Raw genomic sequence first — 72,089 nt, 5'->3', positions numbered from 1 at the left:
CCTGGTCATTCCACAGATATATAAACCCATTTTCCTAGTTCCAACAGACCTCACTACCTCTGAGGATGCGTGCCACAGATGCAGGTGAAACGTCAGGAGAGAATGCCTCTAGAACATGGCCATATAGCCCGAAAAAACCTACAACAACCTATTCGTTGTATTTCACCCTGCCTATCTGATTCAATGTTTTGTTATGTATGCTACACTCTGTGCTTATTTTATGTTATCTTTTTATTATTATTTTATTGTATTTTATTTGATGTATTATTTTATGATCTTTTGTTGTATTTTTTGCTCTGTTGTGATTTGTTGGTCTTGGCCTCATGTTAGCCTCCCTGAGTCCTCTTGGGGAGATGGAGGCGGGGTATAAATAAAGTATTATTATTATTAATAATAATAATAATAATAATAATGGGGAAGAAGCATCCTACAACACTGAAATTTAGTCCTATGATGAGGTCCTTAATCTATGCAAAACAGATTAATTCAATTCTCTGGAAAAGTCAGGTGCAGCCATGCAGCTATGTCATTGTTGAGGGAAAGCCTAATTTTATGAAAATTACCATCCTTGGCCATTTTTTTTCAATGATAGTAAACTTTCCTTTTGAAGAAGGTTGGGAAAAGAATAAAACTTTGAGGGACTTGCTCTCAACAAACCTGGTAAATGGGTAAAGCCCATTCATCCCTCTTTCAAATTACTTTTTTCTTTCCAATAAGGCAACATTGGAGATAAAATATTGATTGACCTTCTAGAGGTCTTTAATAAAGTCTAAGCTGACTTAGATGCATAGCCTGCAAGTTATTATGCACCCTTTGATACTCCCTTGACTGTCTTGGCTAAAGAGGTAGAATAAGTGAGTTAAAACTTTGAAATAATGCCCCGGTCTCTTTGGTAGCATGTTACCTCTTCAGACTCAGTTCATCAAGAACCCTGTATGAAAATGCTTTGACTGCTACTTATTCGTCCTGTTCTAATGAACACAGAAATGTCTATGGGCAGTATAATTTATGGGCGAAAGGAATTCCAGTAACCGTCATTTCATCTTTGCCATAATAAAGCAGCCAGGGGCCTGACAGCTTTATAAAATACTATTGGAACGCAGGCGAGTGAAACTGCTTCTGAAGGATGGCCTTCGAAAGTTTGTCCGATCTTTGAGATGAACTTCATATTTGGGAATAGCGATAGTTAATAGTCCAGGAAATGTTTTAAAAACCATACAGCTCCTGTTCCTTAAGAGACCTTTCCTTCTCCTCAAAATGAAAGCAAATCAAATACTTTATTGAGTAGGCTTTGATGACCTCTGAAGTTTTTAAATGAGCAGATCTGTAACTTTTTTTAAAAAAGGCATATGAAAACACAAACTAACTTCAGATGGTGACTTTAACCTCCAGTGCTCTCTATAACTAAAAAACATTAAATCTTTGTATCTAAACTCTAATAAAATCATGTCTTGCACAGTTTCGGTGACTGCTTGGAACTCCATTTAAAGCATGTTTCTGTAAATTCAGATTATGTGAATGGCAAAGGCACCTACATTTTTCCTCATTTTTTTGGTGAAAATAGTATATTAACTTTACTTTGCAATGACCAACCAAAATCCAACACAGAGACCGACATGCTTAGCCCATTGATTTCAAGGTGCTTAAGCACGCCTATCTCTGAGCGCTGGACTATAGCCAGCAACAATTGGTTTGTGCTAAACATTGAAAACACATGTGCAGTTTTTAAAAACATGTCCATAATCATACATATACATATAATACATATACCATCAAATAATATAATATGAAATACTTTTTAAAAGTAGTATTTGTGGACTGTATATGAATCTTCTCAATTAAACATGTTTCCCAGCAAAACTGATATGAACCTTGAAAGATTTGGACACCTTTCGTGATGTTTTTTAAGGAACTTACGGTGCTCTATCTATTGGCTATCTATCTTTCTATTCCATTGCTACACTCTTTTTCTAACACTTCATAACATTTTGCCAATATTTCATGGGATATATATTAACATGACCAAGACACATAGCTAAGAATTGCCCTATGGAAAGAGAGGGGCATGCCTCACTCTTACAGAGCTTCCAAGGGCAAGGAATATGTGTAGTTACATAAGCTGAAAGCACTGAGAGGTTTGCATTTTTGGAAATGTTGAGAAGCAACCCTCCAACCTCATTATTTTTTTAATTGCTCTCAAATTATTGCCCTTGCACCAGATTGATTTCATTTGCCACCCTATACATTAAAGCAAGAGCTCCCAATTTCTGGTCCTGCAGATATTTAAGTCTTCAGCTCCCAGAGGCTCCACCAAGCTTGGCCAACTGTCAGGAATTCTGGAGGCTGGAGTCCAAAACAGCTGGAAGTTCAAAGGTTGAGAACCACTGCATTAGAGCATCTCACACTAACTGGGAATACTGATGAACACAACACAAGAAGGAGAATGTGTCCAGAGCTGAAATGTGTCCAGAGAAGGGTGACTAAAATGACCAAGGATCTGGAGAACAAGCCTTATAAGGAGCAGCTTAAAGAGCTGGGCATGTTTAGCCTGAAGAAGAGAAGGCTGAGAGGAGACACGATAGCCACGTATAAATATGTGAGGGGAAGTCATAGGGAGAAGAAAGCAAGCTTGTTTTCTGCTGCCATGGAGACTAGGACACAAAACAATAGCTTCAAACTACAGGAAAGGAGATTCCGCCTGAACATTAGAAAGAACTTCCTGACTGTGAGAGCTGTTCAGCAGTGGAACTCTCTGCCCAGAGTGTGGTGGAGACTTCTTCTCTGGAAGCTTTTAAACAGAGGCTGGATGGCCATCAGTCGAGGATGCTTTGAATGCTATTTCCCTGATTCTTGGCAGGGGGTTGGACTGGATGGCCCATGAGGTCTCTTCCAACTCTATGATTCTATGAGAAAGAAGCCCTAACTAGAAAGAAAATGGCACGAGAAAGCAGCAGTGGAGATACACCCAATGATAACTATAAATGCAATGCTTCATTTTCTCCTGTGTATGAACAAAAGCCATTCAGTCATATGAAGAAAAGTGCTCCTTGTTTGAAATATAATAAATGGGAGGTAATGCCTGTTCATTGCTCTCAACATCAAGTGGAGCATTATACACTGGCAGGAAACATGTTCAGGAACAATATACAGATTCTACATTGCCTCCTTCCTCTATGTGAATAGGACGTTAAAAGCAGGTAATTGTCTCCACACAGCTGCTGACAGATTCAGTGAGAAGATTTCCTTGCAAGTATCCCAACATATTGTCCTCAAATTGTGGCTGGATCTACACAACCATATAATCCAATTTAGGAATCCAGATTATTTGCTTTGAACTGGATTATATGAGTCTACACTGCCATATAATCCAGTAGGTAAAGGTAAAGGTTTTCCCCTGACATTAAGTCCAGTCGTGTCCGACTCTGGGGGTTGGTGCTCATCTCCATTTCTAAGCCGAAGAGCCAGCGTTGTCCCTAAACACCTCCAAGGTCATGTGGCCGGCATGACTGCATGGAGCACCGTTACCTTCCCACCGGAGCGGTACCTATTGATCTACTCACATTTGCATGTTTTCGAACTGCTAGGTTGGCAGAAGCTGGAGCTGACAGCGGAAGCTCACGCCACTCCCTGGATTCAAACCTGCGACCTTTTGGTCAACAAGCTCAGCAGCTCAGCACTTTTAACCCACTGAGCCACCGGGGACTCTAGTACAAAGCAGATTATCTGGATTCAGAAACTGTACTATATGGCAGTGTAGATGGGGCCTATCTCTGTACCCAATCTACTATCAATGATGAACATTATTGGCGAACCTAACAAGAAGTAATAAATTTCAGGGGTTTAAAAAATTAATCTCCCCCCCCCCCCCCCTTCCCTTCTTACTTTACTGTTTAAGAAGTATGGCTGAAAATAGTGGATCAGCTTTGTAACTTAAGTAAGGCAAATGACTGCCAGAATGAAATACGGGACATAACAGGAAACTATTTGAACTTTACATTCATAATTTCAGTTAAATGGCACTTTAATGAAAGTTGCTGCATTTCCTAACAGCTGAAGTTATAAATGGCCTTTATTAGCAACCTCTGTTCGTTGGACTTCGGGATGGAATACATTCATATAACCAAACATGGTGATACATAGTTAATGTACAGAATCATAAAATCATATAAATTGTCAATTCTTCGATTGGGCTAGAAAAGCATGGGTCGTTTGACTCAACCTTCTATCCCAAGGCATGACGGAGCAAGAAAACACAAATAAGTGGCAGACTTCCACCAATGCAAACAAAAATGTATATGAGAGTGAGGTGGTGTCAGAGCAGTATGCATTTTGCATTTAAAAAAATGGGACTATTTGTGACTGTAAGTAGTCGATACAAGTTTATGCAGTCTAGGGAGGATGTGATATCCCCTTTTCAGAGGTTTGAACGAGATCCCTAGAAATCTTATTTCAAATTCAATATCTGATTGAGGATGCATCTACACTAGAATCAACAGTTTGACACCATTTTAACTGCCATGGCCCAATGCTATGGAATCCTGGGATTTGAAGTTTGGTTAGGCACTAGCACTCATTGGCAGGGAAGATAAAAACCTTGTAAAACCATAACTCCCATTTTTCCACAGCATTAGGCCCTGGCAATTAAAGTGATGTCAAACTGCATTAGTTCTATAGTGTAGTTTCAACTGACCCCTTAATATGTTCCACATGTTGTGGTAACTCTTAACCATAACATTATTTTCGTTGCTACTTCATAACTGTAATTTTGCTATTGTTATGAATCATAATGTAAATATCTGATATGCAGGATGTATTTTCATTCACTGGACCAAATTTGGCACAAATACCCAATATACCCAAATTTGAATAATGGTGGGGTTGGGGGGATTGATTTTGGGAGTTGTAGTTGCTGGGATTTATCATTCACCTACAATCGAAGAACATTCTGAACTCCACCAACCAAACTTGGCACACAGAACTCCCATGATCAACAGAAAATACTGGCAGGGTTTGGTGGGCATTGACCTTGAGTTTTAGAGTTGTAGTTCACCTATATGCAGAGAGCACTGTGGACTCAAACAATTATGGATCGGACCGAACTTGGCACAAATACTCAATATGCCTAAATTTGAACACTGGTGGAGTTTGGGGAAAATAGACCTTGACATTGGGGAGTTGTAGCCAGGGAAGTGACTGAGCAGTCAGGAACTGCTTCTTATTCTCAATACAGGGGAAGGAGCATAGTGTAGTAGTTACAGCTTGGACTACAAGTCTGGAAACCATGAGTTAGATTTCCTGCTCAGCCATGGAATTCGATGGTGTTACCTTGGCAAGTCACAACCTCTCAGCCCGAGACATCCCAAAATACTTTTGGAAATGACTTCGAGGCACACATCAACAAAATGGTAAATCTCATTCCTTTTCCTCTCTCTCAGGCTGGATGTACGCTATACTATATCCCAGGATCTGATCCCAGATTATCTGCTTACCCCAAATTATCTGGCAGTGTAGACTCATATAATCCAGTTCAAAGCAGATAACCTAGCATCGGATCCTGGGATATAGAGCAGTGTAGATTTGACCTCAGAAGATCTCCTATGAGGACAAAAGGCTAGGCAGCCGCATGGAAGGGATGCAGAAAGCTGCACATTCAGGTTTATGTTCTGCATGGGCGATGCAGGATCTGGCCAAAGTGTGTACTCACTACTATTCTAGAGCCTATATCACTATTTAAGAACATATTTCTATACTGCTTCTGGTGGAATGCTTATGGCTCTTTTTCCCATACAGAAACTGCAGATAATTTCAGTGGAGTTACCTTAACAACTGTATCAGCCAATGAGTCCTCAGAATCCCCACACACATACACACACAAACACAAAATTATCTTCTGACACTCAAGTCCCATTATAGGCAATGTATGTACTTAATCCATATCTGTGTTCACATTTTATATACTCAGTAACATACTCATCAATTTCCACTACATTTCCAGGCCAATACAGTCACTGTCTTTGCCAGTTTTTGTCTCTTACTCATTACTGTCCTTGTATCTCTAACGGCTTTTCACAAGAAGGAGTCCAAACTCCAACAGGTATGGAAGAATGGTTACTTTTTTCAACTCATTGCTTTGCTTAAGGGCCCCATCTACAGTGCCATATAAAGTCCACATTATCTTCTTTGAACTGGATTATATAGCAGTGTAAGTCCAGTCGTGTCTGACTCTGGGGGGTGGTGCTCATCTCCATTTCTAAGCCAGGGAGCCAGCATTGTCCATAGACACCTCCAAGGTCATGTAGCCATCATGACTTCATGGAGCGCTGTTACCTTCCCACCGGAGCTGTACCTATTAATCTACTTACATTTGCATGTTTTAGGACTGCTAAGTTGGCAGAAGCTGGGGCTAACAGCGGTAGCTCATGCCGCTCCCCGGATTCAAACCTGTGACCTTTCAGTCAGCAAGTTGAGCAGCTCAATGCCTTAACCCACTACACCAATGGGGGCTCCTTATATAGCAGTGTAGATTCATATAATCCAGTTCAAAGTAAATAATGTGAGTTCAGAAGCTGGATTATATGGCAGAGTAAATTCAGAGCAAACTTGGGATAAGGGCAGAAAATCCAGAATATTCACTGGAAGTAGCTGTGCATTGTGTAGACAGACAATCCAGGGTGAGTCCTGGATTTGGGGGGGGGGGGGGTGTTGTGCATGTAGGTGTCTTGTTTTCTAGAAATAAGATATACCATAGATGCTCATTTATTCTCCTCTCCAGTGACGTTTCCATAGTAATTCTTTCCACGTGTACTGTTTCTTCCAACTTGAAATCTTTAGTTACTCAGTTGCCTAATTTTATGAGCAATTTCCTAATAATAAGGTCTATTAGAACGTGGAGTAGCACTTCCAGAAAAGCAGTGGGTAAGCTGTCAGAGGCATGATTCAAATTTAGCCTAAACAAAAAAAGCCATGGGAACAATTTCTACCAAGCAGTTCTACCTGGCCATTTTGACATTGGTTGGAGAGTTTAATAATGCAGGTATTTTCATCTGATAGATTTCAGAGGTTTGTTGTTTCCTCTAGCAACACTAGTTGCAGAGCCTCGTTGGGATTATTGGGGAACAGAAGTGGTTTATTAGTCAGTTCAAAACACTTAGGACAGTGATTCTCAACCTTCCTAATGCCACGACCCCTTAATGCAGTTCCTCATGTTGTGGTGACCCCCGACCATAACATTATTTTCATTGCTACTTCACAATTGTAATTTTGCTAATGTTATGAATTGTAATGTAAATAAATATCTGACATGCGGGATGTATTTTCATTCACTGGACCAAATTTGGCACAAATATGTGATACGCCCAAATTTGAATCCTGGTGGGGTTGGAGGGGGGATTAATTTTGTCATTTGGGAGTTGTAATTGCTGGAATTTATAGTTCACCTACAATCAAAAAGCATTCTGAACTCCAGCAACAATGGAATTGAACCAAACTTGGCACACAGAACTCCCATGACCAACAGAAAATACTGTGTTTTCTGATGGCCTTTGCTGACCCCTCTGACATCCCCCTTGTAACCCCAGCAGGGGTCCCGACCCTCAGGTTGAGAAACACTGGCTTAGGAGGACAGCTTTTTCATCCTTCTGTGTGAAATTATGCTGGGTAATTACTTGAAACAATTGCATAATTTATGAGTTGAGCAAGCCTAGCATATTTATTTCTTCAACTGAATAAGCTTCACTTTAAGATGTAGATGTGGAAAAGAGTCATAAGTATGTACATATTATGTCTTTTGTGGTTTTACTAAAGAAGCCAATGTTTTTTTAACAAACAGATTCTAAATAGTTTTATAGTTTTATATAACATCTTAGCAAAAAATCGACCAGCAACCCCTGGTGCGTTACATGGAAATTACTAAAAATAGCCATGCTGTCCTCTCCTCGTCATACATATGGCTCTTTGTAGTGTGGGATTATTCACATCCTAGACTAAAAGAACCACAACAAAGTACAATTATATATCCACTTACATGGAAATAAGCCACAATAACTGGATTCAGTTTGGTTTACTCTCCTGAAAGTATTCATCAGGTTATAGCTTCAGTTTATGTCTTGCTACCAGTTAATGAATTCCAAGCCCATTTGGGTGTCATCGTTTCATTACTGATAACTTGTGAAATACTAAATGACAGGTTAAATATTTTGCAGCTTAACCAAAGCCATTGTGGAAACACAGTCTGTTAATACAGATTGACCTATCCAGAATTCTGCAATTGGAAATACTCTGAAATTCATAATGGTCCACATGGCTGGCTGAAATTGTGACACTTTTGCTTACTTATGGTTCAGTGTTTACAGATTTTACAAATATTGGGCATAACATTGCCTTTGGACTATGTGTATAAGATGTATATGAATATAAAACATTAATGGATTTTGTATTTAGACTTGGGACTCATCTCCAATACAAATCATTATGTATGAGAATGCAAATGCAGGTATTTCAAAATATGAAAAAAATCCAGAACACATTTGGTCCCAAACTTTTTGGATAGGGGATAATGAACTAGTACTCAGCATCATTCATTGAAAATTAACAACTTCCAGTCATATCAATTGCCACAGGAAGAAAGCATGTGAAGAATTAAAACCAATGGGCAAGATCTAACAGTGAGCTTTCTCTCATGCAAGCAACTTCTATAAGCACCATTTGGCTTCAGCAGCTCCCATCTCCATGAACCCTTAAAACCTGCTCCAGATGCCTAGGAAATCTTCCAAGGTTTTGCTGATATAGAGGGGAGGTAGGAAGACACTCTACATGCTACTTCTGGTGTAGTGGTGGATTTGTCCTGTTGTGATGTATGAGTGCTTAGTTTTGACCCAGTCACTCTCAGTACTCTATAAAAAAATATCTCTAATAGGCAATCTTTCGTTTGTATTTCCAATTACAAGTTATTACACACTAGCTGTATCTGCCACACATTGCTGTGCCCAATCTTCCCTCCCTCTTTCTGTCCTTCCTTCCTTCCCTACCTCTTTCCTTCCTTCCCCTCCCTTTTTCTTTCTCTCCTTTATTCCTTCTCTACCTATTCTTGGACTGTAACTCCAAGCAGTCCTCCTGATTAATCTGTCTACCAACTATCTATCTCTATCTAATCTATATGTTTTTTTCTATCTAGAGGATTGCTGGGAGCTGCAGTCCAGGAATGGGAAATAGGAAATATATACGAACTGGGATGTTCTCAAAGAAATCCAAGGAGAAGCAAGCTTGCAGCTTGGAAGCAGCACATTTGGAGCACCCTCCTCCCCTAAAGGGCCTGGTCTAGGGAATGCTGGGAGCTGTCTTTTTTGTGCATGCACTGTATCATCATTTAGCTTTTTGGGGTTTTAATTTGCTTCCGTTGTTTTTTGGGAGGGGTTTATGAGTGATTGTTACTCGTTGGTCTGTTATGGGTGTAGTGTCCAAAATTCTTGTCAATTTGTCTAGTGGATTTTGAGTTATGTTAATCCCACAAATGAACATTACATATTTATTTATATAGATTAACTAAAAATATGGCATAGCAAGAATTAGTTCTTCTAACTTGAGGTTTTTTTAAGATTCTTTGTCAATTAATTAAAGCCATATATGCAACCAGATTGTCTGTGGGGAACTGGTTCATATGTATTCTAAACAATGCATTCTTATTCAAATTTTTATACATTTTAATAAAAAAAATGTTTGTATTATCTGCAACCAATCTGTTCATTTGCCTTTGTTTAATTCAGCACACTTCCCCAAGCCAACACAAGTATATGGAACTAATATGACATATACACTGAGGCCAATGCCTAATTGCCTTGATATTGTAATACAAGCAGATTAATTTAGTGTACAAAGTACATTAATAGAGATTGCTGAGATATATCCAAACCCTTTTTATTTTGTTATTGAAAGCAAAGAGAGGACCGAGAATGGAGCTGGAATGTGCCATGGTTTTTTAAAGCTGTTCAAAGGAAGAGGAGAGAAATTAATAACAAGATGACTAGCCCTATACCACAGACATCAGGAAATTTAAGCAGTCTGGGCTAATGTGGGCTGAAATTCCAGAGTATGACATTTCCATGAGGTTTCATGACTTCTAATTGCAGAAATAAAAACACCAAGCATACATTTGCCTTCCTTTTGCACCTTTGGCCGTCCATTTCCAGATTTTGCATCCACATCTTCCACCATCCAAAACTTTAAAATATTCAAAAAGTGCCATTGTATATAATGAACAAATCCATGGATTTTGTAATTCACTGAGAGTCCTGGAACCAAATTCCATATGAAGGGCCCACTTTACTTTTTTCTCTTGTATTACAGTACAGCTTTGGCTTTTCCTATGTTACTCTTTCACCTACCATAGGAATCACAGAGTCTACACCACACAAATCTAGGAGAAGGGCAGATGAAGTGGACCTGTAGAGCAGAGCTTTGTAAACACTTCATGTTGGTGATGCACTTTTTAGACATGCATCATTTTGCGACACAGTAATTCAGTTTTTCTAGCAAAACAAATGTTAAATCAAGCTCTTATAACAAATAGTTGGCCCTGCATCATATTTCAATATTTTATTATATGAATTCTCCTTCAAATCTACAGTGGTCAACTACAATCAATGCTATCAACATTCTGAGTCTAGTATAATCATAGTTATCCATAATGGTGGTTTCTAAATTATTAATTGTCATTACTTAATTCAAAATCAGTCACTAAAAAAATAAAAAAGAGGAACATTCAAGGTGTTCCACTATTTGAGAAAAAGTATACAGAATTTTGAGAACTGTTAAAAATACAAATCATTTGTATTATTGGTGTCAACAACAACTTTAGGAAGTGGTAGTGATGTATATATTACACAATTATAGCACTTTGATACCTCTTTATGGAATCTTGGGAATTGTTGTTTGGTGAGCGAAAGAGAGAGGGAGGGAGGGAGAGGGAGAATGGTGTAGTGTTTTGTATGCTGGAGTAAGTCCTCATCTACACTGGCCATTTAGGTCAGTATGGGGTCGGATCAGCCAATGGACATCCACAAAACATCCTTGGACTTAATGTGGTTGTACCCCAAGTTAAAATAAGTCAGGGGTCAGCCCATATCCTGCACCAGGATGAGGAACCAGTTGTAGTTATCCTGACAACGACAAGATACAAGACACAGAAGGAGGAAGAGGGACCTCCGAACATCAGGTACGTCACATTGTTGCTACTGTAGGTAGCAGCAACATACAGGGAAGGGAGGTGGCAGTTGGGGCTCTGCCCAGTGTCACCAAACCAGCTTCAACTTGGCTGGGCAGGAGGAACGTAAAATGAGGTTCAAACAAGAAGGGAACAATTGTGTCCTTTATTACTACTGGTGTCTGAGGCATCATCCAATTGACCCTAAAAACAAACCTACATGCCTTCAAAACAAACCTTGCCTTCAAAAAACAGTCTCAGGTAAGGATAGCATGTCTTGAGTTGGTAATGAACAGGATGAGGGAAAACAAATTCAAACAGAATCCAGAGAAAACACAGAGGCCTGCCATTAAGGGTCCTATTCTGGGGATGGAGGTATGTCAACCAATTCTGTTGACATACCTTCATCTCCTGAAAAACAGTGTTCCCCTGAAAGCCTCTGTTTGCAGCTTACTATCAGCTTCGGCTGATACTCCAGCTGCACCCCCCTCCTAGATTTGGAGGACCTAAAGATAGTAGTGCACGTACTGGTAACCTCAATATTGGACTTCTGCAATATGCTTTACATTGGGTTACCATTGTACCAAGTTCAGAAACTCCAGCTGGTTCAAAATACAGCAGCCGGACTGGTTACAGGAACATGCAAGAGCAAACATATTACACCTATACTAAGGTCACTCCACTAGCTACCAATTCGTTTTCGGGCAAAGCACAAAGCATTGGCTTTGACCTTTTAAGTCCTACATGTAAAATGTTTTTAGATGATTTTATGTTTTTATGTTTATGATTTTATGTTGTAATTCACCTTGAGTCATGAGATGTAAGAAATAAATAAGAAATAAAATTATTATTGGTATTATTATTAGTAGTAGTATTATTATTACATAGAATCCAAATAATTTGTGAAGTATTCACAAAAGCAACATGAAAAACAAACTAGTAAAAGAAGTGAAAAACATTTAGGCAATAAAATATTATTTTATTAAGACTGTGGCGCAGCTGGCTGGGAGTCAGCTGCATTAAGATCACTACTGACCGAAAAGTCATGAGTTCGAAGCCAGCCCGGGTCAGAGTGAGCTTCCAACCAATTTGTATAGCTTTGCAGCCCAAAAGACAGTTGCATCGGTCAAGTAGGAAATTTAGGAACCACTTATGTGGGGAAGCTAATTTAATTAATTTACGAGGCCATAAAAATCACTAGCAAGCATGCAGGGAATGAGGAAGTACTTCATTGGTGTCGCAGATGGACGGTGAAGTGACAGCTCCCCTGGTGGCCAGAAAAAGTTGGAATGTTAAATAGCCTCTGACTGTTTGTCAATTGAATGTTTGCCATGTATATGTACATTGTAATTCACCCTGAGTCCCCTACGGGGTGAGAAGGGCAGAATATAAATACTGTAAATAAATAAATAAATAAATAAATAAATAAATAAGCCTGCAACAGAAGCCCCTTCATTAGAATTCTGAGCAATGGATGGGTGAAAAGTATGGATTTATTACAGACACAAAATGATGATCTGGAAAGCCCCCTGAGAGTGAAGGGTCTTCTATTTCCATAAGACAAATCTTTTGGTTAGATTTTTAAAAGCTGAATCATATTACTTTAACCAAATGCACATTGCCATCACCATATTAATTTGTTTCATACTTCCTGTATTGTTAATAGCGGACTTTCTTCTCCCCACAAGCAGGGTGGTCATAATTATGCTGTTCTTCATTGTGTCTTATGAATAATATTTTTATTATTGTCAGGCCCAACTGCTTGTAGAAAGGAGAAAAGGAATAGGATCATTGCCATCTTCTTGCATAGGGCAGAGGCCTACCTTTAATCACTTTGGGGGGGGAGGGGGGAGAGAGAAAGTTGGCTTTTATTCCAGATGGGTTTTCCCTGTTCCTAATAATCATTAGCACACTCAACACAGTTATATGCAACATTTAATTACTCAGTACATGAGAACTGACAGCTGAGCATTTGAAAGTTAAAAAAAACCAAGACTCCATAGAAAAATCAAGATGGAGAACCTTTCCTCATATACCTTGTATGACAATAATAGTAACCTCTGAAATGAAACCCTCAGCAAGACAGTCTCTGAAGTTAAACCCCTGCTGTGATCCTCAAAGTGCCTATGTTTATTTAAACAATTTCTAGCAGTTCCCATCTTATCAGGACTGGTTTTTAAATAAACTTTATAACTCAATACAAAATTATACTAGAATTATGGAGTTGGAAGCAGCCTCATGAACCATCAAGTCCAACCCTCTTCTCAAGACACATCTCCAACTAAACCTTCCCCAGCAGGCAGCAGTCCAGATTCTTTTTGAGGACATCCAGAGAAGGAGACCCTAGTCACCTCTTTAGGAAATTGGTTCCACTGTTAAATTGCTCTCTCCATCAAGAAGTTCTTTCTAATGTCCAACTGAAATCTACTCTTCTGCATCTTCAAATCATTAGATCTGGCTGCATCATCTTGGAGCAGCAGAGAACAACCCTCAACACTATTTCTGGAATTGTTCTTGTGGTATTTAAAGAGTATCATTTCTCCGTTCTTTCTTCTCCAAGATGAATAAACCCATTTAACTTTCTATTGCTCTCTCGTGAGCTTACTTAGGGTGTTTCTGCACAGATACTATAATCCAGCTTGGAAGTGAATTGCAACAAATTAGTTTCTCTGTGCAACGCCTACTACACAATTACTCCAGGAACCAGTTCAATAGAAACTGGACCCAGGAGAGTTTTTTTCTCACCCAGTCCAGTGGGAGGCATTGATATGCATCACTATGACCATTTGGGATCATCACTAGACCAGGGACAAAGACGGCTACAGACAGCTATTGAGCTATAGGGGTCCTTTGGCCATTTTGGCTAATGAGCAGCAATGCAGTGTGGGATATATAGTTTAACACCAGGGCCTTTTGCAATCTCTATCATTGGGGGCCTGACCTTCACAAACTACAGGAATGGCTGTGCTTAGCCACACACACCTCATCCCTCTTTGCATCACCAGGGAAGGGAAAACATGAGATTTTATAACTGTTTAGGCTTTACCAAAGTTGCTTAATGGTTGTGAAAATTAAAATAACCTTGGGAGACATCCGAACATTATGGAATATTTCTGGGGGGGGAGAAAGGTAAGTGGTTCACATTCAGATTTGCCCCTCCCACCTTTCCTGCATGGTTCAAAACCGCTTTGATAGCCCAAAGTCGGAAGATTTTTTACAACTTTTAGGCTCTTCTGAACCGAACCTATCCAACCCTATGCATTAGCGCTACCCCTGACAGGCGTGCCACATTTTTTCGGTCCCTGATTTCAGCCCTGCGTGGGATAACTCTGATTGTCTGCAGCAGATTTTGTGGCTTGTTCCAGACTTTCTGGTGAGTATTTTTAATGTGTTGTTATCTCCTACAAAATAAGGAGAATATATAATGTTGGTCATAATAACTGCTAGTGATGTGGGGCAATAAAGGCTTGTTTTTTTTCTCAGAGTTGCAGTGAAGATGAGCACAGTTTCTTTCTATGAGCAAAATATTCCTATGCTATATTTTACAATTCCTGTGCAGAATTATTGCCAAACAGCTCTTTTTCTACAATGTTTCCATAATCTATCAGCCCCCCCCCCCCCCAGCAGTATTTTGTGTCTACAAAATAATCCCAGCGCTTGTTGACCTCCCTGCTCAGCCCTTAAGATTTCTTTTCTTAATCAATTGTTGTACTCTACAAAATTTGACGTTCTCCCTGGCCCAAGATTATTATAACCTCCTTCTGGGTGGATAAAGAGGATTCAGATGGCATTGTTTCGGCTATACAGGAAAATGAACTGCTATTATTATGTGCCTTCCCCAGTCTATAATGTCTGGGCATAGTGATGCATCCCATCATCCAGCTAGATCAGGGGTCCTCAAACTTTTTAAACAGAGGGCTGAACTATTGTTTGAAAAAAAGGAATGAATTCCTATACACACTGCACATATCTTATTTGTAGTGCAAAAAAACCATGAAAAAACAATACAACATTTAAAAAGCTATCAGTATTTTATTGCGAAGTGTGAGCTTGCTTTTGGCTGATGAGATAATTAAGTTAATTAAGATTGTTGTTGTGTGCCTTCAAGCCATTTCAGACTCAGGGCAACCCTAAGACTAAAGTTTAGGGTGGAAGCCTGGTAAATGACCTTGGAGGGCCACATCTGGTCTACGGGCCTCCATTTGGGGACCCCTGGCATAGATGCACTCCAGGTCTGAGAAAATAGTGTTTAAAGCTACCTGTTGGGTTCATAACTGACCGAGGTGAGATTTCTAGGAAGTTTCCAGATTATATATTTCAGCAGATTATATTGCACATGACTACTACATTGTTGTCACTTTTACGTTTAATTTTTATTGTTATTATTACGCTACGAGAAACCTGTCCTACACACAAAGTTAAAGATGTATTACAGCAGCTAATGTTTAAGACTCTTTGTGAATATTTTTGCTGGTCCGTGGGACATGCCTTAAATATCATGAGGTCTGCTTAATATATTTCATAGTATCCATTAACTGAAATCAGCAAGGCAATTTATTTTTTAGAACGAGATTTATGAGCTGCCTAAAAATTGCAGTCTAGAATTTAAAAAATGAAACTTTAATTAGACAGTTATTAATTTTTATGCAGATCATGCAAACTTGCAGCTTGCATTGATTTTCCTCTCTTTGTTGTCAATAATAATAATAATTCCTGCATAATAAAAACAACAGAGATAGTAAGAAAAATATTTGAACTGTCTCCTGTGCCTTTCACTTTAAATGAATATAAATGTTTGGATGTGTCATAAATTTTAAGCTGTAGCTAAATTGCTGCCAGGGTTTCGAGGCACATCTTGTAGCTGTGCTTGAGTCCTTTCTTGGAGTGGAATCAAAACCAGTTGTGGAGTCAGCCTGCGAAAGAGGGAGGGAAATGATGTCATGCTTGTGAAATATGCCATTTTGATCAAATCCAATTAGCGCCACGGGTTGCTCTGTAGCATGTTCAGAGTCGATTGGCTGGAAGAAATCACCACCAAGAAATGCAACAAAAACGGTAGGGTCCCTCTTGAAGAGACAGCAGCAAAGTAATTGCCACCGCAGGGGGCTCATTTTCGCTTCAGGCAAGTAGACAGCTCCATGAAATTGCTTTGACTTTACAAGGAAAGAGCGCACGCCTTTCTCTACTTGAGTCTCTTTCCTAATTTCTTGTTCTTTGTTTCAAAGCAAATATTCCACGCAGCACCAGAAAACAGAATTTTAAAAAGCTGTGGGGTGGATTAATAGTCCTTAATTTTCAAAGTACATTAAATATGCAGTTAAGCAATGTGTTGGTTAGAGCAGAGCTGCTTGCTGGCTCAGACCAAAGGTCCATGTAGATTAGCTTTCAGTCCCAGGGAAGAAGCAGCCCTGTCCACAAGAAGGGCAAGAAGGCAGAGCTGGCCCTACCATTAAGGCAGAGTGAGGCGGTTAGCTCAAGCAGCAAATTGCAAGTGTCTTGAAAGGCCAGCAAATGGTTACCTATTTGCTTTTTAAATTATTGTATCTCTACTGTCAAGGATGAGGAGAGTGAAAATAACTTGCCTGGCTTCTGATACTATGCACTTTGAATGGGGTGTTTGCTTGGCCAGCACTGCGTGAAGGTAATACTTTATTCCTGCTGTCTGTGCCCAGCATCAGAATTCTTACACAGTACATGATTGCTGAATGCAAAGGCTCCATGTGGCTATTATGATTAATATCTCCTGGTTAATAGACCACTCCTCCATATATTCATCTAATTTATCTAAGTGAATTTCTTTGTCACTTTCAATTGTTGAACTTACAGCATAACTCCTTAACAATCGTATAAACCCAGTTCACATAGTACTCAAAGTCACATTAAATATCCTGAGATAAGATATTTGGGACCCATTCAAACTACACAATGTTAGCATTATTTTTCTAATTCTGTGCTTCCCACACTTTTTTGAGACCTGGGACCCTGGGATCTCTTCACCAGGGACCACTTGATCAGGGGCCACATTGACCAGGGACCACTCTAGAACATTAGTACCAAAAGGGTTACAAATCAGTTTTTGGTCAACTTTAGATTCGGTTTGGTTATTTGGGCTGCTGATTCAGAAAATTGCATTGGATAGACCACATCAGCTCTAGTTTCTAATACAGAACATATGCCATTCAGTAGTCGCCATCTGCTCACCCACAGAAAACCATATTTAATAAGCCTTGGCACTATAAGAGGGCTTCACAAGACCAGTTGTTCTTGTTGCAACGGTGTAGTAGCAGTGAGGCCATGGACCATATTGTAGTTCTTACAAACCACTAGTGGTCCACAGACCACAGGTTGGGAACCATTGTTCTAATTGGTCACCCTCCTATGGAATAGTGGGATTCTCTATCTAGAGAGGGGCTTAACACAAGTTTTCAGTCAGATAGAAAATCAAGGACAGGTTTACCAGAATTAAAGCAAGGAAATGTGGACTAGAAGACTCTAGGTGGATCTACGTTGACTGGGAATCCAAAATTGATCTGGCATGTCATATATTCAACTGGCACTAATATGTGTCACACAGGGATTCCCCCAGCTCCTGTGGAGGTGGAAGAGAGTCCCAACCACCAGCAACACCAAATTGGGTTCAGTGATACTAGATGGCCACTGTCCCATGCCATCTACTGTATTGATGTGGTATCTGGCTGCTACACGGGTCCTTTCTGTTGGCAGTAATGTTGGCCAGGACAAAGGAATGGGGAGAGGAGAAATGGCCCCCTTCTCTCCACCCTCCCTTCCCAGAGTGCCATGGCACCCTGGCTGGTGTCAACAGGTGACAGAAAGAACTTGTGCCCCAACCAGAGACTTCTGCAACACTGAAGTGGGAAGAGACAGTGACTCCCCAGGCTGCCCAATCCCAGGAAACATAGGATGCCAGTGGAAACAGTTGCAACTAGCTTTGTTCTGGGACTGACTCAACTATTCAGACAGACCCAAAGCTGGGAGGATAATCTGAATTCTGGGACAGAATTTTGACTATCACCTGACTGGCTGAGATAGTTTTGCAAATGTTGGCTGCCATGGAGCTCAATTGACCCTATATCAGACTAAGAGTAGATGTGCCCTCTGACAGGGATCTAGAAACTTTCAGCTGATGCAACCAAGTTGTTGCTCTGGTTGTGTGCCTTCACATCATTTCTCACTATGACAGTCCACAGATTTGTTCAGAGAGGATTTCTCCTTGCTTTTCTCTTAGACTGAGATATTGTGACTTCCCTAAGGCCACCTACTGGGTTTCATGGTTGAGAAGGGATTCCCTGTTCTTCAGAATTAAAGTCCGAAGTGCAAACCACTATGACACCCTGGCTCCACTTAGCATATCGCATTCCTCAAAATTTTACTGTTCCCATGTTACGTCTCAGACCTGCCCCCACAACCACAGTTTAACCTCAGATTCATGACTTTCCCTGCATACTGTAATCCTTAATGTTTGGCACTAGAAGTTTTTTTTCTCAGTACTCTGGAGGAAGAAATTTTTAATGACAGGCTGATTATGCCATTGTTACATAGCATATGTAACTGTCAGCACACGTTTCAATCAAGATGGATTATTGTATCTTCCATGTGTCAGCAGGTGAAGATGGAATGATTTTAGATGACTGAGGGAGCTGGGGATTGGCTACTCTGTGATTCCAGTTTTCGGTGTACATCTGCCATAAAGAAGCCTGAGAGGCCTCTCACAATGTCATTCTACAGTCTAGTTATTTTTCCTTTTAAAGTTGAAAATTAAAATTAAAGCATCAAGGCACAATCCAGAAAACATTAGTCACAAATAAACCCCATTCCACTGCTTTCCATGATATCTGACTGTATTAATGCTTGCTGGATTATGCCAAATGTCTCTCAATGTTTCAGTATAAACACCAAATGTGGGGCCTTATGCTTTTCATTACTTCCTTATGAAACTTATTTAGCATACTTGGGACCATTGGAGTTTTATTTTTTTCCCTCTTTCATCTCTGTATTTGGACTCATTTATCAAACTTAGGGTGAGAAATGACAACACATTTGCCCCATGCCCTGTTTCAATGTGTGGCATGAAAATAGAAGCTGCTTCCTCATGCAAGCAAGGAGCTTGATTAAATTTCCAAACATTCCAGTCAGATGGTTAAACTAAACCAGGCTTCCACAACTTGTGACCCAGAAAACTGAGTACACATCACCACAGCCATGTATGGGAATCCATCACAAACCAAGTCTAAGATCAGTGCTGTTGAATGCATGGCTGGCAGACCACCAGAGATGGCTAGAGCTGCACTTGTCCTTGGAGATTACCACACAAGGCTCAAAAATGGATTCTGGCTTTTCAAACCTATCTTGCTGACTGCTGGGGTGCTCCAGGAAAGTCACTCTTCTTATTGCACCAGTCCTTACTACACATGCTTTCAGTAAGCTGCAAGCGCTTTCAATAACCTGAAACCACTTTTCTCTTATGCTCAGCAGCTTGGATGTAACTCCTCCCAACATTTTCCCTCTTCATCCATGTCCCTCCTTTTTATTTTATTTTTAAAAAATAGGAGTTCACAGTCTTGTGAGATAGGGGTTTCAACTTTGTGCAGATTTACAGTAGCACAATTAATTACTTCTGCATTTTCCATGCACTATCCCTTCAAATACTGAACACATATTCCCTATTTTGTATATTTTTCAAGGGATGTGTTTATGTGTTTGCATAAGCTGGAACTTTTGCAAAGCAGATATTGGAAGTCTTGCAAACACTAAGGAAATGCTTAATCAAGATGGCAAATCTCTATCAGTGTCTGGACTCACCCACAAAACTGTGTAGGTACTTAATTCTTTTAATGGAAGCGAATGGGGTGAAAGTGGGAAGTTATGTCTTTATATTCAAAAGTCCTCTTGAGATGCTTGCTAGAAGTAGAATGGCGAGGAGCCTGGGAATGAAGAAGTGAAGCAGTTAAAAGTGATGCCTACAACATGCCCCACAAAATAAGTGCATGTTCTGAATGTTGTGCAATTGTGAGCATTTCCATTCATGACCAGGGAGCATTAATATGCACTATAAACCTTATGCAATAATCTCTCTTGTGAATCTTAAATGCTGGTTGCCTGTATTAAGTCTGTCCTGTTGAACTGAGACATCCATCTCAGTCTGCATAGCCACATTGTGAAAATGATGGGGTGTTTATACTTAAGCTTTAAAGGTTTGATATGTTCTTTCCAAAATGGAAAGAATGGGGTTTGTGGCATTATCATTTTTTTTCCATGTCAGAAGCATTGCATAAAAAGTAATGCTCTTGGGTTGGAAAGATTAGCCCTTTATGAGAAACGCTTTATGAGAAACGCTGCCCAAGTCAACATTGACACTGAAATACAACACTGCCTGAGCTCTGCGAGTGCAGCATTCTTCTGAATGAAGCAGAGAGTGTTTGAGGACCGAGACATCCGTAGTGATACCAAGGTTCTTGTTTATAAAGCCATTGTCCTCCCAACCCTGCAAAATGTGGTCTGTCTCAGACGTCATATGCAACTCCTGGAATGATTCCATCAGTGCTGCCTCTGAAAAATCCTGCAAATCTCTTGGGAAGACAGGCGGACAAATGTCATGGTGCTGGAAGATGCAAAGACCACTAGCACTGAAGCGATGCTCCTCCACCATCAACTCCGTTGTCCGAATGCCCGATCACCATGTTGTCCAAATGCCCGATCACCATCTCCCAAAGCAGTTACTCTACTCCGAACTCAAGAACAGAAAATGGGATGTTGGTGGACAGGAAAAGAGATTTAAAGATTTCCGTGTCCCCCAGCATTATCAGTAAAGGTAGATAAAACTTTGCCTAGCACCAAAGATGTAGCTGTTGCAATGTTGTGTTTGCAGAAACCTGCACTAGTCTGTGATACTATGCAAACATGTGAGAGGGGAGCAAAACACAGCTGTGGTGAGAGTTCCTTCACCTTAATACTAAATATGTTATACCAATCATGGATTCAGTGAGCAGAGTACAACAATGTTCCCACCTATTCACTTAAGGAAGTGCTGAATGTTTTTTAATTTTCATTCCCATCTCCTAATTCTCCCACTGGTTTAGACTGTACAAACTTGACCATGATAGGGCTATCTAGCTGACTAGGCTTACATTTCCAAAACTTAGACAAGCCTTCACTGCCCTTCGTTTTCAAAGTATGCCCACAGCAGTGATTGATGGCAGATATACGGGTACCCCTCTGGCTCTTCGTTTATGTGTTTGTGGGACCCCGGAAATTGAGGATCTGCCTCACTATTTGCTTTTCTGCCCTTTGTATTCTGATCCAAGAACCAAAATACTCGGGTTTATTCTTCACCTCCTTCAGACCAACACTGTGTCCGAAAAGATTTTTTATCTCTTGGCTGACACTAACCCTGTGGTTACTCAAAAGGTGTCTCTTTTTGCCCTGGCAGCACAGAAAATCTGGGCAAAACTAATCTCTGATATTGCAGTTGACTGTGCTGGTGATGCTTTCAACTAATAGTGGCTGTTTATGTAGTTTTAATAATGCTGTATCTATTTGCTTTTACTTGGTTTTTAATTACGCAGGTATGAGTCTACACATTATGTAGTATTTTAAAGCTGCATCTTGCTATCGATGTATGTAGCATTTTAATGATTTATAGGATTTTATGGTGTATTTTATATTGTATTTGATAATCTGGTGTTCATGTATTTATTTGTTTGCCTTGACTTGTATGTGAAAGACCTATGGTCTAAGCATCAAATAAACTACTACTACTACTACTCCTAATATGGGTGAACTAATGGAAATGCTTTACTGGCATCTAGGATTTTTTTTGTTGGAATGAGGTAAAATAAACAAAACCAAGCAACATGGTAATCCCATTGGTTGAAGGCTTTGACTATCCAAGAGTTGGATTTTATCCTGTCTTGATGGTGCATTCTCGCCTTAAGTGGTAGGTGCACAGTTTCAGAGCAACCCTGTATTTATTCAACTCTTCAGTGCTGAGGTGTCAATGTTATCCCAAAATGCTTTTTAATCAAATCATCTTATACATCATTAGTACCATTTCCAGGAGGATACGGACTCACTCTTGGACATTCATATTATTGTCATCTCTAGGTTAGTTGACTGTATAAGTGCCTTTGGAGAAGAATTGGTTCCACATGTGGCTTCCACTAGGGCTGTATCTGGAGGCACTTGATAGAATCAAATCACATCAATCTTTCAATAGTTTCATTTGTTACTGGTTTTCTTTGATGCTCAGTTCAAGGTGTTGTTTTTGATCTCTAAATTTCTAAATATCCTGGGACCAGAGCATTTCCACAGTCTCTTCCCCCCATACAAGCATATCTAAGAACATGTGGGAGACTATCTGGGAGAACTTTTAGGCTACAGTGTCCAATATCTTTCACAAGCTTTATGAAAGACATGCCTAATCCCTTACTGTCTGCTTTTAGATAGGCAATAGAAGCAGTTGTGAATCATTGTTATTCATCGGGATTTAACTTTGCTTCAGTCTATCCTTTCAGTCTGTCGGTTTTTAGATTTGTCATAATATTATTTGCTTTGTGTTATTGTGATCTTGTTTATTATATTTCTTCTTGTAAACTGCTAGAATATCCCCACAATCAAGAGGAAAACAAAAAAAGATTAATTAGCTTAAGATAATAGTGCCTGTGTGCATAACACTCATAATTTATAGGAAGAATGATGCAAAGGTGAACAGGCCTTCTGTACTTATACAGAATAGTGTATTGCAGAATATGATTTTTTTTTCTCCACACCATGACAAACTGCATCTGCTGGACTTCATTTTTCTGTACAACTGTCAGAGCTACAAGAGTCCAGACTACCTTTGTATCCCAGGGATTGGTTATATGAATATCCTGAATTATACATTCAATATATTTTTTTAAAAAAAAATAGATTTCACTATACTTTCCCATGTTGACTACATCAACATATCAGTCATCCTCTCATCTGTATCTGTGCAAAAGTGAAATCATCCTCCCCGAGCACTATGATGGCTGCATTTATATACAGCTGTTTGGTTCAATGGTTTGGCTGTACGTAATGTATTCAGAATGGGCTGATGATAAAAGGGCAGTGCTTGCAGAACATTTGTGAACTGGGACCATAGTTTACTTGGTATAGTCTATTCTGGTCACCTGTTAAAGGCATTGAGATAGATTGTCTAGACAACCAATTCCTTTATTCTCTCTCTCTCTCTCTCTCTCTTTTAATCATGTCAGAAGTGACTTGTGAACATACTGCAAGTCGCTTCTGGTGTGAGAGAAATGTTGCCCAAGGGATGCCCGGATGTGTTACCATCCTGCTGGGAGGCTTCTCTCATGTCCCTGCAAGATAAAGCTGATAGACAGCTTACGCCGTCTTGTAGATTCAAACCAGCAACCTTCTGGTGAGCAACTCAACTTTCAGGTCAACAGTCCAGCTGACACAAAGGTTTAACCTATTGCACCACTGCAACTCTCCTTTATTTTCGAAAATAGCACTACATGGACTCTGCATTTGTAGACTGTGGGCACTGAACATCTCTTTAGTAAGGAGAACCTTACAAATATCATTATGTGTACCTCTTTAGAATGTGTGTATCAGGACAAATGTATTTGATAAATAATTTTAAATTGCTATAAAAACAGACAGCAAAAATGCAAAGCAGCATTATTGTGTTCTATTGTGTATAAAGTATCCTTTTTAGTACATTTTGCCCATCTTCAGGAAATGGTGCTGCTGAAAGATAAACAAGCTCACCTTCAGAAAATTTGCTTACCTATGCAGTTGTTGTTTCTTCCCTTTATCAACATGAAAAGAATGCCTCCCAAAAGAGAAGAAGCTAAAATTACTAAGCTGCAAATGTGTGTGCCTGTTTGTAGAGACTTACCAGGGTAACTGATATCTCTCTAAAGCGTTCTCCTTCATTCCAGTGTCACTTCAGAGAGGACGAGCTGAAAGGATTATTTGCCTGTTCCTGACCTACCCTCATTGTCTGAACAAGCAAAATGATTGAATGAGCAGTGTAATTTAACCCGTAAGGAGATAACTGAATGCAATGTGCCCACCAATATTTGTGATTAGCATTTCCCATGAAGTGTCTGGGTTGATTTCAAGGAGCCTAAGTCACAGATTGATATCAGATCTCATAAACTGTGGCCTGAGTCTTTGGCTGGAATATGTGGGTCTTGCTTGAGAACGAAGCTAGCTAATTTATGTTACACAAAAACTAGGTCTCAGCAATTTAGACCCTGAAAACATCCCATTTGTGTATTTTCAATTGTATTATTATACTAATGATAGGCTCTTAACATGGTGCTTTAGTTTGGTAGATAACACAACATCATTTATCTTGGGGAATAGGCCACACAAAAATGTAAACTGAAATAAAAATGCCTACATAGTGAAGATGTTAATTTACTCACTGCAGAGGACCATTCATCTGTGTATCTCTGACTTTCTTGAGTAAATGATTCTGGAGAGAACAGAGAGTATCAGAGAACTAGACTTGAAGGGGAGACTGATAACAAATACAAGATGCTATAAGCTATATTTCGAACGAAGGGAATGGTAAGACCACCTCTGTGTGTTGCCTTTCAAAACTTTATGAAATTCATGGGACCATCATAAGTCAATAGATAACCTGAAGCATATTGACACAAACATAATCAAACTGGTAAGATTGTCCTCCAAGTGAGGTATCCTGGCAATGGGTACGTTGGTGACTGTGGAGCCCTATTCTTGACCTGCATCTTCTCCCACAGTGAGGGCATTGGTTTCCAGGTGGAAGGTGGTCCCTGTCAGGGTTGGCTTGATGTGCCTTCCTCTTGGCACATTTCTCTCTTTCACCCTCCATTCATGTCTCTTCAAATTCTACAGCACTGCTGGTCACAACTGACCTCTGGCCAAAGCGTTCAAGGGCCAGGGCTTCCCAGTGCTTGGTGTCTATGCCACAGTTTTTAAGGCTGGCTTTGAGCCCATCTTTAAATCTCTTTTCCTCTCCGCCAACATTTTGTTTTCCATTCTTGAGTTCAGAGTAGAGATGCTTCGGGAGATGGTTATCGGGTATTCAGACAACGTGGCCAGTCCAGTGGAGTTGATGGTGGAGGACCATCGCTTCAATGCTGGTGGTCTTTGCTTCTTCCAGCACACTGACATTTGTCCGTCTGTCTTCCCAACAGATTTGCAGGGTTTTTCGGAGGCAACGCTGATGGAATCGTTCCAGGAGTTGCATGTGACGTCTTTAGATAGTCCAATTTCACAGGCATATAGCAAGGCTGGGAGGACAATAGCTTTATAAACAAGCACCTTGGTATCCTTACGGATGTCCTGGTCCTCAAACACTCTGCTTCATTTGTAAAAATGCTGCACTCGCATTGCTCAAGCAGTGTAAACCTGCCATGTCTTAAAGGATGCCTGGAACTCAAATCATATATCACCAGAACTGAAACAGTTTCAGTGGCTCTCTAACCATATTTGAACTCAGTTCAAAGTGCTGCTTCTGTTCTAATCTTGTTCAGAGAGGGAGAATTATAAGGGCACAGTGCTGCAGATTTGTGGGAAATGTAGCAAGTAAACAAATAGCTATCAAAATAATGCATTCATTAAGAATAAGAAACAGTTATAGTAATTGTGTTATGTGAAAATATAACACAGTATAGAATAGATAGATAGATAGATAGATAGATAGATAGATAGATAGATAGATCTCAACCTTTCAAGAATTGAGTTGGACAGAATGTTAACTGAATGGGGGAAAGAGTTGACAACAAGATGTGTGCAGGTCGTAGAGCACAATGGCTGGAAACAAGATGTGCATCCCACACCAAAATGATGGTACAAAAAGGCCCAGAACAACACTCTGTGGGTGTGGAATGCTAACTGATGAAGAATAACTATAAGAAAACGGGGAAAATACGATATCATGGTGTGTGAAACTAAACAGAAGTACTTCATGCTTCAGCATTGTGTTACAAGATCCCATTTGCAACTTCAGATGATTTCCAATTTGCAATTGTGGTTGAGTCCTTGAGCAGACCTGGCAACTAGTCCACCTTTAGGTATTTGTTTAGATACCCATTTGATTTTAGTGCATTTTTCTGCTACCAGGGATACCAGCCACTTTTTAATAATCTAATTTGTTTCTTTGGCAAGATGAACAATTGTAAAGGAAAGCAAGGGGATGCTTAGATCCTAGACTGAATCTTACAGGGATTTTTTTTACTTAAAACTGATCTGCACGCTACATGTCAGAAACATGTTTTGAGGTTGTCACTGTTTAGAATTAGTTTCCAGAACTGAAGTGGATCCAGATTACAGGAAATTATATGAAAAGTAACAAAGCATATATGTGCATGCTCATATTTTCAAATGCCAAATTAACACCTGCAAGCCATAATCCTTTGTAAGAGCCACAACACTGCCATGGGTATGGCCCATTCACGTGAAATCATGTATGTTTTAAGATTCACATTAATAAAGATAAAATGCTTCCTTGGAGGAAGTTTTACATTTATAGAGAGTCCAAGCCACAGTTTTCCCCAGCTTTCCAATCTTGAAATGTGGCTGCCCACATATTTACCCAATTCTTCCAAACCAAATATAAAAGAACTGGTGTTTAAAATGAAAATTGAGCATTTGATACTTATAAAATCAATAAAATTCCCACTTCACAAAATCTGAAAGTTATATGTTAATCATTATAATTTATAAGAAATCATCTGATGAAAGATAAAGAAAACACCAGCTTAAATGGCTTAAATGGGCATGACAAAGTATCATGTTGCTTGACAGTTCCTAAAAAGATTACAAAAGATATGACTCTTTCCTGTTTCTCATGTTCTTACATTGTCTTTTAGACTGGCCAGAAAGCAACAGAAGCAACCAGATATGGATAGAGTTCATGACTTACTGGGACAATCAAGAAAAATCAGTCCAGAAAAGACCCAGAGCACATCTACAGTGACTGTTTTACTCAACTTGAAGCCAACTTCAAATGGCATTGGCTACAAAAACACATCCCACCAAGGTGTGCTCAAAGTGCATCAAACAGTTGGAGAAAGCCTGAGTTAAACCACTTAATGCGTTTCAGCAAGACCTAAATCTAAACCACACTACACCCCAAAATGGGTGTGCAGTTTGAGGAACAATAAACACTTTTAAAAGGATTTGAAATAAATCCAAAAATTATAAAGAATTCATCTGCAGCAGCAGCAAAAAAAAAAAATCAATAGTTTTGCTAGAAACACTAATGGCAGTTCTAGGCTTGCTAGGGAGTTTCAAAGTTAAAATAGCCTAACAAAAAAGCCCTCAAAGATTGAGGGCACTCTAAATGGTGCAGATTCATGAGACCAGTCACATCTTAGGAATGTGGTGGTCCCGAAGATAAAAAAAAAAATGATTCAAAGTAATACAAGATTTTAAAAGTGAAATGCTAAGTTATCAGGATGACCAAGGAACACTGAATCCGGCACTGGGCCAACATGAATACATTTCTGAGTCTAGGAATAATGGGATTCCTAAGAAGGTCCCCAAACTATGGGCCAGATGCAGCTTTCTGCAGTCATTTAACCAGCCACTACCAAAACTTTAGTCTCAGGGTTGCCCTATGTCTGAAATAACAACATAATAATAATAACAACAACCACAATCCTAATTAACTTGACTCATCAGTTAAAAGCAGGCCCACACTTCCCATTGAAATACTAGTAAGTTTATGTTGGTTAAAGTCGTTCTTCATTTTAAATATTGTATTGTTCTTTTGTGGGGGATTTTGCACTACATATAAGATATGTGCAGTGCGCATAGGAACTGGTTCCTTTTTTAAAAAAAACTATAGTTCGCCCCCCAACAGTCTGAGGGACCATGAATCGGCCCTTGCCTTAAAAAGCTTGAAGACTCCTGACTTAATATTATCCTTGCCCTGGCCTTTGTGACACAAGCACATATGGTGTCTGGAGGAAATTCCGGTCTAGAATAACTAACTCCTCCTTCATCCTGCTCCTTCTCCACTTGTTTGAAGCTCTTCTGTTTCCAAATCAGCAGCCAGTAGAACAGATGTACTGGTAGATTTCTGGAATCATCTGGAAGAAAAACAATTATTTTAACAGAAAAAAGATTCTGCTGACAGAAACACATCTCTGCTTGCCATCAAAACTTCTGATTAATTCTAATCCCCTACAGGGTTACTGCTATTGATGCAATTATGTCATGCCCTGCCTTCATCCCCTAAGTACGAGGGTTATCTGGAAAATAAGGTTACAATATTTTTCTTTAAATACAAAGAATGAATATATTTTAATAAAACTTGCATGGATTGCAGCATAGGTATTACATTATTTTTCCACATGATCACCATTTAGTTCATTACATTTTGTCATCTGTGGGACAAGTTTTTGATGCCTGTGTCATAGAAATTTCCCTTCGCCTTTTTCAGCCAGTTCATCACTTCGATTTTCAACTTGTCATCATCGGAAAAGTGTTTTCCACTAAGGTGTTCCTTCAATTTAGTGAAAAGATTATAGTCACTGGGTACAAGATCGGGACTGTGAGAGGGGTGGCTTAAAACATCCCAACCAAATGAAGTCAACAACTCTTGTGTTGCATGAGCAGTTTGCGGATGTGCATTGTCATGAAATAGACAGACTCCCACCATCAGCATCCCATGACATTTGTTTTGGATGGCTCTGCAAAGTTTCTTCATGGTCTCACAATATATTTCATACCCATTTTGTCATAATCTGCCTTGACATTACGTCCTCTCCATGAACTGAAACGATTTTGCAATGAATCGCAGCGGCATTCATGCCCTTAGCATTTAGATAGCGTATTACAGAGCAAGGGAGCCCTCGGTGGCACAGTGGGTTAAACCGCTGAGCTGTTGAGCTTGTTGACTGAAAGGTCGCAGGTTTGAATCCAGGGAGCAGCATGAGCTCCCGCTGTCAGCCCCAGCTTTTGTCAGCCTAGCAGTTTGAAAACATGCAAATGTGAGTAGATCAATAGGTACCACTCAGGTGGGAACGTAATGACACTCCATGCAGTCATGCCAGCCACATGACCTTGGAGGTGTCTACAGACAACGCTGGCTCTTTTGCTTAGAAATGGAGATGAGCACCAACCCCCAGAGTCAAACATGACTGGACTTAATGTCAGAGGACAACCTTTACCTTTATCTATTACAGAGCAAACCTCACACTTGGAGGAAACGGAATCAGGACGCTAATCTCTAACCTTCACACAATGCCAGTCAATGAGCTACTGACAACTGGCACTCCTTGTTCACTTCCACTGGCTTCCTGCTACACAGCAGTGATACCTACTTTCCCCATAAAAATTTCCTGCAAGAGTTACATGCCTTGTAACCTTACTTTCCAGATAACCCTTGTACAAAGAGTGAACCTCTTTCCATTGCTCATTGAGCCAGCATATGTCCAAATAATTCCTCACATTAAATGGTTTTACATTGGTGGGGGTGAAAGAAGACTATACATAAAGTGAGGTTTTACATAGGACATGGTAACTTTTTATCATTCCAAGAAAAAACATGCTGCTGTTGTTTATGGCTGCAACCAAATATCATCCAAAAATGTGGGAATCAAAACAGAAGCTCCCTTTGTTTTGGTAAGCCACTTTTAAACTCCTTTGAGAGAGAGAAATCAGGTTATAAATACTATCAATATAATATAAAATATAATATAATTCTTTCATTGAAGAATTATATTATATTTCACAGCCCAAAATACATCCTTTCTGTCCCAATGGGTCCAGTTTCTTGGTCTAAAATCATTGTGTGATTTATATTAAAGTACAATTTATTCAGACAATAATCACAAATTGAATTTCCCTTTTATTTTTTAGGGGGGTTTTTTTGTTCCAAATGGAGCTGTATGCTCCTGAACTGTGAGGAACATCTGAACTATAACAAATCAGTTTCGTTTTGCCAGTTTATTAAGAGTGGCATGGGAGGACAATAAAAATAGAGAACCATCAGCACTAGTAAGAAAGAGAAACGTAATTTCTCTCCTCTAGTTCTCCATATTGCCAAGCAGGTATAATATATTATCTCAGATAAAAGGACAAAGAAAAAGAAACTCAGAGCAGGAATACATAGTCTTGTATAGAAGTGGTCATCTCACATCATTTTAGTAATAATTTTGGGAGAATAAATATACAACACTTTGTCCTAATCATCATTTTAAAAGAAACATTGGTCAACAAATTTTGGGGATTTATTTGTTTTCTCCATAACTTTGGGTGAACCAAGTAGATGCTGAACAAAACTATGTATTTATTATGTCTATATCATGTACAGTTTGCCAGAAAAGGGTGATACATCCTCAGAGGCGGCCCTAGGTAATTTTCAATGGTAAGCAAACAGTATTTTGCCCCCCCCCCCCCAAACCAATCACTGATATATATTTTCTGTTCATCGTGGGAGTTCTGTGTGCCATATTTGGTTCAATTCCATCATTGGAATTGAACCGCCTTCTTTCATCTGCGGCAGGCTAGACGGCTGGCCCCCTACCTGTCCAGGGATGACCTAGCTACGGTGATCCAGGCCACGGTCATCTCAAGACTGGACTACTGTAATGCCCTCTACATTGGCCTTCCTCTGTCGGTGATCCGGAAGCTCAAGTTGGTACAAAATGCAGCTACTCGGCTTCTTGCGGGAATTCCGATGAGATGCCACATAACCCCAATCTTACTACAGCTGCATTGGTTACCAATTGAGCATCAGATCACTTTCAAAGTGATGGTACTCACCTTTAAGGCCTTGCATGGTCTGGGGCCGATATATCTGAGGGACCACCTCACCCCCTACCAACCCCAGAGATCCCTCCGTTCTGAGGACCAAGATCTATTGGAAGTCCCCAGTGTCAAGACCTTGCGTCTAACAGCAACCAGATGCAGAGCCTTCACAGCAGTGGCACCATCACTCTGGAATACTCTGCCACCTGAAGTCCGTGCCTTGCGGGACTTACCAGCTTTCCGCAGGGCATGTAAGACATACCTGTTTCGACAGGCTTTTAATGTTTGATAGTGTTGTTTTTAAATTGCTTTAAATTGCTTTTAATTTTTTTTAGATTTTAGCTATTCTTGTAAGCTGCTCCGAGCCCCAGGGGAGTGGCGGCATATAAGTTTAAATAATAAATAAATAAATAAATAAAATCGGTGGAGTTCAGAATGCTCTTTGATTGTAGGTGAACTATACATCCCAGTAACTACAACTCAAAGTCTATTTTCCCCCCAAGAGCACCTCAAGAGCGCCCCTGGGCAAAATCAAATATACTGCAAATGCTTACTTTGCATAATGGGTTGAGCTGCCCCTGTACATCCTAAGCATTGCTATATGCAATAGCTGCATACACTATGACAGTAATTGTGTCATCGGGAAACAAAATTAATAATGTTTTGCAGCAATTTTTCATTTGTAATCACTGTCTAATATTTTGTGGATGAAAGTCCAACAATAGTCACCCAACATAGAAGGATTCCACTTTCCCTGATACCATTTCTCCATCTTGGCAATGTCCCGATAAAATTTTTCACCATGTTTGTCATTCACAGCACTCAGGTTGCCTGGAAAAAAGTTCAAGTGGGAATGAAAAAAGTGTATCTTCAGTAATATGTTTCACTTCATTGATTTGTATGTCTGAAGTAGACTTTCAACCTGTTAGACATAATATGGTGCTTTATAGTTGCCTAGAAAGTTACAAACAACATTCACTGCTCTGCACCCTATTCGAAGACCATCAAAGTGGCTGTCCTTCATCACATCTCGGATTTTTGAGCCAATGAAAACACCTTCTTTTATCTTCACATCACTTATGCATGGAAACATCTGCAACAAATAAAATAAAGCTTCACTTTGCTTGTTCGTTGTCTTAATGAAGTTTTTCATTAGCCTGAGTTTGATGTGTAAAGGTGGAAGAAATATCATCTTTGGGTCAACTAATGGGTCATGTGCAACATTATTCTGCCCTGGAAGCAATTTATTGCGGGGAGGCCAGTCTTTCTGATATAATGTAAATCTCTTGCTCGACTGTCCCACTCATAAAGGATTTTTTTAAAGAAATGTAATTTAGATTTCCACTGACATTACTTTCATAAGTTTTTTTTTTTGGATGGGTGGAAGAAATAAATAATTTAGAAATGTTTCCTGGAATTGTTATTTTTGCCTGGCTGATGAATCCCATTCCCTGACGATCATGACTCAACCACGGAGACTGAGGCCCCTTCCACAGAGCTGTATAAAATCCACATTGCACTGAATTATGTGGCAGTGCGGGCTCAGATATCCCAATTCAAAGCATGTATTGTGGATTAGCTGCCTTGATATTCTGGGTTATATGACTCTGTGGAAGGGGCCCGAAAAGCACAATTTGTTTGGATGTCTACATTCATCTCACTGTATGTCTGGTCAAATAGGGTTATGGTGTTTTGATCATTACTTGAATTGAAATTATAACTCAAAGAATATGACAGTATACCTAACAAGAAATCTATCATCTATCTGTATTCTGATATTGTGTGTGTGTGTGTGTGTGTGTGTGTGCATGCGCACGCACCTTCAAACTACTTGTTGGCTTATGGCAACTCCATGAATTCCATAGTTTTCTTAGGCAAGGAATACTCAGAGATGGTTCTGTCAGTTCCTTCATCTGAAATATAGCCTAGTATATATTGGCAGTCTCCTATCCAAGACCTAACCAGGGCTGGCCCTGCTTAACTTCCAAGATTAGATGGGATCTGGTGCCTTTAGAATATTTAGACTGCAGCCTGATATTACAGCTTCAAAAAATAAAGGATGATAGTGGAAGAGGAATTCATTGTTGGCATTCCTGAACTTTAATTCTATGTGAAGTCCATACAACTGAGCAAAACCTGCATCAACCTATCCCCTCAAATATACTAGCTGGCATGGATATTGCAGAAGCTGCAAGCACCCTTTTCTGTCAGTGCACATCACAAATGCATTCTTGTGATCCTACACACAGACAAGATAGGAGCTGCGGGCAATCTCAAAACAAATAGATTAGAAGCTACCAGCAATATGTGGATCTTGGGGTATGTTCATAGTTGTGCTAATATTTTCCCTTATTTCCACATAGATCAGTAAAAAAAGGATAATGAACAGTGGGCTTGATAGGTCTTCCATCAGTCCTGTATATTCCATTGTTGTAAATCAATATGTCCTATCAATAATCAGAACAAACTTCAGTGCCTCTCAGCATAGAGACCCTATTCATACTTCCTTTCTCCGCCTATTTCTGCAGGCAGTGGTAGGGTTGCTTGTGAAGTTGAAGATTTGATCCTCTTCCTATCCACCCAGGGAAGCAACCTGCCAAAGTAGTCCTCCCACATAGCCACACTTGTTGTGTATTCTGAAAGCAATTCCCTTGCTCCAGTGGTTCAAATTACCATGGGACTGTCTGCTTCTGGCACTGACTGTATCTCATATAGTTTCCTCTCTGGGCCCTTCCACACAGCCCTATATCCCAAAATATCAAGGCAGAAAATCCCACATTATCTGAGTGTGGACTCAAATAACTCAGCTCATATCAGATATTGTGGGATTTTCTGACTTGATATTCTGGGATATCTAAATCGGTGTTAACTAAACTGTCTACTTTCAGTTTTTGATTTGGAATTAGTTACTTGTAGCATGACTTAAAATGAGTTGAACAGCAGCACTAGTGCCATACAAGTATGTAATAAAAATTGAATTAAGAAGTGGGTCTCCAAATGTACTAAAGATGGATCACAAGTCATTTGTAGAATATTGCTGACCAAAAAGTACACCACATCATTCTAAGTATTTGAATTTGGCATCAACATTTGATGTTTGATAAAGTACTGATAGTTGATACATGATTGTACACTATTTTGTATGTGACAACTCAAGTTGTATTTAATATCTAAGGTCCCACCTACACTGTCATATGATCCAGTTTCTGCATCCAGATTACTTGCTTTCATGTGGCTTATATGTCAGTGTAGACTCACATAATCCAGTTCAAAGCAAATAATCTGGATTCAGAAACTGGATTATATGGCAGTGTAGATCCATGGGAGGGTAATGACTAAAGATGCTTTAGCACTATGACAGTTATTAATGTTCTGGTTCTATATTTAGATTTTGACCTTTACATTTCAATGCTAACATATATACTTTCCAAAAAAATTAAATATTTACATTCTTGTCTCAGGCATGAGGAAACTCTATTGAAATCAGCTGGATGTACTACTAAATAAATGCAATTAAGATTTGGTCCAAAGTGAGCAAATATCCATAAGGCACCCTCCCACAAGGGAAAAAAAGTCAGAAAGGGAATGACACAGTCCACATTCTTATCAGTCTTTTATTGGCTTGTTATAAAAATACAAAATTGAGGATGGGGAACTTGCTATTTGCCCTTTTACATTAAGGATTAGAGGCACATTTATAACCAACAAAGGGAGACTTTAACATTTTATGATGTTAGGTTAAGGTCTTATGAAGACTGTTCAATCAGCATAAGAGAAAAAAGAGAGGAAAATTATAATCTTTTTCTCCCTTCTCAATTCTGGTAAAAATGCCACTTTTAAAATGCTTCACAATTAAATAGCCCTGGTCCAAAAAATGGTATTTGCAAGATATCGGACAAACTTTGGTTCAGTCTCCCAGTGTTTGCATTGATGGAACCCACATTTATTAAAGACAACTGTAACAAACTAGGATGGGACAGAAGAAGTTCCACATGGCCATATAACTTCGAATATCAAAGCAGATAATTCACAATCACAGTTTTGAACTGGGCTATGGGAAGGCCCTTCCAGACAGGCCCTGTATCCCAGGTTCTGATCCCAGGTTTTCTGCTTTAAACTAGATTATATGAGTCTGCACTGCCAGATAATCTGGGATAAACAGAAAACCTGGGTTCAGATCATGGGATATAAGGTCTTTCTGGAAGAGCCCGGAGTCCGCACTGCCATATAATTAGGTTCAATGTGGATTTTATACAGCTGTGTGGAAGGGGCCTTTGTGACGCTTTCTTGATGGAAAATATTTTGGTTTAGATCCAAGTACAGACTGGGCCTCCCTTATCCGCAATTCAAAAATCTTCCAGAATTTGAAATAGACCAAATTGGTGCCTAAGATAGTGACATGTTTCCTTTCAGTTCATCCAATGTGCATAAACATTGGGTTAATGCACAAAATTATTAAAACAGTATGTATTAAACTGTGTTCCAACTATGGTCCCTTCTACACTGTCATATAATCCAGATAATCAAAGTAAATAATCGATATTATCTGCTTTGAACTGGATTATATAAATCTATATTGCCATATAATCCAGATTATCAAAGTAGATAATCCACAATATTGCTTTGAACTGGATTATATGAGTCTATATTGCCATATAATCCAGATTATCAAAATAGATAATCCACATTATCTGCTTTGAACTGGATTATATGAGTCTACACTGCTATATAATCCAGATTATCAAAGTGGATAATCCACATTATCTGCTTTGAACTGGATTATACAAGTCTGCACTGCCATTAGTCCAGTTCAAAGCAGATGATCTTGATTTTATTTGGCAGTGTAGAAGGGGCCTATATATTTAGTCTGTTTTGACTGGGGTTCCATGATCCACAAGATATCTCACTATGTCAATAACTGCAATCACAGGTTTTGCAAAGCCATGGGGAAAATATCAGAAATCCCAAACACTTCTGGTCCAAAGCATTTCAAATAAGGGATGCCCAATCTGTATTTCATTTCAATGTTAATTTGATTTAAACTCACTTGAAATAAAGGAAAATAGAGGAAAATAGTACCAACTGACTGTAATGGAAGCTAAGGGCATTATTGTCTATTATTGTCGCTGCTGTTCGCAGTCTTGGATAAAGAGGTGCCATTTAGATTTCTCTGCACCTCCTTCGAAGGTGATCATTGGGGTGCCCTTTGGTTTGGTCCATCCAAAGGCGACCCCTTTGCTGGTTCTTTGCCTGTTTTGCGTGTCCAGTCAATCAAACGCAAGTCCGCCAATCCGGCTCCTGCCTCACCCGCGTGGGCGGGACTGCGCGGCGAAGACGCGGGGAAAGGGGTCGTCGCGTGGCTCCCGCTGGACTGCGCAGACTCGCGGCAGTAGTAGCAGCTTCTGTCCTCCCCTGTTGGCCCCAGCGAGGAAGGGGAAGCTCCCCCGGCTCCTTCCAACCTCCGAAGCAAATGTCTCCTTCGCCTTGCTAGGCGCTCTTGGCAGCCTTTCTCCCTTCTAGGATGAGGAGGCTGGAACTGAAAGTCCGTGGAGCTCGGCCAGGGCGTCGGAGGGAGCCTTGGACCCCGAGCTGGCGGCTTGCTTTCGATCCCCGGCTGCTGAGGAGGGAGACACAAGGCAGGAATTAGATACGTCGGCTGATAGCCCTAGAAAGGCTGTGTGGCCATGTTCCAGAAGCATTCTCCCCTGACATTTCGCCCACATCTATGGCAGGCATCCTCAGAGGTTGGGAGGTCTGTTGGAAACTAAGCAAGTGAGGTTTACCTATCTGAAATATCCAAGATGGGAGAAAGAACTCAGGAAGCATACAACTCCACTGTTGTACCAGCCACACTGATGCCAGTTTGCTACTGGGCACAATTCAAAGTGCTGGCTTTAGCCTATAAAGCCCTAAACCAGCGTTTCTCAACCTGGGGGTCGGGATCCCTGAGGGGGTCGCGAGGGGGTGTCAGAGGCAGGGGTGGCTCATCCATTACGCGAAGTAAGCGGTCACAGAACACTTTTTTTTTTTGCCAGGGGCACAGAGGCGCCTCTGTAAATGCCCCTCGACCACCACTTGAGGAACGCCCCCTCAGCTCACAACAGCCCTAGCAGTCTGGGGGGAGCCTCAGCTTTCTTGCCTTGCTGCCGGGCGATCCTCTTCCCAAAGGGGCCGGGCCCTTGAGCCTTGCCTAGCCCCTCTCGTTCCTGCTCCACCCGGCCACAGGGTGCATGAGCAGAGCCGGTGCTCAATCGTTCTCCGCGTTCAATCCCTTCCCCATGACCGGCTCCCTTTCCCGATCCCCTGGCGCTCCACCCGCATCCTCTCCTCTCCCCAATCCACGGGTGGGCAAGGGGCAGAGCTGCCGTACCTGGCCCGCTTCGGGTCCGGAGGCGTGTGTGAAGACCCCAGTGTGCACATCAAAACTCGCCTCTTCTCCTGACTTTCTCTTCAGCCATTGGGACCAAGAGAGAGAGAGAGCCCCTCCAGCTGGAGGTATCTCCTACCTCCGCTCCCTCCTTTGTTTTTGTGCCTACCTTCAGGAAAGGTGGGCATCTCCACCTCTCTCTCTCTCTCTCTCTCTCTCTCTTGGTCCCAATGGCTGAGGAGAAAGTCAGGAGAAGAGGTGACTTTTGGTGCACAAGCCGGGGTCTTCAGGCACGCCTCCAGACCCAAAGCGGGCTAGGCAAGGGAGCAAGTGTGGCAAGTGTAGTTACTGGGATGTATAGTTCACCTACAATCAAAGAGCATTCTGAACTCCACCAATGATGGAATTGAACCAAATATGGCACACAGAACTCCCACGACAAACAGAAAATATATATCAATGATTGGTTGGGGGGGGGGGCAAAATACTGTTTGCTTACCGGTGAAAATTACCTAGAGCCGCCTCTGGTCAGAGGGATCACAAAAGACCATCGGAAAACATAGTATTTTCTGTTGGTCATGGAGGTTCTGTGTGCTCTTTGATTGCAGGTGAACTACAAATCCCAGCAACTACAACTCCCAAATGTCAAGGTCTATTTTCCCCAGATTCCATCAGTGTTCACATTTGAGCATGTTGAGTATTTGTGACAAGTTTGGTCCAGATCTATTATTGTTTGGGTATGAATATAGGCTGGCCCGTAGCCAGAAATTTGTTTCGGGGGGGGGGGGCTGAGTTTGGTTGGGGGGGTTGAGTCTGAGTGAAAGAGGGTCTACCCTAGCAAACCTTTTGTATCTTTACCCCAGTACCCCCATGCATATGGGATATATTGAGTATGGTGATCAGTTTCATAACAGTTTAAATAATGCACCAGTAAGGCCTTCTCGTGGACCACCACCAGAATTTTGGGGGAGGCTGAAGCGCCGCAACCCCCCCCCCCCCCCCCCGGCTACATGCCTGGATGTAGGTAAACTACAACTCTAAAACTCAAGGTCAATGCCCACCAAACATTCCCTGTATTTTCTGTTGGTCATGGGAGTTCTGTGTGCCAAGTTTGGTTCAATTCAATTGTTGGTGGAATTCAGGGTGCTCTTTGGTTATGGGTGAACTATAAATCCCAGAAACTACAACTCCCAAATGACAAAATCAAAGAACCAATGACAACAGTATATACACCTGTGCTTAATTATATATGTTCACATCATAAACACATAACTTTGTTGCTACTCATAATTTATTATTACAGCTTCACACTTGTTTCATTAACGTTTCTAATTAGAAGTAGATATTTATTGTGTAAGTGATTAATTCAAAGGACCATATATTTCAGCACATATATGAACTAGTATCTCAACCAATGCAGCAGAGGGCCCTTCCACACAGGCCCTATATCCCAGGATCTGATCCAAGGTTTTCCGTTTATCCCAGATTATCTGGCAGAGTGGACTCATATAATCCAGTTTATAGTAGAAAACCTGGGATCAGATCCTGGGATATAGGGCCTGTCTGGAAGGGCCCAGAAGAACAACAGGTGTGATGAGTCTACATTTTTGCCTTCCTTGACAGAACTGCTTTTGGGAAAAATAAGCTCCAACTGCTAGTTTTCCTTGGAATTGCACTTCTGAAGGCCACACCACTCTAGGCTCATATATTGATTCTGAAAAGCTACTTGTGCCCAAACACACACATGCATACCTGTCTCAGGTGGGGCAGAGAGCAAGTGGGAGATGATACAAGAACCAGAGAAGGGACAGCAGCAGAGCTTACTTTCTAGTTCTCTGCCAGCAGGAAATCTAAGTGGAATTGTGTAAAAACCGTTCTGAGTTTCTGCCTTTCCTTCTGCTTTTTCCTTTGGTATTGTGTCTTTTGCAGTATGCACCCTTTTCTGATTAACAATACTTCAAATAATTAGTCAGCCAACAAACCATCCGCTCTAATTTACATTTAAAAGGAAATATTTTAATATGGGTTGAATTAGCCAATAAGTGTGGGTCTGAACATCCCCTAGGGTACTATACTTAGCATCAGCATGCTGTAATGGTTTCAGTGTTGGAGACCAGGGTTTTGAATCTCTGGTCATCTATGGAAACCCTGCAGGAGACCATGGACAAGCTTCACCTCAATAAATCTTTCCAAGAAAAGCCTAGGAGAGGACTGTCATAAATCAAGAGTTGACTTGGAGCCACTTAACAACAAACTACATCAAAGTTTGAATGGGATAAAAACAATCCAATAGTGGTTCTCAAAGTGAGCTCCCTAGAGCCCTTGGAGCTCTGTGAAGCATACTGAGAGGCTCTGCACTTCCCTCCTCCTCTCTCTTTCAAGTTTTCCCTCCTCTTTCCTGCTCCTCCCCCTTCCCCACTTCCTTCGCCACCTAAAGCCTTTTTTCCTCACCTCCCTTGCTGCCCAGATCCTTTCCCCATTACCCTCCTGGCTTCCAAAACCCTATTTGCCTCCCAGTGGGTGCTATGATTGTGCTTTTCCTGCATGGCAGAAGGGAGTTGAACTGGATAACCCCTGGGGTTTCATCTATTATTATTATTATTATTATTATTATTATTATTATTATTATTATTATTTGTTACCCAATAAGATTAGTACACAGCAAACACATGCTGGCTGTTGTATAGGATCACACGTCACACTTCCCAAGTGTCTAGGATTATGTGGTGTATTGGTGAATAATATATGCAGATCCAAATAGGGTAGCCTTTTGCAGCTTACAGATGGTAATTCTGACAGCACAGATTGTTTTTAAGTGCTAGCCAAGGTCTTTAGGTAGTGTGCCAATCACCACTGGGACCACCTTGACTGGCTTGTGCCAGAGTCTTTGCATTTCCCAGGTGTCTAGGACTATGTGATGTATTGGTGAATAATGTGTGCAGATTTGAGTAGGGTGGCCTTTTGAAGCTGACAGAAATTTTGTCAGCATCGATTGTTTTTAAGTGCTAGCCAAGGTCTTTAGCTCTGCACCCAGTATGCCAATCACCACTGAGACCACCTTTACTAGCTTGTGCCAGAGCTTTGCAGTTCAATCTTTAAATCCTTGTATCATGTCAGCTTTTCTAGTTGCTTCTCATCAATTCTGCAGATGCTTTATTATTATTATTATTATTATTATTATTATTATTACTATTATTATTATTATTACAAATGTTGAATGGCTTTCATTGTGCTTTTCCTACAACGCAGAAGGGGGTTGGACTGGATGGCCCCTGGGGTCTTCCACTAAAATGCTGTTATGTTTATGTTGGTGAAGATTGTTATTCATTTTAAATATTGTATTGTTCTTTCTTTCTTTCTTTTTTGCCCGACAAATGAGATATGTGCAAAGTGCATAGGTATTTGTTCATTTTATTTTTCTATTAGTGCACACAAACACTTTCCATCCATCTGCCACTGGCCTGGTCCATCTGTCCGGAATGTTTGCCCATGCTTGATATATATACATTATATATAATATAATATGCAATATATAAACATTTATTGGGGCTCCACAAGAAACTTTTGTTTCAAAAAGGGCTTCACAGCTGAAAAGGTTTGAGACCCTTTATCTAAAGTATAGCCATTGTCTTGCCTTTATATGACATTTTGAAAATGCCCCCATTTGCCATGTGGAGCAATATTTTGTGGGCTAGCCTAATGAAAGGAAAGATTGTTTACAGATATTCTGCTGAAAACTTAACCGACTATGGGTTCATCTATCGCGTAAAATTAATGCAGTTCGGAACCACAAATAAAATCATGAGGGTTGTGGTTTTAAAAGATGTTTAGTCTTCTTTGCCAAAGAGTGCTGGTGCCTCACCAAACTACAATTCCAGCAGACACTGGGTGGGGCTATCTATACAAGTGCTTTGTTTGTGCTTTTCTTGCATGGCAGGGATTGGACTAGATGGCCCTTGCATCTCTTCTAGCTCTATCATTCTATGACCATTCCTTTTCCAAACCAAACAAAGTGTAGAGGCCTGAAGCGGTTCATGGTCCCTGCTGCCTGGACTCAGAAATTGCGCTTATCTTTAGATCCAGGCCACCTGGGTTTGCGGGTGACAACCTGGTGGGTGGTGGGGGTCTGAAATGAATTAAATACTTGTCTCAACCTTATGCTTTGCAAAAACACTGTGCCTGAAAAGGCTGCCTTTAAAATAATTCTATATGTGGGTGGCCCTTACTAACACCTCGCAGTTTGATAGCCGGAAAGATCTAAGGCCCCTTTCACACAGCTGGAAATCCCACATTATCTGCTTTGAACTGGAATATATGACAGTATGGACTTAGATATCACAGGGCCAACATTATCTAAGTATGGATTCAGATAACCCAGAACCCTTCCACACAGCCCTATATCCCAGAATATCAAGGCAGAAAATCCCACAATATCTCATTTGAACTGGGTTATCTGAGTCAAATAAAGTGGCATTTTCTGCCTTGATATTCTAGGATATAGGGCTGTGTGGAAAGGCCCCTAAATCAAAGCTGATATTGTGGGATTTTCTGCTATTATTTTCTGGGTTATATGGCTGTGTGGAAGAGCCCCTAGTCTATGAAAGTTTGTGCTACCAACTTCTTTCCCTCAAAGGTGTCAAATCACCACTTTATGCACAATTACACTATGTAACACAATTTTTGTTCCTGTGTTATAAATGCCATTTCCTAATTGGTTCTATTGTGAAAAAATTGAAAACGTGTATTAAACTACAAAAACTTTGTTTCTGCAGAACATCCTGCAGCACATTTCGCTATAGTTCTTCAATGACTAGCTCATCTAGTCTCAACCAAATCAACATAGTTTGTGTCAGCCACAAAAACAAAATTTCTGGAGTATAACAACTACTTTTGAAATATATACCACGCAATTAAATAGGAATTAGGACTTTCAAACCAGGAACAGAAAGAAAATTCAAATAGTGTTACCTGGTCATTCTTATCAACCTTACTTTTCATTACAGTTTTATACTATAACATTTGGACTTTAAAAACTAAGAAATATTGGCAGTGCCTCATACAATCACAGTGGATCAGGAGAGACATTCGAGGCCCTTCCAGACAGGCTCTGTATCCCAGGATCTCATCCCCGGTTTTCTGTTTATCCCAGATTATCTGGCAGTACGGACTCATATAATCCTGTTTAAACCAGAAAACCTGAGATCCTGTCTGGAAAGACCCTCTGAAAACAAATATTCTGCCCAAGCAGTAAAGATGGAAGGTTTATAGTCCCAACTTCATAGGTGATATATACCCTGATTCCCAATAATATAGACATTGCTACTATAATTAGCAAGGTTGTTGTTGTTCATTCGTACAGTCGCTTACTCTTTGTGACCTCATGGATTAGCCCACGCCAGAGCTCCCTGTTGGCTATCACCACCCCCAGCTCCTTCAAGGTCAAGCCAGTCGCTTCAAGGATGCCATCCATCCATCTTGCCCTTGGTTGGCCCCTCTTCCTTTTTCCTTCCATTTTCCCCAGCATAATTGTCTTCTCTAAGCTTTCCTTTCTTCTCATGATGTGTCCAAAGTACTTCATCTTGGCCTCTACTATCCTTCCCTCCAATGAGCAGTTGGGCTTTATTTCCTGAAGTATGGACTGGTTGGATCTTCTCACAGTCCAAGGCACTCTCAGAACTTTCCTCCAGCACCACATTCAAAAGCATCTATCTTCCTTCGCTCAGCCTTCCTTATGTTTCAGCTCTCCCATCTGTAGGTGACTGGGGTGGGGGGGGGATACCATTGCTTTAACTATGCAGATCTTGGTTGCCAGTGTGATGTCTCTACTCTTCACTATCACTATTTTATCGAGATTGGTCATTGCTCTCCTCCCAAGAAGTAAGTGTCTCCTGATTTCCTGGCTGCAGTCTGTGTCTGCAGTAATCTTTGCACCTAGAAATACAAAGTCTGTCACTGCCTCCATGATTTCTCCCTCTATTTGCCAGTTATCAATCATCTGGTTGCCATAATCTTGGATTTTTTGATGTTTAACCACAACCCAGCTTTTGCACTGTCTTCTTTCACCTTGATTAGAAGGTTCCTCGGCTCCTCGCTTTCGGCCATCAAAGTGGTATCATCTGCATATCTAAGGTTGTTAATGTTTCTTCCAGCAATTTTCACCCCAGCCTTGCATTCCTCAAGCCCTGCACATCGCATGATGTATTCCGCATACAAGTTGAATAGGTTGGGTGAGAGTATACAACCCTGCCTTACGCCTTTCCCTATCTTGAACCAGTCTGTAGTTCTATGGCCAGTTCTTGGCAAGCAATTAGCAAGGTTTGTCCTGGTTAATACTTGGATGGGAGGCCACCAACGAAGACCAGGTGCTGCTGGCTACCTTTGAGAGAAAGAAATTGGCAGAACCACCTCGGAGTATCCCTTCCCCAAAATATGGGATTGATGGGGTTGCCATAAATCCAGATGCGATTTGATGACGCGCATGCGCAGTTGCGCGCACACATTTTTCCTACCACCCCGTCTTCAACCAAGTTCGCCATATACACAAGTTTGGATCTAAAGGTGCTGCTAGATGCAATTCGTTCAGAAATATCTACAGCCTAGTTTGAATATAAATCCCCAATAAAGTATATATTTCCTAGTAGTTCCAGTAGGAGAATTATTCTGAGCGTCAATTTGGAGGGAATAGAGGAGAATGCAGGGAAAGTAAAACAGGCTACTGGGCAATGATGTATTTATTTATAATCCAGTCCCATCCGATGCTGCTTCCAGTCTAAGCGGGAGAAAGCCATGATGCCTTTTCTAGGCAAGCCGTGCTCTCCCCTCATTGGTCTAGATCGAAAACCGACGGGTGTCCTTGGAGATTTATGGGAAGTGGCTCCATAAAAACGTTTGCCAGTCGTAAATGATTATTTTTTTTCTCGGGCCAAATTAATCTCTGTCACTTCTGCCTCTGTGTTCGTGTGTGGGGCTTCCAGGGCATCCTTGACCCATTTATTTTCTGTTCCATCGGCTGCAAGGAAAAATATCCAAAGGCTACTTCCACTCAATGACGATCTTCATTTGGAAGCAAGACTAGAAGCTGGAAGTATTCCTCAAAGCCACTCTATTTTTTTTTTATTTCACCCTTAAGTGACAGGGATGTGAGAGGACAGGAGAAAGGAAGGTACTTGTTTCGAGGGAAAAGTGCTTTAGGCTCATTCTAAACTGCCAAATAAAATCGAGATTATCTCCTTTGAACTAGATTATATGACAGTGTAGACTCATATAATCCAATTCAAAGCAGATAATATGGATTATTTGCTTTGATAATCTGGATTGTGCGACGGCGTAGAAAGGCCCTTCCACACAGCCATATAACCCAGAATATCAAGTTTAAAAAATCCCACAATATCTGCTTTGAACTGAGTCCACACTGCCATATAATCCAGTTCAAACTGTGGGATTTTAATTCAACTGTATGAAAATGGCCCAAGTGGTCAGAGTCTCCCCGTTTTGCTGTACACAAATTCTTTTTGAATTTGTGTACAAAAAGAATCGAGGACGATTATATTCCTAGCGAGAGGAGAAAACACAGACTTTAAATGTATAATTCTTTGCTTTGTAATTCAATCACAAAACGTTACTAAGTGTCCAAACAGGATTGCTTTATTCCTTTAACGCCTCACTACTATATAAAATCTAAATTAATCACTTTGAATCGGTTTATATTGCAGTGTGGACTCATATAATCCAGCTCAAAGCAGTTAATATGAATTATCTGCTTTGATAATTATATGGCAGTGTAGATGCAGTCTGATCCATGCACGGGAAAGCAGGGATTGTTTTTTCCGCATTCTTACCAAACCCACTTCCTATGCCATACTAAACAATTATAGCGATTTGATACCTTTTTACCTCCCATGGTACCATGCAATAAAATCCTGGGATGTGTAGTTTGGTAAGGAATGTTTAGAATTCTCTGTAGTATTGTAGTTTAGAGGACGGTGCTGCACCAAGCTATAAAGCCCACAATGCCAAGGAACAGAACAGTATCAAAGTTAAAGCGGTATCAAACCGCGGTATATTTGATTGAGTAGGTGCACCTGAAATCTCACTGAACTCCCTCGAATTGATAGCAGCTGGAAACATTGGCCTGGATCGTGACCCGCCTTAGGATGCATCCATATTACAGAATGAATGCAGTTTGTGGGTTGTAAGATTTTCGGGCTGTATGGCCATATTCCAGAAGCATTCTCTCCTGACGTTTCGCCTGCATCTATGGCAGGTATTCTCGGAGTTGTGAGGTCTTCTATGGCAGGCATCCTCGGAGGTTGTGAGATCTTCTATGCCAGGCATCCTCGGAGGTTGTGAGGTCTTCAGAACCTCTGAGGATGCCTGCCGTAGATGGAGGTGAAACGTTAGGAGAGAATGCTTCTGGAACATGGTCATACAGCCCAAAAAACTTACAACAACCCAGTGATTCCGGCCATGAAAGCCTTTGACAATACATAACTCGATGCTATAGGATCCCGAGAGCTGCAGTTTTGTGGGAAGCTAACATACATGTTGTGTAGATACAGATTAGATGGCGAGATAGAGAAATATTTTTTGAAGAAACTGCAAGTCCCATCTGCTGTGAGAGAATTGGCCTTCTGCAGGAATGTGTTGCCATCCTGTGGGAGGCTTCTCTCATGTCCCAGCATGGGAAGCTGGAACTGACAGACGGGAGCTCACCCGTTTTGAGGATTCGAATAGCAGAACTTCAGGTCAGCAAGTTCTATAGATACAGGTATTGACAGAGTAAGGCGAAGACCTTGTCAAACGATTCCATAGCAAGGAGACGCAGCAGGAAATGCGGAGTCAAACTACATTCATTCTACAGTGTAGATACACTTTGGGAAATAATCAGAAAGGAGCCAGCAGAGGGGCCTTTTGCGGAGACAATGCTATCCGACTTTTCGTTCCAGACAAACGACCACCTGCTCTTTCAGCACCAACTTTGTGAATCTCCGGCGCGTCAATCATCGTTCCCGATTTCCCCGCCGCTCAATGAAGCCCTTGGAGCTCCGGGCTGCGAAAGGGACCACACACCGCCAACACAACGGAGGAGAAGGCAAAGGCAACCCACGGCGGTAGAGAAGGCCGAGGAGGAGCGGGTAAAGGAGGGGAAAGAAAATATTTGGCCAAGATGGGGTTTTCTTTTCCTTCCCGGAAAGCCCCCTCGATGATCTCACTCCCGCGGAAGCTTGCCTGGGGAGTGGCGCTTCAGCCAGGGCAGGAAATCCTGTGGGGCGCGTCTCCACTGTCGAATTAACGCAGTTTGACAGCACTTGAACTGCCATGGCTCAACGCTATGGTGTCGTGGGGTTTGGAGAGTGACGAGACTCGGAGAAGGTTAAAGAGGGACCTTGTAAAAGTACCGCTGTGGCAATAAATAAATAAAAATAAAAATGTAATCTACTTTTGTGGGATTAACAGAACTCAAAAACCACTGGACGAATTAACAGCAAATTTGGACACAATACACGAGTGACCATCACTCATAAAACACTGAAAAAGACAGCAGAAGAGACTTAAAGGGACAAAAAAATACATTACAACGCATGCACAAAACTATATATCTTAAAAAATAAAAAATACAAATGTAATATTCGTTTGTGGGATAACAGAACTCAAAAACCACTGGACGAATTGACACCAAATTTAGACACAAGACACCTAACAACCCAATTTATGTCCTTCACTCAAAAATTGATTTTGTCATTTGGGAGTTGTAGTTGCTGGGATTTATAGTTCACCTACAATCAAAGAGCATTCTGAACCCCACCAAACTTGGCACACAGAACTCCCCTGACCAACAGAAAATACTGGATGGGTTTGGTGGGCAGTGTACTTTGGTTTTGGAGTTGTAGTTCACCTACATCCAGATATCACTGTGGACTCAAACAATGATGAATCTGGACCAAACTCTACACGAATACTCAATATGTGAACACTGGAGGAGTTTGGGGAAAATAGAATCTTGAAATTTGGGGGTTGCAGTTGCTGGGATTTATAGTTCACCTACAATCACAAAGCATTCCGAACCCCAACCAACGATAGAATTGGGCCAAACCTCCCACATAGAACCCCCATGTGGGCCACAGTAACGCGTGGCAGGGGACGGCTAGTAAATATAAATAAAATGTAATGTTCGTTTGTGGGATTAACAGAACTCAAAAACTACTGGACGAATTGACACCAAATTTGGACACATTAAACCTAACAAGCCAACTCATAAAAGCGCTGAAAAACACAGCGGAAGAGACTTAAAGACCAAAAAATACATTACAACGCATGCACAAAACCACACACACACACATATGCAAGCACACATATATACACATATATACAAATATATATGCGCACATATATACACACAAAAACCACATATACACATACTGGGCCACAGCAACGCGTGGCAGGGCACCGCTAGTAAATAAAAAATAGAAGTACATCTCCCCACAATTCCCTAGCATTGAGCCATGTAAGTTAGTGCTGTCGCTAGAGTGATTCTACAGTGGAGAGATTACCCCTGTAGGTCTCCTTTCCTCGCTTCCATCACACTAGACAAAAAAAATCCGGTTTCTGCCACCTTCAGAATTCTGGAGTTTGTAATTTAATGAAGCTTTTAAAGGCTCCTACCTAAACAACAAACCCCAGAATTCTGCAGGAGGCAGCAACCGGATTTAAAGTGGATTTTTTCACTAGTGTGATTTTTTTTCCTTGTCAGGAGCGACTTGAGAAACTGCAAGTCGCTTCTGGTGTGAGAGAATTGGCCGTCTGCAAGGACATTGCTACATAATCAGTGTGATGAGGGAGGCCCCTTCTACACAGCTGAATAAAACCCCACATTATCTGCATTAAACTAGGATATATGGCAGTGTGGAATCAGATAACCCAGTTCAAAACAGATATTGTGGGATTTTCTGCCTTGATATCTGAGTTATATGGCTGTGTGGAAGGGCCCTGAGGCTCTCCCAGTGACATGTTTTAGTCCTGCCTCCAAATCGATGCACTTCAATTTTTTCTCTGTTCTGAAAACGAACAAAATCTGGCTACCAGTATTTTAAAAACTCCTAAATCAGAACAGTAAATAAAGAGAAACACTAAAAAAAAACCAAAAAAAAAACCAGGGGAATTCCAGACAAGAATCAACCACGGTGAGCTAATCACCTCCCAACAAAGGCAGGAAGCAGCCAGGCTTTGAAACTGCAAGGCCATTCGATGCTAATCAATGTGCCCAATTACAACATTCACGCCACTCTAGCAGACAAGAGTTTTTTCTCCCACCCTGGACATTCCGCAGATATATAGACCTAATTTTCCTAGTTTCCAACAGACCTCACAACCTCTGAGGATGCCTGTCATAGATGTGGGCGAAATGTCAGGAGAGTATGCCATCCAGCCTGGAAAACTCACAGCAACCCAAAGTTTTTTGCAGTTTAGTAAACTTTTTCCCTGTTTTTAATATAGGACCAATTAGAAAATGGAATTTATAACCCAGGTATATTGGTGTCTTTAGTTTTTAACCCAATTTGGATCTCCTGTTGTTATTGAAAGGCAGCTCCCATCACTATCAAATAATTAAATCAGATGCTATTGAAGAACAACTCCCTCCACTTCTGATTATGAAGACCACCGAACACTATGGGATCTATATCATTGTCCGGCCCTTTGAAGACAGCCATAAAGCTGACATAGCCGTTGATGGAAGTGAGATTGACATCCTGCTCAAAGCTTTGGAATCCTGGGAGTTGGAGGTTTGAGACGGCCTTCTGTGCCCAAGACCCTAACCCGCGCCTTACCTTCTCGGGCGGGGTGCTTGAAAGCTCCGGGGGCGGGCAGCTCTCCCCCTCCTCCGCCGTGGAGCCCCACGCCGCCGGGCCCGTGGTGGTGGGCCTGCGCCTGCCAGGGGTGGTGGTGGTGAGCCGGGCCCAGGTAGCTGCCGCCGCCGCCGCCAGGACCCGCGTAGACCCCGGCCTGGTTGGCGGAGGGGTAGGCGCAGGGAGAGAGGAAGGGGCTCACCGCCGAGAGGCCGGGGGCAGGCTGCCGGGGAGGAAGGAGAGAGACACACAGGGTTGGTGGGCGCGCAGGAAGGCAGAGCAGCGCCTGCCGTTTAAGCCACCCTGCCAACACTCGCTCAAGACCGACAAAGCACCCGAGAGAGTAGGCCCATTGGATCCCATCCGTGGTGTATCAACATCCGGGGGACCTGATTCATTGACCCAGCCACCGCTCTTAAAGAGACAGCCAAGTTAATTAGGATTGTTGTCTGCCTTCAAGCTGTTTCAGATTGAAAGGGTCTCTCTCAGTCAGAGACCCCTTCCACACAATTGAATAAAAGACCCCCTTGATCTGCTTTGAATTGTCGAAGGCTTTCATGGCCGGAATCACTGGGTTGTTGTAAGATTTTTCGAGCTATTTGGCCATGTTCTAGAGGCATTCCCTCCTGACGTTTCGCCTGCATCTACGGCAAGCATCCTCAGAGGACCTCACAACCTCTAAGGATGCTTACCATAGATGCAGGTAAAACGTCAGGAGAGAATGCTTCTGGAACATGGCCATATAGCCCGAAAAAACCTACAACCCAGATATTCTTTGAACTATAATATATGGCAGTGTGGACTCAGGGCTCTTCCACACAGCCCTATATGCCAGGTTAAAAACAGATATTGTGGGATTTTCTGCCTTGATATTCTGGGATATAGGGCTGTGTGGAAGAGCCCTCAAATAACCCAATTCAAAGCAGTTCTTGCGGGATTTTCTGCCTTAATATTCTGTAGACACTTCCACACAGCCCTATACCCCAGAATATTAAGGCAGAAAATCCCACATTATCTGAGTGTAGACTCAGATAACCCGGTTCAAAGCAGATATTGTGGGATTTTCTGCCTTAATATTCTGTGGGCCCTTCTACACAGCCCTATATCCCAGAATATCAAAGCAGGAAATCCCACATTATCTGAGTGTGTATTTAGCTAACCCAGTTCAAAACTGATATTGTGGGATTTTCTGCCTTGATATTCTGGGATATAGGGCTGCGTGGAAGGGTACTGGGTTATCTGAGTCCACACTGCCATATATTCCAATTCAAAGAAGATAATGTGGGATTTTCTGTCTTGATATTCTGGGATATAGGGATGTGTGGAAGGGCCCTAAATTACATGGCTGTGTGGAAGCGCCCTGAAACGATTTGAGAGTTGAAGGCAGAGGAACAACAATACTCCTCATTAACTCTACAGTCTCATCAACCAAAAGCAGGCCCACACTTCCCATTGAAATCCTAGTGGGTTTGTGCCGGTTCAAACTGTGCTTCATTTTCAATATTGCACTAATCTTTCATGGATTTCCCCCCACTACAAATAAAGTATGTGTAGTGTACATAAGAATTGTTTCTGGCTCCCAGCAGTCTATTTATTTTATTTTTTACAGTATTTATATACCGCCTTTCTCACCCCCCGGGGGGGGGGGGGGTCCTACATTGCCATATAATCCAGATTATAGAACACATAAGAATTGTTTCAGGCTCCCCAGCAGTCTGTTTATGTTATTTATTTACAGTATTTATATACCACCTTTCTCACCCCTGGGGGTCTACATTGCCATATAATCCAGATTATCGAATCAGATAATCCAGATTGTCTGATTTTCAGATTACCTGATCCAGATTATCTGATTTGAACTCTAGTATATGACTCTATAGGTCCTTCCACATAGCTATATAACCCAGAATATCAAGGCAGATCATCCACAATATCTGCTTTGAACTGGGTTATCTGAGTCCACAGTGCCATATATTCCAGTTCAAAGTAGAAAATGTCGGATTTCATTCAGCTGCGTGGAAGGGGCCTGAGTCCACATTGCCATATAATCCAGTTCAATGTGGATTTTATACAGCTGAATGGAAGGGGTCTACACTGCTTTATAATCCAATTCAAAGCCAATAATCTGGATTTGATATGGCAGTGTTGCTGGGGCCTGAGGGACTGGCCCTTGGCTTGAAAACGTTTGAGGACCCCCTGCTCTATCTACACGTGAAATTAAGTCAGGACTCAATGCTATGGACGTTGTAGTTTGGTGAGGCACCGGCATTCTTTGGCAGAGAAGGCCACAGCTACAACTCCCATAACTCCATACCCTTGAGCCCTGGCAGTGAAAGTGGTGTCCAAGTGCATTAATTCGACCCCAAGGACTTCTGAGTTGACATCCATAACTTGTAATTGAGACTAGATAACTAACTACACAAAGGGAATTTCGGGACTGTGCCGTTTACGAAACGCTTGGTTGGTTAGTTCTACAAAACGTTGAATTTTGGTGAAATGGTTATCCCGGTGAAGCGTCTGGTTTTACCTGCGGGTATTTCATCTCTGTATCCGCGGCCGCTTTGTCCAGGGCGCTGACCGCTTGCCCGGCGGCGGGGAAGGCGGTTCTGTTCGCACTGGGCCAGTCTTCCAGTTTGGGAGGGTAGGCAGGCCCCTCCGTCCCAGCCAGAGCCCCTGCGGAAGGAAGGAGGGAGGGAGAGAGCGAGAAGGCCTTAGCAGCCGCCCAGAGGAACCCTTCCCTGGGCAGCCTGGCCCACCTGCCCAGCCCAGGGATCGGATTCAGGGATGTCCGGGGGGGGGGGGGGGTCCCAGACTACAGGGGAAAGCGAAGAAAGCCACAGAAACACGCTAGGAACCTGGAGAGACCTTTCCCCATTGTTATTCTGTTATTATTTCCCCCCTTACTGCCTTGTAACAGCCTCACAAAAGCAGAGCACCAACACAGCACAAATATATGTATGTGCATGTATATATATACACAAACACATACACGAGGGTGGGTCAAAAAGCTATTCTGTAGAGCAGACATGGGCAAACTTCGGTGTTTGGAGTTCGACTCCCACAATTCCTAACAGCCTACCGGGAGTTGGAGTTGTGGGAGTTGGAGGCCAAAACACCCAGAAGCCCGAAGTTTGCCCATACCTAGTGTAGAGGATAGTTCAAGCTATGATCTGTAGCAACTTCTGCTGTTATATGTTCATTCGTAACATTTGTATGGCACAGGAGCAGGCCCGTAGCCAGGATTTTGTTTGGGGGGGGGGCCTAAAAAAAATTCAGGGGGGTTTCGGGGGGGGGGCTGAGTTTCGGGGGGGGGCTGAGTCTGAGTGAAAGAGGGTCTAGCCTAGCAAACCTTTTGTATCATTACCCCAATACCCCCATACATATGGGATATATTGAGAATGGTGATCAAATCATGATATTAATAAACATAACAGTTTAAATAATGCACCAGTAAGGCCTTTTCGCGAACCACCATGAGAATTTCGGGGGGGGGGGGGCTGAAGCCCCCCGAGCCCCCCCCCCCCCCTGGCTACATGCCTGCACAGGAGGCAAAACTTTTTGACCCACCCGTGTGTATATAAATATATACAACTAATTGTACCCGCGAGAAGACAATGATGCTGGGGAAAACGGAAGGAAAAAGGAAGAGGGGCCGACCAAGAGCAAGATGGATGGATGAGATCCTTAAAGTGACTGGATTGACCTTGAAGGAGCTGGGAGTGGTGACGGCCGACAGGGAGCTCTGGCGTGGGCTGGTCCATGAGGTCACGAAGACTCGGAAATGACTGAACGAATGAACAATAAAAGCTGTATCCGCCACACATTGCTGTGGCCAACCTTCCCTCTCCTTCTTTCTTTCTCTCCTTCCTCCCTACCCTTTTTTCTTTCCTTCTCTCCTTCCTTCCTTCCTTCCTTCCTTCCTTCCTTCTCTACCTCTTGCCTTCCTTCCCTTCCCTTTTTCTTTCTCTCCTTTCTTCCTTCTCTACCTTTTCTTGGACTGTAACTTCCAGCAGCCCTCCTGGTTGATCAATTTACCAACCATCTATCTCTATCTAATCAATATATCTTATCTATCTAGAGGATTGCTGGGAGTTGCAGTCCAGGAATAGAAAATAGGAAATATGTACGGATTGGGATGCTCTCAAAGAAATCCAAGGAGAAGAAAACTTGCCTCTTGGAACCAGTGCATTTAGAGCATCCTCCTCCTCTAAAGGGCCTGGTCAATGGGATGCTGGGAGCTGTCGTTTTTTGCACATGCGCTATAGCGTCATTTACCTTTTTGGGGTTTTTTAAGTCCTTTCCACCTTTTTTGGAAGGGGTTTATGAGTGCTGGTCACTCCTTGGTCTGTTAGGAGTGTAGTGTCCAAATTTCATGTCAATTCGTCCAGTGGTTTTTGAGTTATGTTAATCCCACAAACGAACATTACATTTTTATTTATATAGATGTATAAATATCTATGTATTACATTTTTATTTATATAGATGAGTCCTTTGTGAGGCAAATGTTTGTAACTTGGGGATTGCCTATATATATATATATATAGAGAGAGAGAGAGAGGCAATCCCCAAGTTACACACACACACACACACACACACATCCCCAAGTTACAAACATTCGCCTCTCAAAGGACTCATAGTTAAGATTTTAAAGGAAATTCTTTCCTGGAAGAGTTATCCTAGGGAAAAGGTGTTTCTGCTTAAGCTTTCTCACCTATCCTTGTTTCCACAACAAGCTTTTTTTCCCCCCAAATCCGATTCTCACAGGGAGAGAAAGTGCGTGAAATCTTCTAAACAGGAGTACAGACAGCAAAACAAACACCGCAGGGGTATTAACCCTATGCTATCCACAGATATGGATATTATTATTATTATTATTATTATTATTAAACTTTATTTATACCCCGCCACCATCTCCCCAACGGGGACTCGGGGTGGCTTACATGAGGCCAAGATATAGATATAGAGATATAGATGATATAGATATAGATGATATAGATATAGATATAGATATAGATATAGATGATATAGATATAGATATAGATATAGATATAGATACAGAAGGCTGGAGTTACACTTAAGAAATGTACCTCTTTCCAACAAATTCAATTTAAGAACAAACTTACAGAACTTAGCTTGTTGGTAATGTGGGAACTGCCTGTATATAGACACACCCGCACACATATATATTCATACACAGGTGGGTCAAAAAGTAATGTCTCCATGGCTCTAACTTTTATTTCTTTCACAGCTACTGGACCATCTAGGCATGATCTGAGAGACTAGTGGTCCTCAACCTTTCTAAGGCCCCGACCCCTTAATACAATTCCTCATGCTGTGGTGACCCCCCAGCCATAAAATTATTTTCCTTGCTACTTCATAACTGTAATTTTGCTAGTGTTATGAATCGTCATGTAAATATCTGATATGCAGGATGTATTTTCAGTCACTGGATCAAATTTGGCACAAATACCCAATATGTCTGCATTTGAATCCTGGTGAGGCTGGGAGGTTGATTTTCTCATTTGGGAATTGTAGTTCTTGGGATTTATAGTTCACCTACAACCAAAGAGCATTCTGAACTCCACCAATGATGGAACTGAACCAAAGGTGACACACAGGACTCCCATGACCAACAGAAAACACTAGAAGGGTTTGGTGGGCACTGACCTTGAGTTTTTGGAGTTATAGTTCACCTACATCCAGAGAGCACTGTGGACTCAAACAATGATGGATCTGGACCAAACTTGGCACGAATGCTCAATATGTCCAAATGTGAACATTGGTGGAGTTTGGAGAAAATAAGCCTTGACATTTGGAAGTTGTAGTTCCTAGGATTTATAGTTCACCAACAATAGAATTGGGCCTAATTTCCCACACAGAACCCCCATGACCAACAGAAAATACTGTGTTTTCTGATGGCCTTTGGCGACCCCTCTGACACCCCCCTCGCGACCTCCCCCCAGGGGTCTCGGGCCCCCAGGTTGAGCAAGGCTGCGATAGAGGTAACCTTACTTTCCTGATATAGTCTTTTCTTTTTTCTGATTTACTTATTAGAACCACAAATCTGAAGGACGACAGACGCCTTAGTTCAGAATGTTGCTGATGCATTTAACTTCTATAGCTCTGCCCAAGGAATTATCGTTGACTAGCTGTACCCGCCATGCGTTGCTGTGGCCAACCTTCTCTCCTTCTTTCTTTCTTTCTCTCCTTCCTTCCCTCCCTCTTTCTTTCCTTCCCTCTTTTTCTTTCCCTTCTTTTTTCTTCCTTCTCTACCTGTTTGCTTTTTCGCTTCCTTTGCTCTTTGGTTCCATTCTTCCTTGTCTCTTTCCTTCCCTCCCTCTTTCTCTTTTACATTCCTTCTCTCCTTCCTTCCCTCTTTCACTTTTTTATTTCCTTCTCTCCTTCCTTCTCTACCTTTCTTTCCTTCTTTCCTTCTCTCCTTCCTTCCCTCTTTCTCTTCCTCCCTCTCTCCTTACTTCTCTATCCTTCTTTCCTTCATTCACTATCTCCTTCCCTCCTTCTTTCCCTTTCTCTCCTTCCCTCCTTCCTTCCTTCCTTCTCTATCCTTCTTTCTTTCCTTCTTTCTTTCCTTCCCTCCTTCTTCCTTCTCTACCTTTCTTTCCTTCCCTCCTTCCCTCCTCCCTCCCTTTCTGTGTATGTGTTTTTATGTGTTTGAGTGTTACATATGTGGTTTTGCACCTGCGTTGTAATTTTTTTTTTTTTTTTGCTTTTTAAGTCTCTTCTGCTGCGTTTTTCAGTGTTTTATGAGTGATGTTTACTCGTTGACCTGATAGGCCACAAATGACAAAATCCTTTTTTTTTTAGTGAAGGACATACATTGGGTTGTTAGGTATCTTGTGTCCAAATTTCGTGTCAATTCGTCCAGTGGTTTTTGAGTTATGTTAATCCCACAAACGAACATTACATTTTTATTTATATAGATGGGATACTACAAAGAGTATGGGTTCCCAAGCAATTGACTGATGGTTTTTGTGATGATAATCAATGAAACTGTCGATAATCAATGGGAGGAAGCGAGTGGAAGTTTGTCAAGAGCTCCTTCATCAGGATAATGCATGCCCACACATGTTATGATCTGTAGCAACTCCTGCTGTTATATGTTCATTCATAACGTTTTTATGACCCAGGAGGCAAAACTTTTTGACCCACCCGTATATGTGCTTTTCTGTCTATCTATCTTGGTTTTTAGGCCTGTTCCTGGGGTTATTTGGAACTGCTGATTCAGAAAATTGCATTGGATAGACCGCATCAGCTCTAGCTTCGTAGATGTGGTTATCATGAATTTCTATCTCAAAAACTAACAATTTTTGGAAGCGACAAGTCACACAGACCCAGAAAATGGCCAACCTTCGAGGCATCAATCTGTGTGTTTCTCTGTGTAATGAAAGCAATGCGGATTTCTGGCTGCTCCAGACTGTGTTTGGGTGGGAAGCAGTCGCCCTGGCGAAGGGTGGGATGCAGCCCAAGCCCACAAACCCGGACTACCGCGCCGGCTCTCGTATCGCGAGGTCTTCCATTCAGTGCACAAATGCAACCAGCTTTTGCCAAGAATTCATTTGAAACATATTCTCCCATTTCCACGCCTGTTTCCTTTGAAGGGGCCAGTTTTGCGGGACTTCATCCCACATCATTGAGAAGGCCCTTTCGAAGGGGAACCGCCGGAACAAATCGAGAGGAGGGGGGAGATTCATTGCTCAGTCAAATCCAATTGCCTGCTCTTTGGATCCAAACCTATTTGAGGGGGAAATCTATCAGTTTAGAGTTTATGAGTTACTGCCACCAACAACTTTGGGCCCTTCCAGACAGGCCCTATAGCCCAGGATCGGATCCCAGTTCTTTTGTTTATCCCAGATTATCTGACAATGCGGACTCATATAATCCAGTTTAAAGCAGAAGACTTGGGATCATGTCCTGGGATAGAGGATCTGTCTAGAAAGGCCTAAGTTACTCCCACCCATGGGAACCGAGAAGTTTCCTTAAGCAAAGATGGACTTTTATAACCAAATTAAAAGAACTATGAATTGTTCAACTAAGCAGCAATTAGAAGGTTTTTATTTTATTTTCGTTATTAAAGTCTATGAATTGTTCAACTAAACACCAAGGAACCCCCTTAACGCAATGATTTAAAGCCTTGTGCCAGCAGGACTGCTGACCTAAAGGTGGGGAGCGGGGTAAGCTCCGCCCTGTCAGCTCCAGCTTCCCAGGTTGGCAGTTTCAATGGGGAGTGGGGTGAGCTCCCGTCTGTCAGCCCCAGCTTCCCAGGTTGGCCGTTCCAATGGGGAGTGGGATGAGCTCCCGTCTGTCAGCTCCAGCTTCCCAGCTTGGAAGTTTTCAATGGGGAGAGGGGTGAGCTCCCCTCTGTCAGCTCCAGCTTCCCAGGTTGGCAGTTCCAATGTGGAGTGGGATAAGCTCCCGTCTGTCAGCTCCAGCTTCCCAGATTGACAGTTCCAATGGGAAGTGGGATGAGTTCCCGTCTGTCAGCTTCAGCTTCCCAGCTTGGCAGTTCCAATGGGGAGCGGGATGAGCTCCCGTTTGTCAGCTCCAGCTTCCCAAGCCGGGACAACAAAGAAGCCTCACAGAGGATGGTAAAACATCCGGGTGACCCTTGGATAACGGCCTTGCAGACAGCCAATTCTCTCACACCAGAAGTGACTTGATGTTTCTCAAGTCCTCCTGACACGAGAGAGAAAAAACTAAACAGCAGGGATTGTTTGGGGTTTTAAAACCATAAGGCGACAGAGTCACTTTCCAATAAATGAAAGGGAATTAAAAAAAATTTTTTTTTAAAAAATATTGAAACCGGAACCCATTTTGTTTCTAGTTTTCTAGTCTAAAAATATATATCCCCGGGTTATCTGGAGCCGCCTCCTCCTACCAAGGATGTTGTGGGACTCTGGGATCTAATGTAATTGTAGCTAATCGGCAAGAAAGAAATCAAGAACGGGGTCTCTTTCTCTAAAGCCGGAAGGAGGGCGTTTGGGGAGGTGGGGAAGAAAGGTTGTGATCCCGCACAATGGCGAAATGGACTGCCTGCCCCCTTCTCCCGCTTTCTCTTCAAGGGGAGGCATGCGGGCTCCGGCTTTGCGGTTGGCAATCTATCATCGCTTCGAAAATATTTTCCACATTTTTCCATAAGACGTTCAAGATGTCCGGGCCTTTCCTCCAGCTAGAGACGGAGTTCTGTCTGCTGGCGAACCCTGGCCTGCGAGGCTCAAGGCCCCAGAAAGGTGATCTAGGGGATTCTCGGCCTTCAAATCCCTATTCCTTCTTTACACTGGCTCTGGAATTTGGGGGAACACTCTTAAGACACAAATAGTTGGGCTTAGAAGAGGAACTAAACCAAAACCGTTGGTAAACAAACCGATTATTTGGTCGTTCCCGATTCCTGGCGGCCCTAAATATCCTAAAACATAAGCTTCTATGTCATCTTGGAAGCTTAGCAGGTCAAGCCCTGGTTAGTGTTTGGATGAGAGACAAATATGGGATGCTTTAGGGCAGGCATGGGCAAACTTAGGCCCTCCAAGGAAAGGGCCCGAGGCTGTTAGGAATGCCGGGAGTTGAATCCAAAGCACCTAGAGGGCCCAAGTTGGCCCATGGCTGCTTTAGGGTTATCAGAAAAACCTATGAACTTCAGAGGGTAGCCATAAGTCTTATCACTACACTGGCCAAGCCATATTTTGGTGCCTCAAATGCTAGCCCTGTTTTATTATTTTATTATTTATAAGGCATTACTAGTCAGATAGCCCCCGATGGTGCAGTGGGTTAAACCGCTGAGCTGCTGAACTTGGTGATTGAAAGGTCACAGGTTCGAATTCGGGGAGCGGGGTGAGCTCCCGCTGTTAGCCCCAGCTTCTGTCAACCTAGCAGTTCGAAAACATGCAAATGTGAGTAGATCAATAGGTACCGCTCCGGCGGGAAGGTAAGGGCGTTCCATGCAGTCATGCTGGCCACATGACTTTGGAGGTGTCTACAGTCAACGCCGGCTCTTCGGCTTAGAAATGGAGACGAGCACCAACCCCCAGAATTGGACACGACTTGCCTAAAGGTCAAGGGAAAACCTTTACCTTTACCTTTACCTTTTTACTAGTCAGAGGAAAAGTGATAACCATATCTATGCCCCCTTTCACACCGCGGAATAAAATCCCACATTATCTGCTTTGAACTGGAATATATGGCAGTGTGGACTCAAATAACCCAGTTCAAAGCAGATATTGTGGTATTTTCTGCCTTGATACTCTGGGTTATAGGGCTGGTCGTTGTACCCGCCACGCATTGATGTGGCCAACCTTCCCTCCCTCTTTCTCTCCTTTCCCTCCTTCCTTTCTTCCCTTTTCCTTCCTTCCTTCTCTACCTCTTTCCTTCCTTCCCCCCTTTCATTTCCTTCCTTTTTCTCTCCTTTCTTTATTCTCTATCTCTTTCCTTCCTTCACTCTTTCCTTCTTTTCCCCCCTCTTTCTTTCTTTCTTTCTTTCTTTCTTTTTCATTCTTTCTCTCCTTCCTTCCCTCCTTCTTCCTTCCCTTTTTTTCTGTGTCATCGTTTAGCTTTTCATCATTTAGCTTTTTGGGTTTTTTTTAGTCCTTTATGCTGTTTGGGGGTTTTTTTATGAGTGAAGGTCACTTATTGGTCTGTTAGGGGTATAGTGTCCATTCGTCCAGTGGTTTTGGAGTTATGTTAATCCCACAAACGAAAATTACATTTTATTTATTTATTTATTTATTTAGGTGATAGATAGATAGATAGATAGATAGATAGATATGGAAGGGAACCAAGAGAGCAGAGGTAATGCTGCAGGCCCAGCGCCTCAAACAACACCAGGAACAGGCCTAAAATCCAAGACACCAAGGATATTTTTGCTGTTGGGCTGTGCTATTATTTCTATTACTGATGTTACTGCTGCTGCTAAACTCCTGGCTTCGGGATACACAGGAAATGGTTTCAGGGAATCGATCTCGCCCCTAAATTTTTAGGTCGCTATCCCAAATCGCGAAATAATCACGAGAGTCGTTGTGGAGGGCTACATGAATGCTCACAGTGCCATTTTTTTTTGGGAATGTATCCACATTCATTTGGACTCCCGGAAACATTATTATTTGAGGAAGCGCAGTAGCTCTAAAACCCCTTTTCCTGGTAAACGCTTTTATGTCTTTCTGAATGAATTAATACTCTTTGCCTCTGGTTTAATAACGCACATTTTGCGTATCTTTACATGCAAATCTAAAAGGAGGAAACAAAATAGTAAAATTCGAGGAAAACTATTTTGTTTGCATGTAGGTTGCCTAGTATACCACTTATTGTCATGACATTTAAGCACAGCTACTTAATCTCGGAGAAGCAGTGTAAATGCCACTCCGGATGTCAAGGCTCTACACTCAGATTGGCCACTCAAATTCACTGAGTAAACTCGCACGAGTCACACTCGTGGCAACCCCCTTCTGGATCTACATTGCCATATAATGCATTTTCAGAATGCAGATATAGGCCTCTTCTTCACTGCCATATAAAATCCTTCAAACCAGATAGAGCGGATCATTTGATTTGATAATCTGGATTATACGGCAGTGTAGAAGGGGGCTGAGTCTGGATCTACATTGCCATATAATGCAATTCCAGAAAGCAGATTGGCTGCATTTTATATCTATCTATCTATCATCTATCTATCTATCTATCTATCTATCTATCTATCTATCTATCTATCTACGGGTGCCATCTACACTGCCATATAAATCCAGATTATCTGCCTTAAACGGGATTATATGGCAGTGTAGACTCACATGATCCAGTTCAAAGCAAATTCTGCTTTGATAATCTGGATTATATGGCTGTGTAGAAGCGGCCTACCTTGCCATATAATGCAATTCAATGCATCTGATCTGTGTTCTTGAAACCGCATTATTTGGACGTGTAGATGGAGCAGGTGTCCCTATGTCAGAAGCGACACCAAACAGCAAACTGAATCCCCAAGCATAGCCCAGCCTCGCCTCCCTTTCTTGTTAAGTTTGCAGCTAGGGGTGTTTTTCTTGCCCCAGAATGAATGCCAGTATTCACAGTTGCCCATGTTGGGTCTGTGTGCCAAGTTTGGTCCAGATCCGTAGTTGGTTGGGTTCAGTGCTCTCTGGATAAGGGTAAACTACAACTTCCAGATTCCCAGGACAATCCCCCCAAACCCTGCCAGTATGTACAGTTGGCCATGTTGGGTCTGTGTCCCAGTTGTGGTCCAGATTCGTTTTTGACTGGGTTCAATGCTCTCTGTATAACGGTGAACTACAAGTCCCAGGTTCCCAGGGCAATCATCCCCAAACCCTGCCAGTATGCACAGTTGGCCATGTGGGTTCTGCGTGCCAAGTTTGGTCCAGATCTGTACTCGGCTGGGTTTAGTATTCTCTGGATAAGGATGAACTACAACTCCCAGATGCCCAGGGCAATCACCCCCCCCCCTTAAATCCTGGCAGCACACACAGTTGGCCTTGTTGGTTCTGTGTTGGCTGAGTTCAGTGCTCTTTCAATAAGGAAGAAGAATAACTCCTAGATTCCCAAACCCTGCCAGTATGCACAATTGCCCATGTTGGGTCTGTGTGCCAAGTTTGGTCCAGATCTGTAGTTGGCTGAGTTTAGTGTTCTCTGGAAAAGGGTGAACTACAACTCCCAGGTGCCCGGGCGATCATCCCCAAACCCTGCCAGTATGCACAGTAGAACATGTTGCCAATTGTGGTCCAGATCCCTCGTTGGCTGGGTTCCGTGTTGTCTAGATAAGTGTGAACTACAACTCCCAGATTTCTAAGGGCAATATCCCCCAAACCCTCCCCACATGCACAGTTCCCGCCGCAGCGCTCTCTTTGGCAGGGGAGGGTGCCTATTTGGCTTCACTTCCGGGGTGGGACCCCCTTCCCCTTTCCCCCTACTCACCGCTCTGCTCCATGAAGGCGCGGATGCCCAGGATGTTGCTGACGGAGTGGGCCGAGGGCCAGGAGCGGGGCAAGCTGACGTGGGCGGCCGAGAGCGGGACCCCCGGGTGGCTGCCCAGCTTGGCGGCGGCGGCGGGGTAAGGGTACTGGTAGATGTGGTTGTAGGGCAGGGCGGGCTGCGGCGGGGCAGGGTGCTTGCAGCTGCCCCCTCCCTCGTAGGGCCCCCCTCCTCCTCCGCCTCCTCCTCCTCCGCCCGAGGGGGCTGCTCCGGGCTGCGAGAGGCTGCCGATCTTGTTGCGGAGGATCCTGCTGATGGAGCTGACGGAGGGCACGTTGTACTTGTCGCAGACGCCGTCGGCCAAGAGCCGGTCGCGGATCTCCCAGGCGAAGATGCCCGGGTCGCCCTGCTTGTAGTCCCGGATGTGCTTGACCACGTTGGGGGTGGTGACGCGGGGCTTGCTGCCCCCGATGGCCCCCGGCAGGATGGAGCCGGTCTCGTGGTAGCGGGCCAGGATCTTGCTCACGCAGCCGTGCGAGACCCGCAGCTGGCGACTGATGTCGCAGGGACGGATGCCCAGCTGGGCCAGCTCCACGATGCGCAGCCGGATGGCGTTGGGCAAGGGGCGCCCGTTCACGAAGACGCCGCCCAGCTGGTTCACCTCGCCGTAGCTCTGCTCTGGAGCGGGGAGGGAAGCAGGGAAGGAGGGAAGGGAAAAGCCAAGAGTTAGCAAAGGAGATTCCATCGGAACTTTAGGAAGAACTTCCTGACTGTGAGAGCCATTCAACAGTGGAACTCTCTGCATGCTGGCCTGGCTGCCGGCTTCCCGCAAGGCCCACCTCTGCCCCTTCCGCCGCCTTGCCCCCCTCCCTCGCCCTTACCCATAGTAGCCACTGCCAGCCCGGAGGCGCCGCCGGAGCCCGGCCTCTTTCCCCGCCGCCCTCAGGCAGCAGCAGCGGCGGGCGCATAGGGCAGCCTCGAGCCGAGACACCTCCGAAAGCCGAGTAGGAAGCGAGCGATCTCCCGGGAAAGCTTGCCGATCCCTTTCGGAGGAGGCGCCCGCGCCGCTTGACGTGTCTCGCGCGTCACCCTCGAGGAGGCTCGCGCTGGAGGTGCCGCGCGGACCAGCTTCGGGCCGCTGATTGGCTCCGAGAGGTGTCTCCGGCCCCAGAGAGGCCGCATGGGGCAGGGCTTGATGTGGAACCGCCCCCTCCGGAGCCCGCCCCGCCCCCCGAGCCTCGAAGCCCCCTCCTCTCCCTCCTCAGGCCAGATTCCCGCGAAAGAGTCCAAGGGAGGCGTGGATGGGTCACATTGGTGTGTCTCTATACGCTCACCGCCCTTTCCCGTTCCCCAAGAGAAGGAAGCCCGTTTCCCCGAGTGCGAGCAAGGTCAGCGACCCGAGACACCTGTCACTGCTGACCTCCGTCCCCCAGTGTCTGGTGGAGCCTCTGGCTCTCCCTGGTTCGTTTGCACTGGATCCAAGGGAAGAATGCAGTGCTGAGCGAACTTGCCTCAAATGAGCAGCACCTATTTCTGAAGACATTTGGAAGGTCCCCTAAAATCCGAGTTTGGGCCTATTAAGCCGCCGGAGGGTCTTCACAAGCAGAGCCCCTGCCTTGTTTGTCTGTAAGCAGCCCCCTGAAGACTCCCTTATTTCTGAGGTTTCTTTCCTTCCTTATTCCTTTCTTCTTTCCTTCCCTTCCTCCCTTACCTCCCCCTCCCTCCCTTCTTTCCTTCTTCCCTCCCTCCCTTTCTTCTTTTCTTCCTTCCTCCTTCCCTTCTTTCCTCCTTCCCTTTCTTTCTTCTTTCCTTCCTTTCTTCCTCCCTCCCTACCTTTCTTCTTTCCTTACTCCTTCCCTTCCTTCCTCCTTCCCTTCTATTCTTCTTTCCTTCCTTTCTTCCTCCCTCTCTTCCTTTCTTCTTCCATTCTTTCCTTCTCCCTTCCTTTTTTCTTCCCTCCCTTCCTTCTTCACTTCCTCCCTCCCTCCCTTTCGTTTTCACTTCCTTTCTTCCTCCCTTTCTTCTTCCCTTCTTTCCTTCCCCCTTCCTTTTTTCTTCCTCCCTTCCTTCTTCACTTCCTCCCATCCCTTCCTTCCTTCTTTCCTCCCTCCCTCCCTTTCTTCTTCTTTCCTTCCCTTTTCACTTCCTTCCTTCTTCTCTTCCTTCCTTCTTCCTTTCTTTCCTTCTTCCCTTCCTCCCTTTTTCCCTTCCTTCCTTCTTCCCTCCCTCCCTTCCTTCTTTCCTTCCTTCCTTCCCTCCCCCCTCTTTCCTTCCTTCCTTCCTTCCTTCCTTCCTTCCTTCCCTCCCTCCTTCCTTCCTTCCTTCTTTCCTTCCTTCCTTTCTTCTCCATTTTTTGCTACGGATAAAGAACCACCGTTTGTCCTCGTGAAATGTTTTACTATCCGAAGAAAAAGGTTTGATTCCTTGCGCAGGAAGACCTCAGTCGACCGTCACAGGAGGGAACGAGGAGCCTTCAACGACACCACCCAACCCACATGATCTCTAGTTTCCCTCGAAACGACCTGCTCCCAGTAATATAACCGATACGGCTTCCTTTGCACCCTCTGTAAAGAGGAGTAGGGCCGGGAGAAGACGTACCCAATGAAGAAATGAAATAAATAACAATCATAATGATAATAGCTCCCGATTCCACTCGATCCAACTCAGTTACTAAACTGGGTCACAAACTCATAGGGAGATCAGTCCTACCGATTACAACGAGACCTGCATCCGAATAATAACGTTTTTGATCGCAAAGGAGGGAGAAGGCATTTTAGAAAAAGCCAAGAATGCAAGTTTTTAATTTATCTTGATCATGGGAAAGAGTTTCTTTTGAAAAGAAAGCACTTTTCTTCTCGAAATGCCACTCTCAGATTTATGTTGCGGAGGGTCAAAAAGTTTTGCCTCCTGTGTCATAAAAACGTTATGAATGTACATATAACAACAGAAGTTGCTACAGATCATAGCCTGAACTATGCTCTACACATGCGCCATCGTTTAACCCAGACGTCAAGACCATTTTGGAGAAATTCTGGGTTTTGCTTCGTGACCCAAGTCATTGACTCTGAAACCACCTAGGTTGTCCTTCAGAGGTCCAAACAGGTGAAAGTCCATTGCAGGTCCCCATAAACATTCTTTAAGCGGTTATGGATTTCCTTAGGTGCACATTAACCTTCTTTTGCCAGAAATTCAATGGGGATTCTTTCTTTTAGCTTCAGATCCATGGTTCTAATCAGTCAATCTGAACAAGAAAAGACTAAATCAATGGAGTAAGGTTACCTCTACCATATCATGCATAGATAGTCCAGTAGCTGTGAAAGAAAGAAAAGTTCGAGCATGGAGGCATTACTTTTTGACCTACACTGTGTGTGTCTATACATACAATAATAGAGTCACAAAACCGGAGTCGAAAAGAATTTTTAAAAATATTATTTTGATTGGGCTGTTGTAGGTTTTTCGGGCTATATGGCCATGTTCTAGAAGCATTCTCTCCTGACGTTTCGCCTGCATCTATGGCAGTCATCCTCAGAGGTTGTGACACCCACAAGGATATTTAATATTATTGATATTATATTGTTATTATATTATTCCTACTAGCCGCCCCCTGCCAAGCGTTGCTGTGGCCCAGTCTGGTGATCTGGAAAATAAAGTAATTCGAAAGTGTTGGTTTCTAATATATGTAATTTCTTTCTGCTTGTGGGTAAACAGTATTTGATTACGTTTTCTTGCCCTGGTAAAGGGAGTAGGATTGGATGGCCTGAAGTATTTTCTATTGGTCATAGGAGTTCTGTGTGGAAAGTCTGCCCTAATTGTTCGTGGGGTTCAGAATGCTCTTTGATTGTAGGTGAACTATAAATTCCAGTAAGTACAACTCCCAAATGTCAAGGTCTATTTTCCCCAAACGCCGTCTGTGTTCCTAGTTGGGCATATGGAATATTTGTGCCATGTTTGGTCCAGATCCATCATTGTTTGAGTCCGCAGTGCTCTTTGGATGTAGGTGAACAACAACTCCCAAACTCAAGGTCAATGCCCACCAAACCCTTCTGGTGTTTTCTGTTGGTCGTGGGAGTCCTGTGTGTCACCTTTGGTTCAATTCCATCATTGGTGGAGTTCAGAATGCTCTTTGATTGTAGGTGAAATATAAATCCCAATAACTACAACCCCCAAATGACAAAATAAAAAAAATTGAGTGAAGGACATACATTGGGTTGTTAGGTGTATGCTGTCCAAATTTTGTGTCAATTCGCCCACTGCTTTTTAAGATCTGTTAATCCCACAAACGAACATTACATTTTTATTTATATAGACTAGCCGTCCCCTGCCACGCGTTGCTGTGGCCCACATGAGGGTTTTGTGTGGGAGGTTTGGCCCAATTCTATCCTTGGTGGGGTTCAGAATGCTCTGTGATTGTAGGTGAACTACAAATCTCAGCAACTACAACTCCCAAATGACAAAATCTTTTTTTTAGTGAAGGACATACATTGGGTTGCTAGGTGTCTTGTGTCTGAATTTGGTGTCAATTCGTCCAGTGGTTTTTGAGTTCTGTGAATACCACAAACGAACATTACATTTTATTTATATAGATAATTCTAAGGTAGAGAGGAAGGACGGTAATAACTGGATTATTGGTTTATTTATTATTATTTTAATAATGATATTATTATTCCTCACAACCTCTGAGGATGTTTGCCATAGATGCAGGCGAAACGTCAGGAGAGAATGCTTCTAGAACATGGCCAAACCTACAACAACCCAATAATTCCGGCCATGAAAGCCTTCGACAATATATTATTTGGATTCCCAACGTTCATGAGACCTCCTTAAACTTATCTGAAATTAACCAAGCTTTTGTAAAGTCGTAGATGTGTGTTTGTGTCATTTCTACACAACTTCTTGCTTTTCCAATCTGCTACGCTCGTTTTCGTATTATTTCTCTCCCACTGCGCTTGGATTGGCATCGGAATTAAGGTTGGAAAGGGTGGCATCTCCGTACTTTCGAGATGGGGGTCGTTAAACCCTTCCACGCGTGTCGGAACCCAACCCCATTCCGGGCCTTTTAGCGAAACACCTTGCAGGGACCCGCGGGGGTCACGCCTGGCCTGGCCAACTCTCTCCTCGTCGCCTCTGATGTCGTGTCAATGTTTGTGTTGTGGACTTGGGTCCGCTTCAATCGCCCAAGGCCATGCCCAGCCCCGTTGGGAGCCCACCCGCTTCGATGAGAGAAACGAGGTCCCTCAGGGTTTACGGAGTTTACGGAATTTACGGACAAACAAACGTAAACCGACGTGGAAGCAAATCGCGCGCGAAGGGTGTGAAACTTGGGGCACAGCATCACAGTGAGGGTTCTATGGATCTGAATGAAAACACGCCGATCCAGAGGGAAAGAGGCCACCAGGTCAAACCGCATAAACCCTATGTATTCTGAATAGGAAATATTTAAGCAAACCATCACTTTTGCCTAGTTCCAACAGACCTCACTACCTCTGAGGATGCTTGCCAAAGTGCAGGCGAAACGTCAGGAGAGAATGCCTCCAGACCATGGCCATACAGCCCGAAAAAACCCACAACAACCCATCACTTGAAAGTCCGAAATTTAAACTAGGACGGTTGGTTTCTACACATTCCTTACATTAAATGGTCAGCATAGCCCCATATTATTAGCAGAGAGACAATTATCATGCTGGATCTATACTGCCAGATAATCCAGATTATAAAAGCAAATAATCCGAATTATGTCTTTGAACTGGATTATATGAATCTATAGTGCCATATAATCCAGTTCAAATCAGATAAACTGGATTTTATATGACAGTGTAGAGCAGGCCTCAGAGAAACTATGTCCCCTTCCCCACAACCATATAACCCGGAATATCAAGGCATAGCCCCATACTATTAGCAGGGAGACAATTATCACGCTGGATCTACACTATTAGCAGAGAGGCCAGATCAGATTATAAAGTCAAATAATCCGGATTATGTCTTTGAACTGGATTATATGAGTCTATAGTTTCATATAATCCAGTTCAAATCAGATAAACCGGATTTTATATGACAGTGTAGAGCAGGCCTCAGAGAGACCATGTCCCCTTCCCCACAACCATATAACCCGGAATATCAAGGCATTGCCCATACTATTAGCAGAGAGGCAATTATCACCTGGATCTATACTGCCAGATAATCCAGATGATAAAGTCAAATAATCTGGATTATGTCTTTGAACTGGATTATATGAGTCTATTTTATATAATCCAGTTCAAACCAGATAAACTGGATTTTATATGAAGGTGTAGAGCAGGCCTCAGAGAAACTATGTCCCCTTCCCCACAAACATATAACCCGGAATATCAAGGCATAGCCCCATACTATTAGCAGGGAGACAATTATCACGCTGGATCTACACTGCCAGATAATCCAGATTATAACAGCAAGTAATCCGGATTATGTCTTTGAACTGGGTTATATGAGTCTATAGTGCAGTGGTTCTCAACCTGTGGGTCCCCAGATGTTTTGGCCTTCAACTCCCAGAAATCCTAACAACTGGTAAACTGATTGGGATTTCTGGGAGTTATAGGCCAAAACACCTGGGGACCCACAGGTTCAGAACCACTGTTATAGTGCCATATAATCCAGTTCAAATCAGATAAACTGGATTTTGTATGACAGTATAGACCAGGCCTCAGAGAAACTATGTCCCCTTCCCCACAACCATATAACCTGGAATATCAAGGCAGAAAATCCCACAATATGTGCTTTGAACTGGAATATATTAGCAGTGTGGACTGAGATAACTCAGTTCAAACCAGATATTGTGGATTATCTGCCTTTATATTCTGGGTCGTATGGCTGTGTGGAAGGGCCCTATGAGATACCACACTTAAGAAGTCAAAACCGACAGCTCAAGTGACAAAAAAAAGTTCTATTGGGGAGAACAGCAGGGTTGATTGGAAAAGATCGAGATCCTGTCCTCTAGGGCCCCTTATACATATAAAATCCAGATTATCCACCTAGAATTGGATTATATGGCAGTGTAGACTCATATAACTCTGTTCAAAGTAGATAGTGTGGGCTATCTGATTTTGTTGGGTTTCATCCCTGGACAGCACAAGTCTCTTGTATCATCAAGTTTCCAGACCTAAATGAGTAGCTTGAGATAGGATTAGTCTGAGGAATTCCTCCACCCCTCCACACACACACATTCCAATGCACGTTTTGCCTCTCTCTAGAAGATGAGATTTAGTAAGCTTAGTTAGCTCCAAGACTTTTTTAAAATCAAGAATGTATTTTTTTTATTCAATAAATATTTTTGAACCTAAAGTTCTGACTTTGCAATCCTAAACCACCCTAGGATATAGAAGTTTATCCAAGCTCATCACATGTAACTTTCTGCTGGTGATGAAGCTTACTTCTGGTAGTCTGCTATATTTATGATGGAATCACCCCAACCGAGGGTTATTTTTGAGCCTAACAGCTCAGGTTCCCCAACAGATTTGATAATCTGGGTTATAAAGCAGTGTAGAAGGGGACTAGGTTAAACTCATTCTGGGGGAAATAAAGGAATGAAAAATTCCAGGAAGGAGGCTGCAAACTTGAGAAGAGGTGGGATCCTGAGAGGTATCATTCTGAACATCAAAGATGGGGCCCAGAGAGATAAGAGACTAAGGACCTCATCACACTAGAGAATGAATCCACTTTAAATCTGGTTTCTGCCTCCTGGGGTTTGGGGTTTAGGGAGTTTAACAGTCTCACTAAACTACAAAGCCCAGAATTCTGCAGAAGGTAGAAACCGGATTTAAAGTGGATTCATTCTCTAGTGTGATGAGATCCTTACAGTCAGGCTTCCCTGCAATTTTTCTAAATCCTGTCCACTGATCTATCCATTTCCAAGCATGAGGGGAACATGTCTAGAGCATTGTTGAGTCCCCATAGCATCTAATGCTATCCTCAAACTGGAGCCCTCCAGCTGTTTGGGCCTCCAACTCCCAGAAGCCCTAACTAGCTTGTTCAATTGTCAGGAATTCTGGGAGTTGAAGGCCCAAACTGTTGGAGGGCCACAGTTTGAGGATGCCTGGTCTACTGCTTTGCACAAAGGTCCAAAGTCACCAAAGGTGTCCAACGGTTGGGTCACTTATATGTTGAACTATACACCTTATACGAGGGTTGAATGAAAAGTAGGATTTGGATGGGAATATTTTTTAATAAATCAAACGCAGAAATAATCTTTACAATGTGCTCTTTGTCACAGTTCCCTCATCCTGGGTACCCATCGTGCACAGATCTTCTGATAACATGTCACAGTTCCCTCATCCTGGGTACCCATAGTGCACAGATCTTCTGATAGCATGTCACAGTTCCCTCATCCTGGGTACCCATCGTGCACAGATCTTCTGATAGCATGTCACAGTTCCCTCATCATGGGTACCCATCGTGCACAGATCTTCTGATAACATGTCACAGTTCCCTCATCATGGGTACCCATCGTGCACAGATCTTCCGATAGCCAAGCAAAGCAATAATGTGACCCACACGTTCTTGTTAAATGCCAATTATGCTTGAAATTTCTCTCTGAGTGATACTACAAGGCAATCGTCCTGAATCAATCTGTCAACCTTTTGCTTGTGAAACTCGGTGGTTGCTGTCACAGGACGTCCAACTCTTTGTTTATCATGCAAGTCAGATGTTCCCACCTCAACATCTTTAAACTTACTCGCCCAACAATGCACAGTATTCACATTAACACAATCACCATAAACAGCTTGCATTCTCTGATGACTCTCCTTTGGGGTGACACCTTCTGCTGTCGAGAATTCAATGACTGCAAGTTGTTTAAGTCGCATTGACCTACTGTCTGTGCAGGGTTCCATACTTTGCACTTTAACAACACAACCCTTCAATGCTAAGGCTTCCCGCCAAAATGGAACTGTAGAGGAGAGTCTACTGAACAAGCCAGTACCTGCCTCATACCAGTACTGCCATCTGTTGATGAGTTACGAAGGTGGAGGCATAACTTTTCATTCAACCCTGGAACAAGAAAGAGCCAAAAATCAGCGGGCACTCATGGGTACATCTACATTGTGGAATTACTGCACTTTGACACCACTTTAAGTGCCATAGCTCAATGTTATGGAAACGTAGCACCAACACTCTTTGACAGAAAAGGCTAAAGACTTTGTCAAACTACAACACCCATAATTCCATAGCAGATTCTCCCATAATCCCTCTCCCCCGACATCAGAATGATCAGAAACGAAGTAAAAGCTCGGGAACAGCAAAGAGCCCTTGACACCCTTGAATTCCGGGAAAGCAGTTGTCCTGCGTGGCCCTGTCCCTTGCCTCCTTTCCTGCCCTCTCCAGGCCTCCACCCGAGGTCCTTGAGACCGAGTTTCTCCCCGCAAAGGCTCACAGATGGAAAAGATCAGGGCCCAGGCAGATCGTAGCCTTGCCCTGACCCCGATCTTTTACCTTGACTGGCCAGCCCCCTAAACAGCACTGTTAGCTAGCAAGCGGCATATATTTATATGTCAATTAGCAAGTAAAAGTGTAATAAATAACTAGGCGGGTGGGTGGGGGCAAATGGCCAGCACGTGACCCGAGCGGAGAAGAGACACGAAGGACACGATCCACTCAGAAAAAGGTCTCAAGGGAGAAAAACGGGAGCTTCTGAAGTGCTTCTCCGTGGATATTCCTGGTTTCAGATGCGCCCAATGGATAAATTGCCACTGGCTCTTGGATCCAAGCCAGGGAATCTGGATATAGCCCAACCCTGGAATATGGGGTATTGGATAGTCACTAGTCACATAACCAAATGGAGACTTATGACCTGTTAGGCCAGTGTTTCTCAACCTCCACCCCTTAATACAGTTCCTCATGTTGTGGTGACCCCCAATCACAACATTATTTTCGTTGCTACTTCCTAACTATAATTTTGCTACTATTATGAATGTCATGTAAATATCTGATATGCAGGATATATTTTCATTTATTGGACCAAATTTGGCACAGA

The 72,089-nt window shown here is 42.5% G+C and overlaps 1 protein-coding gene across 1 annotated transcript; it reads right to left on the bottom strand.

The window, feature by feature from the left end:
* Positions 1-34,544: 34,544 nt before the first annotated feature.
* On the bottom strand, positions 34,545-63,023 carry PAX1 (paired box 1). The gene is made up of 5 exons (XM_060774073.2): positions 62,971-63,023; positions 62,093-62,767; positions 51,696-51,841; positions 49,151-49,391; positions 34,545-36,575 (listed from the first exon to the last, which is right to left on the bottom strand). Exons 1-5 carry the CDS (start codon positions 62,972-62,974, stop codon positions 36,475-36,477), a joined length of 1,167 nt encoding a protein of 388 aa, XP_060630056.2. The 5' UTR covers positions 62,975-63,023; the 3' UTR covers positions 34,545-36,474.
* Positions 63,024-72,089: the final 9,066 nt, after the last annotated feature.

This window comes from Anolis sagrei, chromosome 4, assembly GCF_037176765.1.
Source record: "Anolis sagrei isolate rAnoSag1 chromosome 4, rAnoSag1.mat, whole genome shotgun sequence".
NCBI lineage: Eukaryota > Metazoa > Chordata > Lepidosauria > Squamata > Dactyloidae > Anolis > Anolis sagrei.
The sequence above is the reverse complement of the archived record's forward strand: the minus strand, read 5'-3'. Positions and strand labels throughout refer to the sequence as shown.

Bases quoted from the DNA above. Each gene is read 5' to 3' on its own strand.
- PAX1 (XM_060774073.2), bottom strand. The intron at 51,842-62,092 runs GTGAGTAGGGGG...TTCCTTCCGCAG, and splicing joins CGCCTTCATGGAGCAGAGCG to GGGCTCTGGCTGGGACGGAG. The intron at 36,576-49,150 runs GTAAGGCGCGGG...CTCCCTCCTCAG, and splicing joins CAAGCACCCCGCCCGAGAAG to CAGCCGGGGATCGAAAGCAA.